Source organism: Hypanus sabinus, chromosome 18 (assembly GCF_030144855.1).
Source record: "Hypanus sabinus isolate sHypSab1 chromosome 18, sHypSab1.hap1, whole genome shotgun sequence".
Classification (NCBI taxonomy): domain Eukaryota; kingdom Metazoa; phylum Chordata; class Chondrichthyes; order Myliobatiformes; family Dasyatidae; genus Hypanus; species Hypanus sabinus.
In genome coordinates, this window is record NC_082723.1 from 2441556 (window position 1) to 2513644 (window position 72089).

A 72089-nucleotide genomic window follows, 5' to 3' on the forward strand; every position below is an offset into this window, starting at 1 on the left:
TTAACAATCGGGGAAGGATTGGAATAATTACCACTGGAGGCAGGTGGAATGAGTTTAATGTGGCATCATGCTGGCACAAACATTGTGGGCCGAAGAGCCCATTTCTGTGCAGTTCTATGTACTACGCAGGCCCTGTGACGGTTGAAATCCTGAAACACATGCTACCGAAATTCCTCGTTCTCTGCTCTCTCCTTCACCACCCGACCTGTAATCAGCATGGTTTTCAAACTTGTATTTAAAGTCACAGTCCTTTCCACAGACGTTGTCTGACCTGTTCTCACATCTACACTCCCGTCCTGCAGCTGTGCTGCAGAGCGCAGTCCACCACGCTGCACAATTGTGGCGGACTGGAAGGCTCTACAACGGGTAATCAAAGCTGTCCGACGCATCACCGGAACATCCTGCCTACCTTCCATCAGGGGCGTATATACAGAAAGACTCCGGAAAGGGCAAGCAACATCAGTATGGATTCCACCTGTAATGCCTACGAGCTGTTTGCCCCTTTCCCATAAGGGAGGAAGCTACATAACATCGACAGCAGGACCACCAGACTCAAAATCAGTTACTTCCCTCAAACAGTAAGACTGATCAACACATCCAACGACTACACTATCCCTCCACAGCAAACACCCCTCACCCCAACACCAGCACGGTTTTAAAATTTTCTTTCAGAACCACCTGAGGTCAGAGTGGCTCCTGTATCGTATATATTTTTATTTATTGTGTTTTGCATTGCGTTCTTTATCTCAGATTTTTTGAGCTACATCAGATCCAGAATAACAATTACTTCCCACCCCTTTACACTGTTTAGTATTTACAACAAATACGTTGAATTGACTGCGTTTTGTGTCAACATGTTGACTCTCAATCTTCTGAACAAGCCATGGACATTTGCAGCCCCAATCACCCACCCACAGTGCACGTACTGCTCAACTAACTTAATTCTTGGTATTTTTAATCAGTGATGGTGGGATGGGGAGCTGTAATTACCCGACCTGTTCCTTTGACAGAATGCCTACTGTCCTTTTCTCTGTCTCCATGCGCCACATCAATCATTGGACTTTCAAAGTTCTTTTACAGGAACAATGATAGATCTTGTGTAGTGTGTAGTGGGACAATCGAGGGTAAGTAAACGAACAAGGAAATAGTCAACTTCACAGCACAATTAATCATGGAATATGATGATCGCCGTATATCTAGTCAGCGACTTCCTGTCCAGTATAGGGTCTTTTAATCGCATTTACTTTTCTGTACAAAAATCCATTGATGAATCCAATAATGCAATAGCTTTGAGCTAACTCTTGTGTGCTTAAATACTGAGTTCTGAATTGAGGCATCTAACAGTTTGTCCACTGTCTGTTCCCATGGAAGATGTTCAACAGAAAGACAAGGAGACTCTGCAGGTACAAACTGAAACACTGAGAGTGAACACGATCCTAATGAGGGAGAAGGAGAAGGTTTTCCAGCTGGTTGATCGATACGCTGAACTCACGATCAATTCTACTGTTCGAGATCGGGCACTGGTGGAACAAGTGCTGCTGGCAAGAGGCAGAGACCACGAGGAGTGTAGAGAAAAAAACATCTCCGCGAAGAGCTGGAAAAACTCCAGACGGAACATTTGTTCCAGAGCAGCTTTTCCCAGAGTAACTCCAAATCTGGGAGTTCGACAGCAGTGTCCGGAGTCCAGAGGATTGGGAAAACAACAATGGTACAAAAGATTGTTTATGATTGGGCCACGGGGAGAATATACCAACAATTCCAGTTTGTATTTAGTTTCAAATTCCGGGATTTAAACGTTATTAATTGCAGAACAAACCTGAGGGAACTGATTCTGGAACAGTATCCTTACTTTGGGAATATCCCGAGAAAGGTCTGGAAGAACCCAGAGGGATTGCTGTTTATATTTGATGAATTGGATGATTTCAATGACAAAATTGATTTTGCTGACAGTCGGAGAGACACAAAACCTCAGTACGCATGTACAGACCCTGAATTTTGGTGCAAGGTGTCTGACATTGTGTACAGTTTAATCCAACACAAGCTGCTCCCAGGATGTTCAGTGTTGGTGACCACCCGTCCCGCTGCATTACATTTATTGGAAAAGGTGTCTGGGCTGAAATCCTGGGAATTTCTGGTGAGGAATGGAAGGAATATTTCATCAGGTATTTTGAAGAACAGACGGTGGCGGCAGCTGTTTTCAAACACGTGGAGGAGAACGAGATCCTGTACACCATGAGCTACAACCCCTCCTACTGTAGGATCCTCGCTCTGGCACTGGGTCCCTTCTTCACACAAAGAGTCAGGGACCCACAGCGTGTTCCCAAGACCATCACCCAACTGTACTCCTACTATATTTACAGCATCCTGAAAAACTACGGCCGTGAGATTGAAAGCCCCCCTGATGTGTTATTCAGGGTTGGTCAGATGACCTTCAGGGGTGTGTCCGAGAAGAAGATTGTGTTTACAGATGGAGATTTGATCAACTGCAATCTGCAGCCTTCCCAGTTCCTGTCCGGGTTGCTGATGGAGCTTTTGGAGAGAGAGGTTTCTGCCCGTTGTGTGGTGTATACATTCTCACACCTCACCATCCAGGAGTTTGTAGCTGCACTCGCACAATTCCTGAATCCACATCCCGCGGATAGCCTGAAATTCCTCACTGAAGCCCTCAACAAGACAGATTGGCGATTTGCGATATTTCTCCGTTTTGTTGCTGGTCTCTCCTCCCCAATGACAGCTCAGGGCCTGGCGGAGTTTCTGGGTCCATTTAATCATGAAACAACCTGCCGGGTGATTGACTGGGTGAAGGAGGAGGATAAACGCCAGATTGGAAACACATGGAGTGAAGCTGGTGAAAAGAGCCTACTGAACACATTGCACTACCTGTTTGAGTCTCAGAATCGTGGACTGGCTCAGGCCGCACTGGGATCTGTGAAAAAACTTTCATTCAATGGAATGACACTGACCCCGATTGACTGCGCAGTCCTGTCTCATGTCATCGGACTCTGTCAGACAATAAAACACCTCGACATGGAGTATTGCCACATTCAGTGTGAAGGAATCCAGCGGCTGGGGCCCGGGATGCACAAATGCCAGCAATTAAGGTAACTTGATTTATCTCTCATTCTGAACTTTGAGAGTGTTCTATTGTCTTGTTTCAATGTAAAGGAATTTGGGTAAATTTTTAGTAAATCAGATGGTGAAGAATTGTGACAGTAATTCCTCAAGGACAGGAGGATATGTGGTTCCTTATAGAGGGATCAGTAAACAACGGTCATTGTTTTATGTTAGTTAATCACAGGAATGGCCGTTGTTCTCACTGCCTGTGACACGTCCATTGACAATGTTCCTTCTCACTATTACTGACACCCAGACTGACAGTGACTGCAGCAAGTTGGTGAGAGGTTCACACCCCCTTCCCGGTGAGGGACAAGAGACCGTCAGTGAGACGGAGAGGAATACTATTCTGAGATTGTCCTCTTCCTATCAATCCCCATGTGTGACTTTGCTCACTTCCAGATACCCTGCCACCATGGGCGCATCTCCTCTGGGCCCCTGTTCAGATCCACCCCTCCAGTACAATATATTTCTGCATCCCCTCGTCTTGTAGGATTATCGTTTCCCTAGGAATCTTCCTGTGGGTCATCCCATCCTCATGGTGGATCTCTTTCCGCCATTATAGCCTTAAAGAAAAAGAAGTATGACAGGGCTAAGATGAGTGGGAATACAGATGATTGGGAAAGTTGTAAGGAGCAGCAGATCTTAACTAAAAAAGCAATAAGGAGAGAAAAAAATCAGGAATGAGCTCAGTCAAGCCAGGAATATAAAAGGGGATAGCAAAAGCTTTTTTTAGCTATGTCAAGTGAAAGAAGATAGTTAAGAACAATGTTGGCCCCTTGAAGAATGAATTGGGAGAAATTGTTATGGGAAACAGGGAAATGGTAACAAAATTTAATGCGTACTTTAGATCTGTCTTCACCTGGGAGGACACAAGCAATCTCCCAGATGTATGGATGGGCCAGGGTCATAAGATATCAGAGGAATTGAGACAGATTGACATTAGGAAAGAAACCGTGATGAGTAGACTGGTAGGTCTGAAGACTAATAAATCCCTGGGTCCAGATGGTCTGCATCCGAGGGTTCTAAAAGAGGTGGCTCAGGAAATTGCGGATGCATTGGTAATCATTTTCCAATGTTCCTTAGATTCTGGATCAGTTCCTGAAGGTTGGAGAGTGGCTAATGTTATCCCACTTTTCAAGAAGGGAGGGAAGGAGAAAACGGAGAACTAACGTTAGCCTAACGTCAGTCGTGGGGAAGATGCTTGAATCCATTATTAAGGACGAAATAGTGGCACATCTAGATGGCAGAAATAGGATTAGGCCGAGCCAGCATGGATTTACCAAGGGAAAATCATGCTTGACTAATCTGTTGGAGTTTTTTGAGGGTGTAACAAGGATGTTAGACGAGGGTAAGCCAGTGGATGTTGTCTACCTAGATTTTCAGAAGGCATTCGATAAGGTGCCACATAGGAGATTGGTGAGTAAAATCAGAGCTCGTGGCATTGGGGGCAGGGTTTCAACATGGATAGAAAACTGGTTGGCAGATAGAAAGCAAAGGGTAGCAGTGAATGGGTGTTTCTCGGACTGGCTGGAGGTGACTAGTGGGGTACCACAGGGCTCTGTATTGGGACCACAGCTCTTTACGATTTATGTCAATGATTTAGGTGAGGGCATTGAAAACTATATCAGCAAGTTTGCTGACGATACTAAACTGGGTGACAGTGTGACATGCGAAGAGGACGTTAGGAGAATACAGGGAGACTTGGATAGGCTGGGTGAGTGGGCAGATACATGGCAGATGTCATTCAATGTGAATAAATGTGAAGTTATCCACTTTGGAAGCAGGAACAAGAGGGCAGAGTATTTTCTGAACGGAGTAGAGTTAGGTAAGGGAGAAATGCAAAGAGACCCAGGAGTCCTAGTTCACCAGTCAATGAAGGTGAATGAGCAAGTGCAACAGGCAGTGAAGAGGGCAAATGGAATGTTGGCCTTTGTTACAAGGGGAATTGAATACAAGAGCAAGGATGTCCTTTTGCATTTGTACAGGGCCCTGGTGAGACCACACCTGGAATATTGTGTACAGTTTTGGTCTCCAGGTTTAAGGAAGGACATTCTGGCAGTTGAGGAAGTGCAGCGTAGATTCACTAGGTTGATTCCTGGAATGGCAGGGCTGTCTTACGCAGAGAGATTGGAGAGATTGGGCTTGTACACGCTGAAATTGAGGAGATTGAAAGGGGATCTGATTGAAACGTTTAAGATAATTAAATGATTTGATAGGATTGAGGCAGGAAATATGTTCCAGATGTTGAGAGAGTCCAGTACCAGAGGGCATGGATTGAGAATAAGAGGTCAGTTATTTAAAACAGAGTTGAGGAAGAGCTTCTTCTCCCAGAGAGTTGTGCAGGTGTGGAATGCACTTCCTCGGAAGACGGTGGACGCCAATTCTCTGGATGCTTTCAAGAAGGAGCTAGATAGATATCTGATGGATAGGGGAATCAAGGGATATGGGGACAAGGCAGGGACTGGGTGTTGATAGTGAATGATCAGCCATAATCTCAGAATGGCGGTGCAGACTTGAGGGGCCGAATGGTCTACTTCTGCACCTATTGTCTATTCCCCTTTCTCCTGCGGGTTCTGTCTCCCTATCCCTTTTCCACAGGCGGGGTCTCTTCCACCGTCTACCAAAGACATCTCCGAATTAATATATCTTGCTCACTGTCGGACATTCTTACACTGACCAACCCGTCTCCTTCTGAACCTCTCACGTCGGAAACACTTTTCCAGTCATCGAGGAATGAGACAGAACATGTGGAGTTTACAGGGTTACACCGACTGTCTAAATTACTGACATTCGGTGAATTCCCTGGAGATGGTCAGTGAGCGACATTGACAGTGATGGGAACTCCGATCAGTGATTTACTGACGGGTTTAACGTTTCCTGAAATAAGCGATTGAGAGAAATTCCCTCAGACCCACGGTTTGAATCACTTAGTTAATCAATTTGTCTGTTTGTATTCAGCCTTGGGGAGAATGACCTGGGAGATTCCGGTGTGAAACTGGTGTCTGCGGCTCTGAAGAACCCGGAGTGTAAAATACAGAACCTGCGGTAAGTACCAGACTGTAGGAGATTGTGTTTACAGTCACTGGGTGTCTGACACTGAACATTAATGTGATCATTAATTGTGTTACTGATAAACACTGGGGATGTGTACTGTCTTCTGTCTCTCTGTGTCATTCACCCTCGTACTCTCTCATCTGCAGGCTGTGGAAAGTTTGTCTCACGGTTTCTGGTGCCGAGGATCTCGCCTCCGCTCTCAGTACAAACTCATCACTGACGGATCTGGACCTGAGTGAGAATAAACTGGGAGATTCAGGAGAGAAACTGGTGTCTGAGGCTCTGAGGAACCCGGAGTGTAAAATACAGAAAATGCGGTAAGTACCAGACTGTGGGAGATTGTGTTTACAGTCACTGGGTGTTTGACACTGAACATTAATGTGATCAGTAACTGTGTTACTGATAAACACTGGGGATTTGTACCATGTCCAGTCCATTCGCCTTCACTGTCTCTCTCAGTTCCAGGCTGATGGATGTCGGTCTCACAAATTCTGGTGCCAAGGATCCCACCTCCGCTCTCTTTACAAACCCATCATTGATGTGGCTGAACCTGGGAAGTAACTCGCTCACAGACCAATCTGTCCCTGCTCTTCGCCGCCTCATACTGGCCCTCCCGAGACTGAAGTGGATCCTGTGAGTGTTTGTGTTAATATTCGATGTGATAAAATAACAGCGGATCCGCGGGTTTTCTGGTGATACTTGTCTGTGAGTGCTGTAGAAATATTAACCCCGGTCCCCTGTTACTAACAGTGTTGTGCAATCTGTTTAGTTCATCTATATTCTTCCTTTTGTTTAAGGCTGTGGGAGAATCCGTTCAGTGACAGCGGGAGGACACAACTGAGATCACTGCAGGAACCCAGACCAGGACTGACAGTGTATTTGTGAACATCTGAATGTATGAATAGCCCCGCCCGCGGGATAGAGACATTTTGGCCGATTAGCGCCCTCCCCTTTAACTCCCGCCGTTACCTTTAATGGCCGCGCGCAGGGTGTAATTCCCAACTGTAATTTGCTCCAGTAACGCGCACTGTGACGTTCGGAGAGATCCTGCAGTGACGTATTTCCGCCACCCGTCCAGCGGCGCGGCTGCACCGGAAGTTCGCTTTCGAGAACCCTTCCCCCACGTGTGACCCAGGAGATTTACACATAAATGAAGAAACCGTGGGGTTCAGTCTAGGACACCAGTGTCCCGGGGTGTGATTATCCATTGAGATAATCCATTTGCTCCCATTAATGAGGACGGGACATTCGGCAGTTTTGCCGATATAATAATGTTAATTTAACAAATAACTCGGGAGTGACCCTGGCTCTGTAGCAATCTCGCACATGGCCCTAAAGTGTGCTTTTATAATCATCCGTTCCCCATGCAGACTGACGGTGAGAAACGGGGCTGATTATTCAAACTCTCACTCGGTGTTGCCGGTCAGTTAATTGTGTGTGACTGTGAGTGAGTTGGGAGCACTTTATTTATTCCCGCACGTTATCAACTCACAAGGTTCCACACGGTAGGCTTATTCAGAAAGTCAGAAGTCAGGAGACTCAGCGAAGTTTGGCCAGGTGTATACTGAATTGGCTCGCCTGCAGAAAGCAGAAGGTCGTGGTGGAGGGAGTACATTTGCATTGGAGGGTTGTGACTAGTGGTGTCCCATAAGGATCGTTTCTGTGATCTCTGCTTTTCGTGATTTTATTAACGACCTGAATGTGGGAGCAGAAGGGTAACAGCAGCATAGATGGATATATTCACACATACGAATCACTGATGTAGACCATGAACAGCTTTGGTCTCGGAGCAAATCCCGTGTCACGCTACTGATCACAACTTCCCCTGTTTGAGTGTGATCCATTAATTCTTTCTCCGCTTTCGAACTGCTGACTCATTCTCGGTCCACACGAGTGCATTATCCACAATCCATGATCCTTATCAGTACCTTTCTGAAATTCCACTATCATCATTTTTTTTATTTGCCAAATGTCCGGTCTGTTTACCGTTTCCCTGCTGTTGCTGTCCTCTCAGTCCCGTGAGTTGGGACGTGGGGTCTGAGTGTGTACCTCTACCTGGTAGACAACGGTATAGCATACATAATTCAGTGTAGCAGCTCTCTAGGAAATGTATACCTGGGACTTGGTCTCAGCGCGAACCAAATGTTTCAGCTGTCTGGGATTATGGGAATGATGGGCTGTCAGTGTCTCTGTGCTCTGTAACACACGTTGTGTGCGAGAGAGGAAAGGCTGCCCTGTTGCTTGTGTCTCGACAGGCAGCGATATCGGATTTGAATGAAGTCTTTCCCTGTGAGTAGGAGAAGGAAACAAGTCAGTGAGGGGAGGTAAAAGTCAGCTGGTTGTGTGAAGCGGCCTGAGCACCCAGAGCCTATGTCAATCTGACTTCCTCTCGATCTCTATTTCTCTCTCTCTCTCTCTCAATCTCTCTCGCTCGCTCTCTCTAACATATCTAACGTTGTATCTGACGCTTCTCATTCTTTCATTCACAAAGAGTCATGCTAAATCTATTCAACTCCCAATTTAAGTATAGATTTATTATTTTCCTGGTCTTCCCATTCATTTGGAGAGTGAACATTTCTTCTCAAATTTCGTTTGCGCTCCAGCAAATTAGAGAAGTTAATGAAAGTCTATTACATTCTTACATTTATTACTGAATGGTTTATGTTCAACAGTCACAAAGATTTGTAAACCTCAAGTTAGGGTGCATCTGGAGTGTTCAGTTTCAGTCAACCTATTATAGGAAGGGTGCCGAAAGATTTGGACAGTGTAAGGAAGACATTTGAAAGAAGAGTTTGAGGATGAGATATAGAAACGGGAGTTGCACAAACTGGTTGCTTTTCCCAGAGTGCGAGAAGCCACAGCTTTACAAGAGCACACATCCAGTATCTATCTCAGAGCATCAAAATAGCGAAAACCAGAGGGCATGCCGAGAAGGTGAGAGGAGAAATCATTCAGAGGACATTGGCGGGAAGACATTAAAAGAAAAAAAAACAAAGAATGGTGGGTGTTTGGAATGCATATCTGGGTGGTGTTTTTGAGGCTCTCATACAGGTAACCAAACGCACAGAAAATGGAGTGATGCTGACAACGTGTCGACAAGTGGATTAGTTTAATTAGCTATCACTGACTCAATGAGCCACATGAGAATGTCGGCCAAAGTCAGCATCAGAAATATCCTGCCAGACTGTCCTTCTGCAATGTTCTGAGGAAATTACAAGCAGCGTAGACAAGGAAGATTCAGCAGGTGTGGTGTACTTGGATTTTCAGAAGACGTTTAACATGAAGCAGCTGAGCAAAGTAAGAGCCCATGGAATTAAAGGAGAGGTACTAGCATGGGTGTAGCATTGGCTGATACGCAGACAACAGAGAGTGGGAACAAAGGAATGTTATTCTGGTTGTCTGCCAGTTACCAGTGGAGTTCCACAGGGCTCTGCGTTGGAACCGCTGCTTTTTATGATGTATGCCAATGATTTGGACTATGAGATTAATTGGGTTGGATTGGATACGTTTATTGTCATTTAGAAATGCATGCATTTAGAGATGATACAATGTTCCTCCAGGGTGATATCACAAAATAAAAAAGGACAAAGCAAGACTCACACTGACAAAACCATTATCACCACATATAATTACAGCAGTGCAAACAATACCGTAAAATCGATAGACGTGGTTAAGTCTCAAGTCCCGATATCAGGCAGCAAACGGGAGAAAATCTCCTTGCCATAAACCTCCAGGCACTGACAATTAGAGTTATAGTTATATTCGCCGATGGTGCCGAGATAGTTGACGGAGCAGGCAGTGTTGAGGAATAAGACAGCCTGCAGAGAGACTTAGATAGTTTGGTGGAATAGGCAAAGAAGTGGAGTTCCACGAGACTCAGTGTTGGGAACGCTGCTTTTTGCGATGATTCGGACTATGGGATTAATAGATTTGTAGCTAAATATGCCTATGATACAAAGAAAGGTGAAGGGGCAGGTACTCTTGGGGAAACATCAAACATGGGATCCAATTATTTGGAATGCTTATACGAGATGCCTCCCCTTCAGAGAGATTCCGCCCACCACCCTTTCTCCTGAACTCCAGGGAATGCAGCCCAAGAGCTGACAGACGTTCCTCAAACGGTAACCCTCTCATTCCTGGAATCATTCTGGTGAATTCTCTCTGAACCTTCTCCAATGTCAGTATTTCGAGAGCCTGCAGAGAAACTTAGATAGTTTAGGGGAATGGGTAAAGAAGTCGCAATTAAATAAAATATTGGAAAGTGTTTGGTCTTTCCCTGTGGTGAAAGAAATAACTGGGCAGACTATTATTTAGATGGGGAGAGAATTCCAAATGCAGAAGTACACAGCCAATTGGGAGTCCTAGTGCAGTATACCCTAAGGGTTAAAATCCAGGTTAAGTCGGTGGTGAGAAAGCGAATGCAATGTTGACATTCATTTCTAGAGGTATAGAATAAAAGAGCAGGGATGTGATGTTGAGGCGCAATAAGGCACTTGTAAGACGAGACTTGCAGTGCTTTGTGCAGTACTCCTTATTTTAGAAGGGACACACTGACATTGCAGAGGGTTCAGAGAGTATTCAGGAGAATGATTACACGAATGAGAGGGTTACCGTATGAGGAACGTCAGGCAGCTCTTGGGCTGTATTATCTGGAGTTCAGGAAAAAGTGGGGGGGGGGTGGAATCTCATATAACATTCCAAATAATTGGATCACCCTATGTTTGATTGCCGAATGGCCTACTTCTGCTCCTATATCTTATCGCCTTATGGTCAATTATGTCAGCAAAACCGCACAGAGCAGAGGGACCCTTATGGTTCTGCACTGGTAGATGTTCCACCTCGACAAATAATCACTGACTCAGGAAATTTATTTGACTCTTATCCTGAATAGCTGTTACTTCTTTCTGTGACTGTGATCCATAATAATAGAATTATTATTCGTTGAAGACATCCCTGCAATTGTTCTGAATACTCTGAAATAATCAATCAGTTCTCCTCTAAATTCCACCCAGTGCAGTAATTCTCCCCACACACAGGGAACCTGCCATCGCTGGAACCAGCCCAGTCAGTGTGAGGAATCGTTTCTGCATTCCCACTGCTGGTGGGATAGCATGCCCGAGGAAGTGTGACGAGGCCTGTAAGTAATATTCAACCTGTATTCTCACCAGAGCCCATAACACATCTCCCAGTCCGACACGTCTACACATCTTCTCCAATCCTCCTGCATCACGGCACAGAATTCTCTTTATTTCCCTTATTACAAGATGTATCTTCGCGTTAACGCTGAGAGATTTGTTTACCAGCATCCTCAGGTCCCTCATGTCTTTTTCCAGGTTGTCTCTCTCGGAATGGATGGCGCCACATTTCCCCACACTGTGACCATCTGCCACATCCTCACTCATCCACTTCAGTCTGCATCCCAAAACACTCTCTGCAAACTTCCAACTACTGGTTCTGCGAGCTGAGCTCCACAATAGTGCGGAGCGGCTGGTCTGTACCTTCTGCCTTGACAGGAGTTGATGGACGTGTGGATGGAAGGAAACTCCATGGTCACTGAAGGGGAGGGATCTGCCTGTCTGATTCACTCCTTCTCTCTCCTTCACATTTCTCAGCACTATAGCTGACGCTCGTTATTCATCTCCAGACATCCTGTATCTATTCCTCTCACATTATAGGCTATTGTTTTCTGTTATTTAACTGGTCTACCCATTCCTTTGCAGATTGACATAATTCCTCGCAATGTCTACATTTCTCTCTGTGTTTGAGTGTATGATGTGAAGGGGCTGAGGGACTGAAGGACAGTTCAGAAAAGGAACCACTGTGACAGAAGTTAGGGGTCGGACGCTATTGGTGAACTGTGTTTACAGATGAACAATTAGCCAATAGTAACTTTAGTAAATCATTAGTGTGACTAATCAGTGACAAACTTCAGTCTTTGTCATTGGAGCTCTGGAATTATTTCCACCAGATGAGTCACTGCTGAGGTATTAACTCAAGAATTGTGATGTGTTTATCTTTAATCAGCCCAATATTTACATCAGAATCGATAGTGTATAACTAAACTGTTTGTTCAAGCTACTGTAAGTAAGAACGTTAGTCAGGGGTATAACCGTATCTCCAGCGACGGATCCTCTGTATAAACATCACACCAGACGTGTTGTTATCTGACACGGTTACAGACATCTAACTATGGTAACGAGCTTGCTGCTGGCCGGAGAAGTCTCTGCTTCCATGTAATGCACTCAGCGGGAGGCAGCATGTCTGTCTGTGGGGTTGTTACAGATTGCGCAGTATCTGTTGGAATCAGGCTATGTCTGTTGTTAAGTCAGTGAGGTGACAACTGCAGGATTAGGATCCATACACGGGGAATGCTAATTCCCAAGAAACTGGAAAAGAAGCACAAACCAGTTAACACTCGTTTCAGAGGCCTCTCTGACAACAGTTCTGAGAAGAGACGCCGTCCCTGCTTTTCCAGTTATTCTGTTTTGCCTGGATGAGTATTCCAGCATTTCCTGTCTCTGTTCCGTGTTTCGGTGTTCTATCGCTGGCAGGGAGCGCCACGGAAGCTGATGACTGTAGCACCCCGCGGGTAGAAAATGACGTGTTGAATCCGAGGAGGCAGCTATCCGGTTTTAGCTTTCCGCCCCCACTTCACGTTTCAGTCATCAGGATATTATCCTATATTCAGCTCATATGGACACGTTTAGGGGATAAATTATCTTCTTTCTACGCCGTCGGTGCGCCCTCTCTCGAATCTTTCACCGCGAAGTGCAGCAATAATGTGCAAATATTGCAGGATCTCCAGTAACAACTGGATAGAATTGTGCCCAGTATTTCCTCAACTTGCAGTTTCCTGTCTCTCTTCCAGCGAGCTTAATAGAGATCGTGATCCTGTTTCGGGGGAAATGCGGGGTCTCCAGATGTGTTACTCGCGACATGGTGGGAATGGCCGCCGGCCAATATTCTGGTCATTGTCTCCGATCCGCTGCTGACGTGGACTGCTAGGTTTTATTTTCTCCAATCATTGTTTTTCCTTACTCCTTTGTGCATACTCTGTCGATGGTTAATTTTTGCAAGCACTGCGTCCTCACTCTGACTGACTGTCGCTTTCACCGTCGATCGATTTGTGGCTATTTGTTGTGAGAAGCTGAAAACAAGGTATTGCACCGAGAGAACGGCGGCTATGGTTATCGCGGCAGTGTGTTCTGTTTGGAGAGTGTCCCCTGGTGCTTTATATACAAACCCAAAGTAATAATTGATGGTTTTCCCTGGGACTGTTACACAGAGCTTCCTAAACTCTTCATCATGGACGGCATTCAGGATGTTTCACCACATTTTAACCCCTCGTGTCCCATTCTTTCCGATTGTTCTCCTAAATATTCTGACTGTCAGGCGGATTCTAGCGGCCAGTCGAGCCCGCAGGGGGCTCCGGGGACAGGAGAGAAAGACATGGACCGAGAGATGGAGAGCAGACGCAAATCCATCTTCTGCTCTTCAGCATAACTGGTAGTTTCATATTATTTTGGGCAACACAGGTGGTATTTTACATCCATGAACGGTTTGTTTATTCTGTCACGCATCCTGGTTACATCGCGTTACTGACGTTGTCTATGCTGCAGGTTGTCAGTTCCTGCATTAACACATGTATTTACGCCATGACTCAGAGCATATTCCGAGAGGAACTCAAGGATATGAGGAAGTATCCAGTGAAGCAGATCTGGAAACTCATTAAAAGTTAGAAATAAATGTTGCTTGTATTACAATTCAGCTGCCGTCATGCTCCCTACCCCGTGGCCCCAATTGTGAGTAAAGGAAACAACGTGACGAATAGTGTTACAAAGAAACCACGTTAAAATCTGAAGATGTTGCAAAATAGCTCACACTAAATCAGAGTCCAATGAACGGTGCCGGAACCAAACGTCAGAAGTTAACTCTTTTCCATAGCACAACACTGGCCAGTGAGGACACTGACCAGAAAGGCTCCAATAAAAGGAGGGACATCGAAGTAAACATTACACTGTTGATACAGACCATGAGAATCCCAGTTTTTTTTTCTTGCTGTAGCTCTGACCTTTTTAACAACCAGCATCGTACTGTAACTGATTCTTACAGCCGTTGCACCATACTCTAAGGATACAGATCTTTGTTATAACCGCTATCATACTGGAAGTTTGCATATATTGACACCTTGCACGTATGGTAAATGCACAGCCCTTTACAAATGTTGACAGCATGCTTAATTGGGAGAGTTGTCCAAGCAAACGACTGCACAACATCAAACGATACTGGAAGGGCACAGAATCTTATTATATACAACATTTAACTGTCTTTATCCGGTGTCATAGAAGACTGGTAGCAGCCCTGTAATGACCAAAAAATTCACAATAATACAACCCTCACTCTTTTTACAGTCTACGACAACCTTGAGGACTCTCAAAAATAGAAGCAAAATTATGTATCACAGGTCCCAGCGAAATCATTTCTGCTATTTGAGCTACAGATTGGCAGCAACATTTATTTTCTGTACAGAAAATGTCACGAGACTTTACGACACGCGAAATTACTTACAATTTAAGAGATACATATGAAACATTTTTGAAAATTTGGCGCCCTTATTTACAAAAGACAGGATTAAATATATAGGTGCTCCGAAGATGAAATAATTGGTTATTTGGGGAAATAAAGAAATATATATATATACTTAAGTTATTACGAACTTCATGGAGAATGTGGGGATCTTCCGATATCCAGGCACTCTTTCTTTTTTTTTCCTTTCTTTCTTTTTTTTTATATAGGGATGATGGGGAGGAGGGTTTAAGGGGAGGGGGGAGGGTATATATATATTTTCATATATTTTCTTTTATTTCTGTAATTATTTGAAAACTCAATAAAAGAAGTTTATAAAAAAATAAGAAAAAGTCACGAGGAATACCAAATTGCACTGTGAATACACAACCCAACAGAGGTCCCGCTGAGTACACGAGCCACCAACACTGGCAGAACGAAGACCTAGAAACCAGCTCCGGAATGCATGGACACTGCCAGTTACAGCTACACAACTGCCCAGTGCTGCACATCAGGGAAGAGGACAAGTAGAAACCAAACACAGTCCTGCAGGGTCAAATCCTGATGCAACACAGCATGATGAGGAAGAGGAGGGTGTAACTATGGTATAAACATTACCTGATTACGAGCCTGTACAAGAATAGTCAGCAGTTAATTACCAAGACAATGAGCTTTACAACACCTAGACCTTCACTTCCCGGGCACAGTCGTATAAAACTCTGAAACCAGTGCGGTCATCGCACTGACCTTTTTCCACCCAGCACGGTACTCCACCGGAAAACACTAGTGCAACCCACGAACTTCAAGAACAGAAGTCTGTTCAACCCTGACACTGGACTGCAATTCATGGCATCACAGGCACAGCTCTACTCAGCAGTGAAAACCTCTGCAAGGAGCGAAGTCGCAGGGACACAGCATTTACCATCAAGGACCCTCATCTTCCGGTTGATGCTCGCATCTCGACTGCGCCAGCAAGAACAAATTACAGGAGCGTCCGGTCTCACAGCAACGGGATAAGGAACAGCAACTACTCCTAAATGATCAGGCTCGCGAGGCAAATGAGATAAGTCCAGTTGGTTTATAAAGAAGCTCCATGAAGTATTCTACCACTGCAGTTATGGACATTTATTTCATACTTATTTTTTTTTGTACAATTCATTGCCACTATTGGGCTTTGTGCTTTGGCGTTTTGTTTGTCTTAGTTGTGAGCAGTTGTTTCTTTTTTACCGATTCCATTGTGTTTCTTTGCATTTACTGTGTATGACTGCAAGAAAATATATATGAGGTTGGTAAATGATGGCACATATGAACTTTGACAATAAATTTGCTTTAAACATGTCCTGTGAGGGTAAGGTGAATAATATAGGGAATTTCTCTTTGGACGGAAGCAGGATGAGAAGTGCCTGAAGGAGGTATACAACATTATAACAGATAAATCGAGTGAACGACCACAGACATTTCCCCATGGAGGGAGGCGGCTGAAGCAAGGGGGATAATTTCAAGGTAGTTGGAAGAAAGTATTGAATGGACGTCTTATGTCGCGAAAAATGTGGAATTCGCTCTTGGAGTGGAGGTAGAAGCAGATGAATTCGGGGCACTTAAGAGACCTTGCACTTGGACATAAGCCTTATAATTGATGAATTTCAGTGGGTAAGCATTTTTGATTAAAGTCATCCGCAAAGAAGAACGCAATTTGGGGAATTTTTGCTAAAGTCAGGACGCTGATGAACATCTTGCTCCTTGTACTTCTTCCTCACGTCCCGTCACCATATTTTTTCCAGTCCTGATCCATCATCTCAGGCAAAAACTAGGACTGTTGATACATTTCAATCGATGCCTGCCAGGTTCCTCCAAACTAATAAGAACTATCTTAGGCAGGAACTGGGGAAAATACAAACCGGGTGCAAACTGTGACGGGGTAAACACACAACATATGTCTAGGGAGTTATTTGAAGCCAAGTGGTTCAGAATTCAAACTGTTTCTATGAAGGGGGGAAACAATGTTGAAAGATCTGAGAAAAATGGATGATGAGAGATATGCACATGTAGACTAAAAGGAAAAAGAACTCATTAGGAATGTTTGTTGTTGTTGACTGCTCTCCAGTCGAGGTTGATTCATGTCAAACCAATGGATAGTGCAGTTATTGCCTGGTTTTACTTCCGCGCAAATATTGCTGCCTCCCGGGGGGGTGGGGGGGGGGGGGGCACTGGGCAGAATGCGAATTCAGGTGCATCCGCCATGAAGCCGAGTTTTGATTCCACCACACCTCCCGCTGGAACAGTGAAAGTTTAGGAAGTGGACTTTGGACATGACCCTTGATAAACATGAAGCAATGTGCAAATTGAACAGAAAACCATCCGTGCTGAATTGGGGGAGAACAAATGGGTTTGCTCAGCGAGACTGTAGAGTATAAAACGTCTCTTGGTACTTATATTAAACACAAACGGAGCAGCAGTAAATGGTAGGAAAGTATCCCAGCTCAGGGGCAGGGAACGTAACATATATTGGATACAGAGCAAGTGGGCAAAGCACCCAGTAAATATTTCACATCAGTCCTCATCAAAGAGAAAGTCATGGCGGTTATAACGATCAGTAAGGTGATGGTGATTATACACGGCATGATATAATAATATACGGCACGTTGGAAACAAGCTGATGGGGGCGTTTTGACTCTGATAGAATACTAAGTTAGTTACATTTCCAGAACTTGATAGGATATAACTCAGGGAGCGAGATAGGTTACTGAGATAGGTTACTGAGATAGCGAGGCAAGATAGCTGATCGTTTGTGCCTTCACCGAGAACTTTGTAGCCTCTCTTTTTAAATTACAAATTGTTTTTTTCAGCGGATTGGAGAAACGCCATTATTGTTCCTCCGTTTAACACGGGCTATAGAGACAGACTAAATCGTTAACAAAAAAATTTAAGCGGTTCTGAAGAGTGACGAAGGTTTCAAAAGGTTAAGCAGAACAGAGAGCAACTGGAAAAACGGACAGGTGAATCGGAGAGGTAGTATTCCCTTGTGTTGTCAAATTTCAGAGGTTTTCTTCAGAATTCCTCTCCCTTTTGGAGTAACAGGAATGGCAGTTATGGCCTCAGGATGTGGGGGATCAGGGAGTCGGTCAGCGTCCCCAATCACCTCAGATGAGCGGAGCGCACCAGCTGAAGCTGCTGACTGAGAGTGTGAAGCAGATGAAGATTGACAGAGCGAGGATCGTATCTCGGGTGCTGAGAGCAGATCATTAATGGTGAGACCATTGAAGCAGGATGCTAATAAGTACGGTGCTACCAGGAGAGACAAGAGGAAGAGTCGGACTGTGCAGGGTACCGCATTGGCGGCTCCCCTCACTACAAGAACACATCTCAATACTGATGGGGGTGTGAGCTATCAGGGCACAATATTCCTGATGGTAAGTAGGGCAAAACGAGATCAGGCGAGACACCAGCACAGGATCTTCTGCTGTAAAAGATATCACAGCATGATGCACTGTCTCCACTGTACTGGATCAGGAACTTGTAGTAGCGGCTGAAGGATATTTTCAAGGGCACGTGGTGCACGTTGGTAGCAACAACATTTAAAAAGAGGGTTAAACCACTACAAAATTGCCAAAGCTGGGTCAGTATAGTGGTGCAGCTCCAGTGGACAGTTCTTGCCAGAGATTTAGGATTGGGTTAAGGTCAGATCCCTAGCTGAGGCATTCAAGAACAGGCTAGCACCTCTCATTTCCTTCCTTATCCCCCCGCCCCAACCCCAACGGAAAGAGTGGAGGGATATTGACCATTTTCAGTCTCCTCAAACAATTCCGGACTGTGGTGATTCTTGAGCGATCATAACTTTAGCCACCTCCTTCTGAATCCCGGAGAGTAGTCCATCTGGTCCGGGTGACTTATCTACCAGAAACCATCCTTATCCCTAGCAACTTTTCATTAGTAATCGCAACTGCAAACATTAATGCCTACTAACTCTCTTCTCTTAAACATACAGTTGCTATCTTTCAAAGTGACTGGGGCAAATAGTCACTGAGTTCGTTTGCCATTTCTCTGAGCTGCATTGTTCCCTTAGCAGCTTCATTGTACAGCGGTCTGTTATCCGCTCTTGCCTCGCTTATACTGGATATTTTATAAATAAATTTGGTTTCTTATTTTATGTTTGTGCCTGGCTTACCCTGATATTTATTTTATATCCTTACTGTCCTTTTTTTTTTTTGCATCCGGATACAGATGGTTGAGGTCAAAGCTCAGGGTCCGGGGCAGAGTATGAGAAACGACCCGGGATTAGGACAAATTATTTGCCGTGCCGGGGTTGAAAGTTCATCTTATCGGAGCTGAAGGCAAGGGACGGGTCGGTTCTGCTCAGGGCTCCATGAGGTTGACCGTCTCTACGCTGGTCTGAATCTATTGGACTGCCGAATCAGCTGCAGTGATGACAGACTTCGTGGCTGTCGACTCACTTCCAGGAAACTTCAATTCTGAATTTGCTTACCTTCGTTGTCAGCACGATTCATTTGTTTTCGCTTTTGATATTTTTTTGTTTTGTTAATATATGCTCTGTTTCCTTGCATTGTTGCTGACTGTAAGGAGTCGAATCTCAAGGTTATTTATCGGAAGAAAAATGGTTTGATAATTAATGTAATTTGAACACTTGAAGTTTTATTCTGTTGGTTTTTAACAGCTTTCCAATCCTCTCACAATTTTTTTTGCAAAATTGTATGCTCGCTCCTATGTTTTACCTCATCCCTCGGTTAAAATACCTCTTCCTTGAGATGTATCAATCCTGTGCCTTATGAATCGCTGCCGGAAGTTCCAGCATTCACGTACAGGCACATAGATCCGTGAAGGTGCAGAAACAGGCGCATACAATGAAGACGCCTAATGGGATACCTGCCTTTGTTTAACAGGGCACTGAACAGAATTAAAACGGCATTTTTTTTGTCTATGTAGACTTAACATGTGCTAACTTACAGAATGCATGCAAAGTTCATGATTATATTCGTATTAAATTGCTGACTCGTTAACAGCCCCCGTTTTCTTCATCCGATTCCAGCTTTCATGGAAACCGCGACGCGACACCACGGCGCATGCGCACGGCCAGCCTCAGCAGCGCCTCACGATGCTCACAGCAGCAACACCACCCGCAGTAAAAGGGAAGGGCAGCTCTATTTCGAGCTGTCACATTCTGCTGATCACCATTAGCATGTGCAGGATTGAACTGAACAAACTGCCACCCATCAGTAAGAGATAATTAAATCTTATTGTAATAAAGTACTTCGAAACACTCATCCAACCATTCGCTGCAGTCAAATGGCAGCGGTGATTATATATCACGACCATTCAGGAAAGCGCCAAAAACATCATCAAGAGAAAGCAGCATCCTGGAGGCATTTCTGTTACTGCTTCTTTTATTCTGTCCAACATTAAGTTAAAGAAAATATGGTCAGCCTAATTATGCCGCGTGGAAAGAGAAGGGGGGCGTTAAGGGGCGTTACGGTCAAGAGATTACGGCAAATATCGTCGGGAAGCGGCAGAGAGAGAGAGAGAGAGAGAGAGAACGAGAATCGGATGATGCCAGGGCCGCACGACTCCAGGATCAAAGAGTCAGGACAAAAATGTGAGAGAAGAATAAATAGAGGAGGAGAGACATGCACCTCTTCAAAATGACAACCAATGGCACAGAAGGAGGACAGAACGAGAATCTGATCATTCCAGGGTCAGAGGGAAAGAACAACTGGTAGAAGAGATGAAGAGACGGGGGATGAAAGGGCTACGCGTCTCCAGAATGACAAAAACAGACGTAGAAGGAGGAGAGAGGAAAGATCGACTACAGAATATGTGGCGCAGAGTAACTATTCCGAGAGTTGCTGAAGTCGACAATGGCCGCTTTCAATGAAAACACCTCGGCAGTGAACGAGCAAGGGAAAATGCACGACTCGTACGCCGTAAATTTTCTGCTGATGTTCGTACGATGACCAGAGTATGCCCTCACTGTCGTGCCTTCCTAATCACTGGAGAAACAGCAAAGATCTACTGTATGAAGGGAAATGTCAGGATAGGCAATTTGCAGCCTGGACGCAATAAACTCCTCAATCTATACAGCAATGTTGAACCGATTGCATGCGAGTTCAGGAAGAACATCAGACAGTCGAATTGGCTCTTTATTGTGGGGAACACACCCTGCACTCTTCCTACTGCAGGGGTAAATTTCATGAGTACGCGTGACCAGACATGCTTATGGTTTTCAAACTCCATTCTAAACAGATCCCTATGACACCTCCCTGTGAGACACCTCCCAGTAAGACCTGCATTATAGAACTGTTTACCTCCCTAATTTCTTGCTCTACCTGAATGTTAACTCTTCGTGATGTTAAGTAAATATGTCGTTTTCAGTATGTTTCCTTCGCAGTGGATAGACTCACATTTCCCCAAATTATGTACATCTGGCACATCCTCACTCATTCGCTTCTGTCTGCATCCCCAGACACTCTGCATCCTTCTCACTACTGACCCTGCCACCCAGCTCTGTAACAGCAGCAGAAATGGGTATAATACACCGGATGCAACATCCAAATCACCGATTGATACTGAGAACATCTGAGGGCTCAGAGCCCATCCTTGAATTGCCATACCGGTCAAATCTTTCCAAATAGAAACTGGTTCACTTTCTCCCTTTGAGCGGTTGTTTAATTAAAAGTCCACAGCAACACGCCAGAAGCCAATGTGCTGATCAGAATCTCTCTTCAATTGTAATATGCTGAAGCCACACTGACTCTGCAAACACTATTGTCGCTGTCCTCCCAATACCGTGGAAGATGTAGCTGGGCTTGGGCTGACGAGTTCTGAATCCCTCTGCTGTCTGGGACTGTCGATGAGCTGACAGTGTCTCTGCGCTCTAAAGCACTCGTGTGAGAACGGAACGGCTGCTCCGTATCTTGTGCCTCGGCAGAAGCGAATATCAGAGTTGATTTAAGCCGTTTGTTGTGAGTAAGAGACGGAGGTAACTGTTCGCCAGTTGTGTTAGGTGGCCGGTGCAGCCAATGTCAGAGTCAATCTCTCTCTCTGTTTATGTGTTTGTCCATCTGTGTGGTCAGGAGTGGTGTGAAGTACAGTTGAGAATGTGACAGACTTAGGGGTCGGGCGGTGTTGGTGAATACCGTTTACAAGTTAATATTTAGGCAATAAAATCGTGTAATCCGTAAATGTGGCTGCTCCGTGACTAAGCTCAGTCTTTGCCATTGGAGGTCCGGCATTAGTTAAACCAGATGAGTTAGTGTAGAGGTAATGATCAAGTGTGTTGAGCATTTTATTTAATCTGCCCAAAATGTACATCGGAGACAATAGTGTTAAATTAAAGCTCTTGTTCACTTAATTGAAAGTTAGCAAGTTAGTCAGGTGTAGAAACGAATCTCTGGAGACTGATCCTTTGTATAAACAGGGCCATTTAAATTTAATCAGCTCAGAGTATCTGCCGAATCTGTGAATTCAGAAGCAACAGTAGTCACACATTCTCACTGAAATGGTGTATCTTGCAGATAGGAGCAGTTTACTATCCTTTTATTTCAGCCTTTGGAATTCCCGGTAAGCCGCAAATGTTGTGATTGTTTCTGTCCCTGGTTTCCACTGCCAACTGTCCAGTCCAAATATTGCACATTTCAGGAATTGAAGGGAAATGCCGGGAATATGTATTTTGGGATCTGGATCTGAAAATAATCCTCTGCACGAATTCTCTGATTCCACAAATATCAATGGGATTCAATGGCTCAGACAGCATTCTTCCGTTCAATAATGTGAAGTTCGCGTCTCTGTTTTTATGGTCCGCTACTGCCTACACTGCATTTGCAAATATTGCGTTTAAGCGGCCGCAGAGATTATACCGATTGATTGCCTGCATTTGTATTTGAGAGGTCGTGCGAGGTTTAGTAAACCATCGACTGGTAATAACAATTTTCCAATGGGAGGAATTCCACGCTGTGTCATGCAACCCCTTGATTTTTAATAACTGTGTGTTCTGTGACTGAATATGAAGCAGTTGATGGACAACACAATGAAGTTGTTGGTGAGTCAATTAACACAACCGCACTGCTGCTTCATAGTTATTAACACTATGAAATATATTTTATTATACTACATCCGACACTATTGCTGACACCTGACTATACGACACCGGGATAGTTAATGGACGTTGAATTAATTTTGTCGGCATCGCTGTGATGGATTCGGTGGGACGCGTCATGTATATCTGTGAGGTTGTGTCAGACTGCGTTGTGACTGATCGACTCAGTCAATGTTGTGTTGAAAAGTCAGCGAGATGGCAAGCGCTGTAAAGATAAACCCACATGCGGACTGCTGGAAGCACTAAGCCCCAAGCAACTTGCATAGAAAGAGAAAGTGAACTTGTTTCAGGAACCTCTCCAAAAACAGTTCTGAAAAAAGACACTTTAAATGTTTCTGTGCACATATTATGTTAGTCTGGACGAATGCTTCCAACATTTCATGTTTTTGTTCCGCCCTTGGCTGTTCCATCGCTTGCAAGGAGCGCCGCTGCCTGACCTGCCTTCCTCCAGCTTGTTTGTACGTATTGATTTGACTACAGCATCTGCAGTGTACTTTGTTTTGCCGTTAGAATTGATGTTTGTCTAACGGAAGAATCCAGCCATCAACGTCCGGATTTATGCATTTTATTGATACGAGACGCGAATGGCACCAGTAGAAAGTGATCCGTCCAGTAAGGACTCTGAGGAGGTAGTTAACTAGTTTTAGCATTCTGTTGTTAAATCACACTACGGTCAGCAGTAGGGAATCCATATTAATATCATATTGATTTTATTTTACGTTATAAACTCCTTTTCTGTCCCGTCAGCTGCGCGCCGTCTCTTTCACCGTTTAATGAAACATAATACATGGTGCTCTCAAAGTGCTACATTGGCATCTATTCAGTGTTATCTCAATTGCGTTTCCTGCCTCTCTTTCAGCGAACTTGGTGGCGATTCTGATCCTGTCCCGGGGTCTCCAAATGTGTCACTCGCTTCCTGGTGTCAATGGCAGCTGCGGACCTTCTGGTTGTTATTTCGGAACCGCTGCTGACGTGGACTGCTTGGATTTATTTTCCCCGGTCATTCCTGTTCATCACACCTGTGTGTAGATACTGTGGATGGCTGATTTTTGCCAGCACTACGACCTCTGTATGGCTGACTGTCGCTTTCACTGTCGATCGATTTATGGCTATTTGCTGTGAGAAGCTGAAAACAAAATATTGCACCGAGATTACGGCGGTTGTGGTTATCGGGACAGTGACTGTGCTGGCTTGTTTGGAGAGTTCCCTGGGGCTTTATATACGAGCCTTTGGTAATAATTGATGGTATGCCCTGGTATTGTATTCATACACCAAACTACAAACACTCTCCCTCATGGGCGGCATTTGAGATGTTTCACCGCATTTTAACACCTTGTGTCCCATTCTTTCTGATTTTGTTGTTCAATATTCAGACTGCCAGGCGGATTCTAGCGGCCAGTCGAGCCCGCAGGAGGCTCCGGGGACAAAAGAGTGGAGAGACTGAGAAGGACCTGGAAATGGAGAACAGACGCAAATCCATCGTTTTGCTCTTCAGCATTACCGGATGTTTCATATTGTTGTGGGGAACGCAGCTGATATTTTATATCTATAGACGGATTTCTATGAGTTTTGTTTATTATTCTGTCAAGGATCCCCGTTACATCACAGAAGAAATATCGGTAATGCTGCAGATTCTCAGCTCCTGCACCAACACCTGCATCTACGTCCTAACTCAGAGCAAATTCCGAGAGCAATTCAGGAATGCGGTGATATGCCCACTGAATCGGATATTGATATTCATTAAACTCCAGAAATAAAGGCAGTACAGTAGAACAATTCAGATACCTTCATGCTCTTATTCTGCACCCCAGCCTGAGGGCAAATTGCAGCAATACGATGGACAAAGTTACAGAACATCCCGTGAACGTCTGCAGATGCTCCAAATACAAAGCAACACAGACAACTAGAGTTACGATAAAGGCTGGAGCCTGAAAGGTCGACTGATTACTCCTTTCTATAGTTGCTGACTGGTCTGATGTTCCTTCAGCATTTTGTCAGTGTTGCCTTAAATTACAAAGCAGCCCTTTAAAATTTATCTCGATGGCATCAATGTTCTCAGAATCCCAGATAAATCCCTTTTACAACTTGCCTCTTGCCTCGACGAAGTTCAAGCTTATGGCAAATAGTTTACTCCTTCCCGGTTCTGATAAAACTGGCTGATCATGGAGTATATGGTCTCTGTATCAACCACTTCTGCTCCCGTCAAAACCTGTCCTTTCCTTCACCAGGTTGTATCCTCTTTCTGTACCACAGCTTCTTCATCTCTCTGCAACCATGAGCAGAATTTTAACTGTTTTTCAACTGATAAGAAAACACATATAACAATCACAGCACGGAAACAGGCCATCTCGGCCCTCCTAGTCCGTGGCGATCTCTTAATCTCACCTAGACCCACCTATCCGCATTCAGCCCATAACCCTCCACTCCTTTCCTGTCCATATACTTATCCAATTTTACCTTAAATGACACAACTGAACTGGTCTCTACTACTTCTACAGGAAGCTCATTCCACACAGTTATCACTCTCTAAGTAAAGAAATACCCCCTCGTGTTTCCCTTAAACTTCTGCCCCCTAATTCTCAAATCATGTCCTGTCGTTTGAATCTCCCGTACTCTCAATGGAAACAGCCTATGCACGTCAACTCTATCTATCCCTCTCAAAATTTTAAATACCTCGATCAAATCCCCTCTCAACCTTCTACGCTCCAATGAATAGAGACCTAACTTGTTCAACCTTTTCTGTAACGTCAGTGCTGAAACCCAGGTAACATCCCAGTAAATCGTCTCTACACTCTCTCTAATTTATTGATATCTTTCCTATAATTCGCTGATCAGAACTGCACACAATATTCTGAATTTGGCCTTACCAATGCCTTGTACAATTTTAACATTGCATTCCAACTTCTGTACTCAGTGCTTTGATTTATAAAGGCCAGCGTTCCAAAAGCCTTCTTCATCAACCTATCTACATGAGACTCCACCTTCAGGAAACTATGCACTGTTATTCCTGCATCTCTCAGTTCTTCTGCATTCCTCAATGCCCTACCATTTACCCTGTATGTTCTATTTGGATTATTCCTGCAAAAATGTAGAACCTCACACTTCTCAGCATTAAACTCCATCTACCAACGCTCAGCCCATTCTTCTAACAGGCATAAATCTCCCTGCAAGCTTTGAAAACCCACCTCATTATCCACAACACCTCCTACCTTATTATCATCGGCATACCTACTAATCCAATTTACCCCCCTATCATCCAGATCATTTATGTGTATTACAAACAACATTGGGCCCAAAACAGAACCCTGTGGCACCCCGCTAGTCACCGGCCTCCATCCCGATAAACAATTATCCACCACTACTCTCTGGCATCTCCCATCTAGCCACTGTTGAATCCATTTTACTACTCCAGCATTAATACCTAACGACTGAACCTTCTTAACTAACCTTCCATGTGGAACTTTGTCAAAACCTTTGCTGAAGTCCATATAGACGACATCCACTACCTTACCCTCGTCAACATTCTTCGTAACCTCTTCAAGAAATTTAATAAGGTTTGACAAACATGATTTTCCACGCACAAATCCATGCTGGCTACTCCTAATCAGATCCTGTCTATCCAGATAATTATTAATACTATCTCTAAGAATACTTCCCTTTAATTTACCCCAACTGATGTCAAACTGACAGGTCTATAATTGCTAGGCTTACTTCTAGAACTCTTTTTAAACAATGGAACCACATGAGCAATCCGCCAATCCTCCGGCACAATCCCCGTTTTTAATGACATCTTAAAGATCTCCGTCAGAGCTACTGCTATTTCTACGCAATCTTCCCTTAATGTCCTGGGGATATCCTGTCAGGACTCGGAGATTTATCCACTTTTTAAATTTCTTAAAAGCGCCAGTACTTCCACCTCTTTAATTGTCATAGGTTCCATAACTTCCTTACTTGTTTCCCACACCTTACACAATTCAATATCCTTCGCCTTAGTGAATACCGAAGAGAAGAAATCGTTCAAAATCTCTCCCATCTCCCTCGGCTCCACACATAGCTGACCACTCTGATTCTCTAAGGGGCCAATTTTATCCCTCACTATCCTCTTGCTTTTAATATAACTGTAGAAACCTTTCGGATTTACTTTCACCTTATTTGCCAAACCAACCTCGTATCTTCTTTTAGCTTTTCTAATCTCTTTCTAAAGATTCATTTTAATTTTTTTTTATATTCCTCGAGCCATTCCTTTACTCCATGCTGCCTATATCTATTGTAGACATCCCTCTTTTTCCGAACCAAATTTCTAATATCCCTTGAAACCCATGGTGCTTCCAAACCTTTAAGCTTTTCTTTCAACCTAACAGGAACATAAAGATTCTGTACCCTCATAATTTCACCCTTAAATGACCTCCATTTCTCTATTACATCCTTCCATAAAACAACTTGACCCAATCCACTCACTCTAAATTCCTTCACATCTCCTCAAATTTAGCCTTTGTCCAATCAAAAATCTCAACTCTAGGTCCTGCCCTGTCCTTCTCCATAATTATATTGAAGCTAGTGCTATTGTGATCACTGGACCCGAAGTGCTCCCCAACACATACATCTTTCAGCTGACCTATCGCATTCCCTGACAGGTGATCCAACACTGCCCCATGTCCAGTCAGTACTTCTATGTATTGTTGCAAAAAACTATCCTGCACACATTTCACAAACCATCACCGTTACCTGTAGAGGAGGAGAGGGGGAGAGGGAGAGAGGGGGAGAGAGGGAGAGACATTGTGAGGGAAAGATGGAGGGACAGAGGGCATGTGGGAGAAAGAGATATAGAGATGTTGATGGTGAGCGAGAGAGAGAAAGAGGGAGAGGGAGAGAGGGATGGAGAGCGAGGGACGGAGTGAGAAAGAGGAGACAGGGGGAGAGGGAGAGAGGGAGGTCAAATAGGATTTGGGGTCAAATTGGTCAAATCCTATACAAAATGCTGTAGAAACCTCTCAGGCCAGGCAGCATCAATGGAATAGAGTGTATTCAACGTTTCGGCCTGAGTCCTTCTTGAACTGAACTGAAGCTGCTGATTAATAAATACCAACACTCCTTTTGCCTACTTAACCACCCTATCAACTTGTGTGGAAACTTTGAGGGATCCTATTATCTCTTTGTTCCTCTGCAATGCTAACAAACCAGCCATTAACGCTGTACCACACACAAAATGCTGTAGGAACCCGTGAGACCAGGCAGCATCTAAGGAAAAAATGTGTATTCGACGTTTCGGGAAGAGATTCCTCAGCAGGGTAGGAGGAGCGAAATGAAACGCCCTGTTAAAGCGTTTTAACCCAAAACATCGACTATTTACTCATTTTTCAGAGATGCTTCGTGGCCTGCGTAGTTATTGCCGAGGTTGTGTTTTTGTCATTTCTCGCATCTGCTGGTTTTCTCTTCTTTTTGATTGCTCTAATCCTGGTAGCATCAACGTGATATTCAACTGTGCCAACACGGAGCCGACTCTGGACAAAAAACAAGCAAATAACGGTTAGAAAGGTCCGTCTGATCGATTGCAAAAGCAGATGCAGACACACGATAACTAATGGAACAAATGTTTTTACAATCACGCAAGCGGGAGGTTGGGAGGGGTCGCACTAAATATATGCGAAAGGGAGATTATTATCTTTAGAATTAGACAAATGTCGAGAGAGGCAGCAGTTTGAACACAGATACTACATTCTCCAGATGAAACTGAATTGAGGAACCCTGCCGTGTGTATTTCAGCCAAGGGCCTGCTCTTCACTGGTTAGTCCGTAGTATCAATCGATGTTTATCGTGAGCGTGGATTCCTGGAGATACGTTTGATAAATATTTGGAGAAACATAATTAAGAAGTCAAATGGTTTTCTGATGGGCAGGTGATGACTGACGCAACTGAATAACTTTCTTAGGGTGCGATAAAACAAGATTGCCAAGTTAGAGAGGTGGCTGCTCTGTTCTGGAATTGAGAGGAGCTTTTGACAGGAGTCCCCCTAATGGACTTATCCAGAAAATCAGGAAAAATGGGATCATATATCTGAACAACTTTGGATACTTGATATCATTGTCTCACTTAGCTGGATTTATCATCTTCTCTCCTCTGTGTGTGTGTGTGTGTGTGTTTTTTTTTTGTTGTCTCCTGTTGGTCATGTAAACGCTCTCCAATCCTCTAACTACCCACTATTTTCTTGCTATATTATATGACCCCGCTTTGGCTTTTATCAAAAACAGGAGAACATCTGTGGGTGCTGGAAATCCAAACAACACATACACAAAACGCTGGAGGAACCTAGGAGGCCAGGCAGCCTATATGGGAAATAGTAAACAGTCCACGTTTTGGGCCTAGAACTTTTATCAGGACTGGGTGAGAAAGAGACGGCTGAGGAAGAAGTGTGAGGGTGGAAGAAGTCATAGGCGAGAGGTGAAACTGGGAGGGGGGAATAGTGAAGGAGAAAACTTTTTTTAACTTTTTAAGTTAAACTTTTTAACTTTTTAAGATATATTAGGTTTAACTTTTTAAGATATATTAGGTTCTCCCCCGTGTGAACTCGCTGGTGTACCTGCAGATCAAATGACCGAGTAAATCTCTTCCCACTGTCTCAGCAGGTGAAAGGTCTCTCTCCTGTGTGAACTCGCATTTGTATCATTAATCCAGATGACTGAGTGAATCCCTTCCCACAGTCTGAGCAGGTGAATGGCCTTGCCCCAGTGTGAACTTGCTGATGTACCTTCAATTGAGATGACCCAGTGAAACCATTCCCACTGTCTGAGTAGGTGAACGTCCTCTCCCGTGTAAAATGACATGCATGCCAGTCGGTCAGATGAACGAGTGAATCCCACCCCACAGTCTGAGCAGGAAGGATGATCGAGTGAATCCCTTGTTCCACTTCTTAAATATCTGGACAGAGACAGCAAAACTGGGGTGTTGTGTTTGAGATTCCCGTAGACAAATTCCTTCAAATTTCTAACCTGTAAAAAGATTCACAAAATCCATCAATGGATGAAAGACAACTTTACAGATGAGATCACTTCAGTTGCTCACGTGTGATCTGTTACAGTGAGGTTCAACCCAAGTTGGAGAGAGAAATCATCTTCTGACTGGGCACAGTGCTGGTATCTGGAATGACCATCAAATCCCCTGATGCTCTTCCTGTCTCTATAAGAATGGGGCATTTCTGCCATCTCCAATCTGTGACCTGGCTCAGTTGACACTCTCCATTAATATTATTCCCTGTTCCCACTGAGCTGTATGGGAGCCTGGCCCCACGGTAACTGAAATACTCTCATGCAGGTAGCCTTTGTTGACCTGCAGGTGTGATTTTCTTTTATGGACTGTTAATTTATAGTGCCACAGCTTTAACACCATGTACGTATCTCCTACTCAGATGTATGGTTGGTCTGCACAACTGTTAAAAGGAATTCAAGTGAATGTTATTATTATTTAAGGTTATTGTCATAGACATGGAAAAGTACAACACAGAGACAGGCCCTTTGGCCCATCTAGTTTGGGTTGAACTATTTAAACTGTCTACTCCCGTACACCTACCATCCAGGTACCTACACAAAACTCTTAGATGATGAAAAAGAGCTCGCATGCACCTATTGCACTGTCTGTTCATTCCTCACCTGGGTGACAGTCTGCGTGAAGAAGCTTCCCCTCATGTCCCACTTAACCTTTCACCTTTTACCCTTAACCCATGGCCTCAGGTTTTAGTCCCACCCCATCTCAGTGGAAAAAGCCAGCTTGAATTTATCCTGACTTTAACCCTCAAAATTGTGGTATATCTCCATCAAATCTCCCCTTAATCTTCTACCTTCCAAGGAATAAAGTACTGACCTGTTCAATCTCTCATTACAACCCAAGTACTCCAGACTTGGCAACACCCTTGTGAATTTTCTCTGAACTTTTTCAACCTCTTTTACATCTTTTCTGCAGATTGGAGACCAAAACTGCACACAATATTCCAAATTAGGCCTCACCAATATCTTGTGCAAAGTCAACATGACATCCATCTGCTGTACTCAGTACTTTGGTTTATGAAGGCCAATGTGACGAAATCTTTCATTCCGTCCCTATCGAACTGTGACACCACTTTCAGTGAGATATAGTCCTGTGTTCCCAGCTCCCTTTCCTCTACAACACTCCTCAGTGCCTGACCAGTCACTGTGTAAGACCTACACTGGTAGGTCCTACCAAAGTGCAACACCGCTCACTTGTTTCCGTTAAATTCCATTTTCTATTTCTCAAACCATCTTCCCACCTGGTCCAGTTCGCACTGCAAGCCATCATAGGCTTCCTTGCTGTCCACTACACCCCGATCTCGGTGTCATCTACCAATTTTCTGATCCAGCTAATCAAGTTAACATCCAGATTACTGATATAGATAACAAACAACAACAGATCCAGCTCTGATCCCTATGACACACCACTAGACACAGGCTTCCAGTCACAGAGGCAACCATCAGCTACCACACTCTGTCTTCTCCCAAAGACAGTGTCTCATCCAATTTACTGTCTCATCTTGAATGCTGAGAGAACAAATTTTCTTGACCAAATTCCCATATAAGATTTTGTCAAGTGCCTTGCTAAAGTCCATATTGACAACGTCAATGCCTTGCCTTCATCCACTTTCCTGATAACTTCCTCAAGAAACTCTATTATTGGTTAGTCATGACCTACCATGCACAAAGACATGCTCTCTATCCTTAATCAGTCCACATCTATCCAAATAATTTTATATCCGGTTCCTGTACATATGTTCCAATAACTTTCCCCCTACTGATGTCAAGCTTACCAACGTACAATTTCCTAGTTTATTTTTTCAGAGCCTTTCTTCAACTGTGGTACAATATTGGCTGTCCTCCACTTCTCCACTGCCTCACCGGTTACTAAGGACGATTTCAAAATCTGTGCTTGGGCCCCAACAATTTCTGCACTTGTCTTCCGCAGATTCCCGGGGAACAACTTGTCAGACCCTGGGGATTTATCCATGGTAATTTGCCTGAAGAGAGCAAACACCTCCACCTCTGTAATCTGTACAGAGTCCATGAAGTTGATGATGCTTTGCCTCACTTCTACAGACTCCGTGTCCATCTACTGAGTAAATACGAATGCAGAAAAAAATCTCCCCTATCTACTTTGTGTCCTCATATGGATTACCATTCTGATCCTGCAGAGGATTATTTTTTTTCCCTTGCAATCTTTTTGCTCTTAACATATCTGCAGAATCCCTGAGGATTCTCCTTCACCTTGTCTGCTGGGGCAACCTCATGCCTTCATGTATTTCTTTCACAAGTGTTCACTTGATTTTTCTGTACTTCATAAGTATCCCATTTGTTCCTCTCTGCCTGTACCTGGTATGCACCTCCTTTTTAATGATCTGGGAGCTGAAAGTCAAATGGGGTGATAGAGCTGCATGGTGGGAGGTGGGGCATGGGGGGTAAACTAAAGTTGTAGGGGGAATAACAGAACAGACAGTGGTGGAGTTGTGCAGACAGGTGTTGTTCAGACCTGAGAAAAGGTCAGGAATGAAAAACGTTGAGCATGATGCAGAGAATATGCTGAGCCCTGTATATTTCAAAACAAGGAGCATCGTAGGAAAGCTGGATGTGTTCAGGGCATGGAACAACACCTAGAATTATGACACTAGGATCTGGCAGCTGTGGAATGGGACAGGCTGCTTTATGGCAAAGGTGTGCGTGGTCAATGGCAGGCTTTCAAAGTGGAATTTTGAAAGTACAAAGTGGGTATGTTCTTCTCAGAATGAAAGGTACAGATAGAAACTCTAGGGAACCTTGGATTTCAAGAACTATTGAGAGCCTGGTGAAACACAAAATGGAATTGTATAACAGGGATAGGCAGGTAGGTTCTTATGGAATATAAGAAATGCCAGAGAACAAATAAGATATAAATCAGGATGTCTAATATAAGGCATGAGGTTGCAGTCGCAAAAAGGATGAAGGATAATCCTCAGGGATTCTAGTGATAGATTAAGAGCAAAAGGATTGCAAGGCACAAAGGTGGTCCTCCGGATGACCGGAATGGCAATCCACGTGTGGAACCAAAGCAGATGGTGGGGAGGTTAAATATTTTTTCATCCCTATTTACTCATGAGATTGACACAGGGTCTATGGGAGTGTTGAAAAGGGCATGATATGGTGCTCCTTCAGAACCTACAGGAGGCAAGTGCAGAAGTTGTCGGGCCCCTAGCAGAGATAACCAAATCATCCATAGTGAACGGGGGAGGGGTGGGTGGGGGAGGTATCAGAGGATTGTAGGATAGCCAAAGTTGTTTCACTGTACAACATAGAACATTGAAATTCACAGCATATTCCAAGCCATTCAGCCCACAATGTTGTGCCAACCATGTAACTTACTCTGGAAACTGCCTAGAGTTTCCCTAGCCCATAGCCCTATATTTTTTCTATGCTCCATGTACCTGTCTAAGAGGCTGTTAAAATACCCTATTGTATCTGCCTCGACCACTGCTGCCGGCAGTGCTTTCCACGCATCCACTATCCTCTGTGCAAAATCTTACCCCTGACTTTCTCTCGGTATCTATTTCGAAGCGCCTTAATATTATGCCCCCTCCTGTTAGCTATTTCAGCCCTGGGAAAAGCCTCTGACTATCCACACAATCAATGCCCCTCATCATCTTATCCACCTAAACAAGGCTCTAAGCATAAACAAGGAAACTATACATTGTTTTGTGGATTTGTTGGAAGTATGCAAAATTATGAGGGTACAGATAGGGTAAATGCAAGCAGGTTTTTTCCACTGAGGTTGGTTGGGATGACAACCAGAGGTCATGGGTAAATGAGGAAGGTGAAAATTTAACGGGGACATGTGGAAAACCTCTTCACTGAATTGATTGTGAGAGTGTGGAATGAGATGCCAGCACAGTGGTGCATGTGAGCTCAATTTCACCATTTAAGAGAAGTTTGGATAGGCACCTGGAAGTTTGGGTATGGAGGGCTATCGTCTCAGTGCAGGTCATTGCATCAGACAGCATAAATGTTTTCAGCATCGTCCAGATGGGACAGTCTGTTTCCGCACTGAACTTCTCCAGGTTTCTATGACAGAGAAGCTGGACAAAATTGATTGGAATGGGAAACTGGTAGGACTGACGATGGAGCAGCCACGGCTGGAGTTTCCGGGAACAATTCGGGAGATGCATGGCAGATGCATGCCAATGAAGCATTAGAATGGCAGGAGGACACAACAATGGCAGAAATGAGACGCCAAAGCCAACATAAAAGCCGAAGAGAGAGTAAATAATAGAGCGAAAAATATTGGGAAGCTTTTACGAACTAACAGGTCTGAACAACATCTGTCTGGCGTCAAGAAAACAACCTCTCCCGCAATGTCACAAAAACTAAAGAGCTGGTTGTGGACTACAGAAGGAATGGAGAATTTAAATTGTCTTAAAAAGTCTCTCCCTTAAATGGACAGTGAGCATTTCGAACTTTTGGCAATACTACTTTAAAGAACTGTTTTTGCAACATCGCTTTAAGAACTAATTGAGCTGCCGCATAGCAGCTGATTTCCGGTTACGTTAGTGTTTGTTTACTTTTGGGGGGTTTGTTTTCAGTGTTTAATAAACGTGATATTTGTTATATAAACCCTTGCCTAACTCATATATTTATTGTTGCCTGAATACGTAACAGTCACAAAAACTCAAGAGCTGGTTGTGGATTACAGAAGGAATGGAGACAGGGTAAACCCCTTTGCTGTTCAGAGTGTGAACAGCTGTACCGAAGAAGAAGGGCCCAAAGTATATTGAGGACCCAATTCAGCAGAACCGCAAACTGTTCCTGCTGCAACCATCCAGGGAACGGTCCCACAGCAAAAGGACCAACAGGCTCCAGGACATCATCTTCCACCAGGCCGGCAGACTGATTAATTGCTTTCTGTGTTATATAGATTGTCCTAAGTGCGAACTATTTTTTTATGAATTACACATTGCACAATTAGATGGAGACGTAACCAAAAGATTTCTACTCCTCATGTATATGAAGGATGTATGTAATAAAATCAATTCAATTCACCCTTTCCACTATCTGCTCTCTCATTCTGGCTCCCATTCCCCATACAACTTATTTTAACCACATCATCCCCACCACCCATCAGTAGCTGTAGTAAGCCTTACCACAAGGATATTAGTCCCCTTCTTGTTCTGTACCCCTAAATAATGAATCCTCTATCAACCCTTTGAATTCCCTCTGGCAGGTAATCCACCACCAACCCCCCCAACAGTTTCTAAAGTGGTCTACCTGTTGTTGTGGTGTTGACCACAAGAGTACTCTGTGAGGGCTGTTTTACCTCATTCCCCTTCCTGACTCTCACCCTGTTTCCTGTATCCTGCACCTTGGGTGTAACACCTCTCTTCATGTCATATTTAGCACCTCCTCCAACTCCTGGATGATCCGGAATTCATCCATTTCCAGCTCCAACTCCTTACGTGCTGGGTTACAAGCTGCAGCAGGATGCACATCTTGTAGTTGTGGGTACCAGGGACACTGGAGGTCTCTCCACCTTCCCGCCAATGTCCCCTCTAACTGGTAATGACTGGTGTGCACATGAAGCCTGTATTGTGCCTTTTATTAATCCAGTGTCAACATGTGCACGGAAAATTTTATATAGAGACGTATTCATTTTAACAGCTAGCAAATCACTGTCGATAAGAACTTTGATCTCCTGAGGGTCTGATCAAGTTCACCTGCACTGTCACACAACTTATGTAACAGGCCTGTAACGGGCAATGAAGGATTCTCTCACCAGAGCTTTTGCACTTTGTTCATATGTGGTTTGCTTGCTAAATTCCACTTCAAAAAGTAACATTTCCAAGTATCACTCCACTTTTCCCCACTTGTAAATTCTCCAGCAACATTTGCATCTCCACCATAGACACAGATAATACCAGTTTCTGTATTGTACGTAAATATTTCCCTGAACCCTCCCCTAGGTGAACTCATGGTGAACTCATTGATGGCAATGCCTATGAATCTGAAGGGAAGGGGAGTAGTCTGTTTCATTGGAGACATCTGCCACATTTGTGATGTGAAAGCAAATCGTTGCGCAGGGCAAAAAGCTATTTGATATAATTACTTTCACAGAGAGAATGAGTCAAAACTTGTTCTCACGGGTAGAAAAGTTCAGACCAGGAGGAGGTGGAACAAAGCAACACACACAAAATTTTGGAGGAACACAGCAGCCCAGGCAGCATCTATGGAAAAGAGTACTAATGCTGAGTTCCTCCGGCATTTTGTGTGTGTTGCTTGGATTTCCAGCATCTGCAGATTTTCTCCTGTTTGGGATTGGAGGTTAAACGGATGTGATTTTCTCAACAGCTGATGTAAAAGATTGTTGTGCCCTATCTCCGAGTTCCCAATCCTGACATTTAGATAGCTGGGGTTCAGATCTGTCTGAGTGATCCATCGGTTCCCATTCCCTCATCAGCCGGAAGCTCCACGGGGCCCGTGTCCGGATCGTGGGGCTGAGAAAGATGGACGAGAGCAGGACTGTGGCGGGATTGAGGGTCAGAGTGACTGGACTCACTGTAATTGTCCCTCAGTTGGTGTTATAACGGCTGACCCGGAGAATCGTTCTTACCTGCGCCGATTTTCCGAGGCCTTTTGTAGACTGCGCACGCGCAGCATTCGGGAATATCCTCATCTTTGACGCCTGCGCATTCAATCGGTGCTTCAGCGCGGTGAATTTTTGTAACGCAGCGCTTTCTGGGTAATCACGGTGTCATTAAAACTTTCTGCAGACACCAGTTCCATGTCCATTTCAATTTTTTCTGGTGTAGAAAACTCAGCAACTATTTTAACACAGAAAACAGCTCCCATAAAGAATACAATTAATATCAGCAAACTTTCCGCGTGTTCAATGCCGAAGTAGAACCTTCTTAAAATGCAGATATGAAACACAAGAGATTCTGTTGTTGCTGGAAATGTAGACACATACACATAAAATGCAGAAGGACATGTGCAATTCATGCAGCAACTAAGCAGAGGAGTACACAGTCCAGACATACTGAAGGGACTCAGCCGAAATGTTGTCTATTTATTCCTCTCCAGATTTGCTTCCTGATCTGTTGATTTCCAACAGTATTTTGCAGAAATAAACCACCTTTTTGTTTCGATCAACCAGTTTCCAAATGTTTCTGATCTTTCATTTGTAGCCACATCCTGTTGGTCTGATTCCTCGTCTTCCTCTTCTTTGTAAACTTCAGGCCCCATCTCTTTCTTGAGCCAGAAAGCCCTGACTCAGGCTGGCAACTCTTTGGTTTCTGACTCTACTCCATCGAAGATTCACTCCTTACTCTGCTGTCAGGCTTTAGAGGTGGATTGCAACAACACAGGTGTCTGAGGCCCATTTCTTTGAAATTAGTGAAAATCACCCAAACGGTTGAAAAGAGCAAGGCTGACACGTGAAGTCAGAGGCAAAGTAAAAACAAAAGACAGTGTACAAGGAAGCCAGAGCTAGTGTGAATATACAGGATTGGAGCCTTTTAAAAAACTTGCAGAAGACATCTAGGTAGGTCATTCAGAAGGAACTGATGAATGATGCGAGGAAGCATTGGACTAATATCAAAGAGTATACTAAAAGCTTTTTTAAGTATATAAAAGGTAAAATAGAGTTAAGGGTAGAAATAGGACCAATACAGAATGATGCTGGAGATAGTGTAATGAGAAATGCAGAGATGGCAGTGGAACTGAATGAGTAGGTTGCATCAGTCTTCACAGTGGAAGATGTCTATAGTATATCAGACATTCAAGAGTATCAGGGAAGTGAAGTCTGTGCAGTAACAATTACGACTGAGGAGGTGCTTAGGAAGATAATGTTCTGAGTGTAGATAAATCTCCTGGACCTGATGGAATGCACCCTTGGATTCTGAAGGAAGTAACTGGAGAGACTGCAAAGGCCGTAACAATGATCTTTCAAGAAACGACAGATTCTGGCATTGTACCGCATGACTGATAAATTGCAATTGCTATCCGCAATTTAAGAAGAGAGGGAGGCAGGAGAAAGGAAGCTATAGTCCTGTTAGCCTGGCATCAGTGGTTGGGAAGTTGTTGGAAGCGATTTTTCGGGATGAGATTATGGAGTATGTGAGACACATGACAAGAGATTCCTGAAAGGAAAACCCTGCCTGAGAAACCTACTGCAATTTTTCGAGGAAATTACAAGCCAGGTAGACAAAAGACATGAAATAGATATAGTGTACTTGGATTTTCAGAAATCCTTTGACAAGTGCAGCCGCACATGCGGCTGCTTAGCAGGATAAGAGGTCATGGAATTACAGGGAAGTTATTCGCGTGCTTGAACCTTGCTAGTCAGCAGAAAACAGAGAGTGTTAATAAATGTATCGTATTCTTGCTGGCTGCCCGTTACCAGTGGAGTTCCACAGGGGTCAGTTTTGAGATCGCTGCTTTTTACGATGAATGTCTCTGATTTGGACTACAGTATTAATGGATTTGTGGCTAAAATTGTCGATGATAGAAAGGTAGGCGGAGGAGCGGGTAATGTTGAGGAAACAGAAAGACTGCAGAGAGACTCAGATAGTTTAGGGGAACGGGCAAAGAAATGGCAAATGAAATATACAGTTGGAAAATGGATAGTCCTGCACTCTGGTGGAAGAAATAAACGGGCAGAGTGTTACTTAGATGGATAGATCCTTCAAAATACAGAGCGGCAAAAGGAATTGGGTGTCCTTGTGCAGGATACCCTTAAAGTTAACTTCCAGGTTGAGTCGGTGGTGAAGAAGGTAAATGTAATGTTGGCATTCATTACCCGACGTATAGGATATAAGAGCAGGGATGTGATGTTGAGGCTCTATAAGACACTTGGGAGACCACACTTTGAGAATGGTGTGCAGTTTTGTGATCCTTATTTGAGAAACGATATACTGACATTGAAGAGGGTTCAGAGAAGATTCACGAGAATGATTCCAGGAATGAAAGTTTTACCGTATGAGGAACGCCTGACGACTCTTGGGCTGTGTTCTCTGGAGTTCAGGAGAATGAGGGGGATCTCATAGAAACATTCCCAATGTTACAAGTCCTGAACAGATTAGATATGGTAATGTTAATAACCATAACCATATAACCATATAACAATTACGGCACGGAAACAGGCCATCTCGGTCTTTCTAGTCCCTGCCGAACGCTTACTCTCATGTAGTCCCACTGGCCCGCACTCAGCCCATAACCCTCCATTCCTTTCCTGTCCATATACCTATCCAATTTAACTTTAAATGACATTACCGAACTTGCCTCTACCACCTCTACTGGAAGCTCGTTCCACAGAGCTACCACTTTCTGAGTAAAGAAATTCCCCTAGGGTTACCCTTAATCTTTCGCCCCCGATCTCTCAAATCATGTCGTCTTATTTGAATCTCCCCTACTCTCAATGGAGAAAAGCCTATCCATGTCAAGTCGATCTATTCCCCTCATACTTTTAAATACCTCTATCAAGTCCCCCTCAACCTTCTATGCTCCAAATAATAAAGACCTAACACCTTCAACCTTTTCCTGTAACTTAGGTGCTGAAAGCCAGGGAACATTCTAGTAAATCTTCTCTGTACTCTGTCTATTTTGTTGACATCTTACCTATAATTCGTTGAACAGAACTCTACACAATACTCTAAATTCGGCCTTACCAATGCCTTGTAAAAATTTAACATTGCATCCCAACTCCTATACTCAATGCTCTAATTTATAAAGTTCAGCATACCAAAAGCTTTCTTCACCACCCTATCCACATGAGATTCCACCGTCAGGGAACTATGCACCATTATTCCTTTATCACTCTGTTCTATTGCATTCCTCAAAGCTCTACCATTTACCATGTATGTCCTATTTGGATTATTCCTAACAAAATATAGCACCTCACAGTTATCAGCATAAACTCCATCTGTCATCGTTCAGCCCATTCTTATAACTGGGCTAAATCTCTCTGCAAGCTTTGAAAACCTACTTCATTATCCACAACGTCACCTACCTTCAGTATCATCAGCATGGTAGGGGATTAATTAATTTCCCATGGTAGGGGATTCTTGGACAAGTGGGCACGACTTCAGAATTTAAGTACGTCCATTTAGAACTGAGATGCAGACAAATCACTCTAGTCAGAGGATGGTAAATCTGTGGAATTTTGTTGCTACGAGCAGCCGTGCAGGCCAAGCCCGTGGTTGTATTTAAGGCAGAGATAGATAGGTTCTCGATTAGTCAGTGCATCAAAGGGTACGGGTTGATTCAGGGGAGTGGAGATGACTGGAAGAATTGGATCAGCCCACTATTGAATGGTGGAGCAGACTCGATGGGACAAATGGCCTACTTCTGCTCCTATATCTGATGGTCTTATGGATTCACTCATCCATGTGTCTCCAACAATTTCCGATCTTCAAAATGTATGTATTTAGATATCCAGGAGCATTCTGAACCGATCTGTTCCGACAACCCTGTTCGTTGTGATTTTTACTTCACTCAGAAGGTGATGCGAAAGTTGATGCGGGTTCAATTGCAGCATTGAAGAGAAGTTTTTATAGGTAGATAGATGAGGGATGTATTGACATCTAGAGTCTGTATGCATGTGGACGGTTCCAGGCAGAAAATAGCAGAGACTAGATGGGCCGTAAGCCCTGATTCTGTGCTGTGAGAGAATGAATTACATTGTGCGTCCTACACAAGTGCATTTCGCAGGAGATTTAAATCATTCCAATGAAACGTTCTAAAGAAACCTGCAAATACAAAAAAAAAACACTCAATGGATGAAGAACATCTGTGGAAACGAACAAAGGTAGTATTTCAGCTCCAATACCCTGTGCCGGAATGGCCTCAAACAATTTCTGATGTGATGTCAGGTCTCCAGCATCTTGAGTGTCTCTTTAATTTCCAGCTGCTCATAGACAGACGACAGTGAGTGGGAATTTCCAAACATGGTGAAATACAGAACCCGAGGCAGATAACCAACGATGCAAACACTAAACAGCTCATTGCAGGCACTCACTGTCTCTGTGTATTGAGATTACCTCACAGGTCTATTCCATCTCTCTGCTCTTTTCGATTTGTGGCCATTCAGCCCCTCTAACCATCAACAAGACGGCAGCTTCCATCTCATTGCACTCTCTATAACAAATACTCTCTGACCACTTTGTTAATCCTCTATGGAATTAATTTCCATCTTCTGCAGCCCCATGTTGCCCCAACCACTCACCTCCCACCCTGTCAGCATCTCCACCTTCCCACCTCACCCTCACCTGGATCTACCTCTCACTCCCCAGCTCTTACCCCATCCTCACCCCTCACCTCTTTCCTCTATTTCCCGTCTACTCTCAGTCCAGAGGGATGGTGTCGGCCGGAAAATTTGACGGACCATTTCCCTCCACTGATGCTGCCCGACCCACTGAGTTCATCCTGCAGTTTGCTCTTTGGTCTGAATAACCCGTTTTAAGGGGAGCGGGACTTTACACCATATTCCAGGTACAATCTCAACAAAGCACAAATAATTGTCACTTTGCCCGGACCACTGGCCCCACTTGCAGGGCAACTGTCTGCCGGTGTTTGCCCCACAGTGTGGTGAATTCCTCTGCTCGCCACCACCGTGGGCTCAGACATTTCCACAGATGAGCCCCTCCTGTCCCCACCGGGACAAACATCCTGTCCGCCCGCTTAACACCATCTTTCTCCTTTCAATAAAATCTGCCTCTCCCTCCCACACCACGGGAAACCGGCATCAAACCGATGGGCCGAGCGGTCTCCTCCTACCTCTCGGCGATATATCAGACTCTGGCCGCAGAAGACGCTTCACAAACGCCCCAACTTTCCTCGGAGGGAAAGGGAAATAAATCAGAAAGAGGACATTTCCTTTCGGATTTGTTTCGCCCTGACGGGAGATCGACACTTGAGCGGGAAACGGTTTCAGCGGGTAACGCCCTCTCGGCTCCGTTACTGGTTGTAACCAGTGATTGACATCGCTTCGCACCAATTGGAGTAGCGCAGCCCCTGAAGCTTTGGTTTTCAGCGGTGGGTGAGTGTATGGTCACGTGATTCTTAGCTCAGCCGTTAAAACAATAAAGCTCGAGCTCTCCAAAGCGTTTGTGACGTAAGACACGTGAGGACAGATGCCGGTGTGGGGAGCCCATGCGTGACGTCCGGCTCGTGGATTCGGCTGTGTGACGTCACCAGTGGAAGAGAGCTCGCATTTAAAAACACCTTAATGGACATTCCTGATGATTTCAGTGGGACAACAACATTAATCACGGGTTTCATCACTGAATCCAGTGTTGTGAGACGTAAAGTCCCCTGTTATGTGTCCGGCTGTGCCGTGTTGCTGGTGAAGTCAGCAGAATGCTGTTTGTCTCGATCATGGTCACAACACCAGAATTGCCAGCGGGGTCCACACACAATGTATTCGACAACAGAAAACCTCTCGTCCCTGACAATGTGGACCACAGACACCCCTTCCTCTTTAAAGTCAGTCTTTCATTCCGACAGCTGATCGCTGAGTGGAATTATATTTATCGGTCATTAAAATTCGCCCAAATTCGTTTGGACAGACTTGATGTGGAGTTCCGAGTGACACAGTGAAAGGGCAGGACGGCTGAACTCTCTCCGTTGTCCAAACATCCTTCCAGGTGAGGCGACACTTCACCTGTGAATCCTCCGCTGCTCCCGATGCGGCTGCCTCTACTCTGGTGACACTGGCTCCTCCGCAGTTGTGCGGAGTAGGGTTCTTTTTATTTTCGGGGGCGGATATTGTTATTGTTCCCTTTTGTGCGGGAGGGGTGGGTTTGTGGGTTGATGATCGGGATGCCGTTCTTTTTGATGCGGGGTGGGATGGGAGTTTGATTTTTTTTCTCTGAACGACTTTCATGCTTGTTCATTGTTTTGTGGCTCTCTGGAGAAGAAAAAAAACGCAATAGTTGTTTATGGATGCATGTTTTGATAATAAACTGACCTTTGAACTATCCGCTCCCAGCGGGAGTTCCCGGTGTCCAAACATTTTCATTCTGATTACCATTCCCGTTCCGACGTGTCAACCCACCGCCTCCTCTTGTGCCAAGTTAAGGCCACCCTCAAGAGTCCAGGATCTGCACCTTATATTCCGTCTGGGTAGCCCCTCCCCCAACGTGATGGCATAAATATCGATTTCTCCTTCTGGTGAACAAATCTCCCTCCCTCCCACTCCCTCTCTTCCTCCCTGACTTTTCGCGTCCTCTCACATGTTTCCCGCCTACCTGGCTTCACCTATCACCTTCCAGCCAGCCATTTCCTCGCCCGCCCCGATTTTATTCAGATATTTCCCCCATTTCATCTCAGTCCTGAAGAAGGATTCAACTGGAAATGTCCACAGTCGACTCTTTTCGATAGATGTTGCCCGGCCTCCTGAGTTCCGCCAGCATTTTGTGTGATTTCCAGCATCTGCAGATTTTGACGTGTTTGTGAATTACCTCTCAGTTGGAGGGGTTGGGTGGAAGAGTGGATATGGCCGGTGCAGAGAGATCAACCGTACAGAGCCTCGACGTTGATTTCTATCTCTTCATTCCTGATTCGGAACTTCCCATCTTTGAGCTGGAGAGATGTCCATGACATTCCGATCTGCACCACAGTCAATGGGTGAAAAGGAAACTGAGAGCATTACACAACTAGAGGAAGCTGACTGCTGAGAGAACCAATCCGTCAGAATTCCCCTCCCTGCTGACGGGTATTCTCTTTTACAGAACGCTTGGGACATGCGCCCGGAATTGTCCTGGATCACCACAATAGAGTCAGGAAAATTTTCTCCTGCTCCACACTCATTCCTCTTGAGACAGGCACACGCGCTCTACTTGCATAAGGTCCTCCATGGACTAGATGCTGTGTGGCGAGCGAGGAGCCAGTCAGTTATCCAGTCGTCAAGTGGAGCAGACAAATGAATCATTTCATCCAGACTATCCTGCTCGTCCCGGACTGCGAACTCACGTAGGACCCCTGCATTCAGTCCACACTGGAGGGCAGTGATGAACGATCTCTGATGCAAACCCCTCTCTCCTGCAGGCGTGCGGGATTTAACCGCCCCCGTAAAATGTCGAACAGGCTGAGTGGAGGTCCATCTGGAAGATAGACCATGGACGCCAGTTTTTGCCCACCGTCACCAAAACAACCAGGCTGGGCATGGAATGTCAGCTCGCATTTGGGAATAAACATCCTGCAACAAACAAATTTCCGCCTGGTTGTGAAATATATATATATATATATAGGTTCGGATACGGCCCGAGTGAACGTCGACAGTGCTTCTCTCTATAGATGCTGCCTGGCCTGCTGTGTTACACCAGCTTTTTGTGTGTGTTGTTGTTTGTATTTCCAGCATCTGCAGATTTCGTCGTGTTTTCTAATATAAAATGAATATCGGGAGTCAGTTTCCTCAAACACTCCAATTTCTCAGGCAAGGCCGGAAGCAAGCTTCAAGTCTCGACAAGCACTATGACAGAAATAATTGATTTTAATACTATCACACTGAAATAATAATTAGCCAGGGGCCCTATCAAGACCACGGATTCGGCAGCACAGCAGATACGGCAATTACGCTCGTGAGGATGCACGTGTCAGATAATTATTATCTCATTGTGATAGTATTTAATTCATTTCTTTCTGTCATAGTGCTGGACGCAGCCCCTGAGGCGTAACAGAACTGTATTGGACGGCCCGAATGTGCGGCTTGTCCAAGGTATCATTAGCCACAATACACTGTATTAAATTGCAGGGGGATGGGAATCAGAATGCCAGAACAGTTAATGTTGAGTTGTGGAGGCAGACGTTGGGAAGACTGCAGACAGAGCAAGGAATCAAAGGTTGAGCATGGTGCGACTACTGACCCGAGCTGCATGTATTTCAATACAGGAAATATCGGAGGAAAGTTGTGTAACGAGCTGGAGATGAGGGAGCTGGTTGGGCAGACAGAGGCAATGTGTAGTGAGGAGAGGCTGTTGATAGTGCAAAATTGCAGTCAACAAAATGCAACATAAATGGTGGACAAGATCGAAAAGCGTGCATTCAGAAATGAAGATGTTATATTTGAATGGGGCAGTATACAGACTAAGGCAGATAAACTTGCAGCACAGTTGCCAATCGGAATGATGTTATTGGCGTCTCTGAGTGGATACAGGGCTGAACTGAATAGTGGCTGAAAAAAATAACCTGGTGCTTAAAGTCCAAGTATCCACATTGTATCAAAACAAAGCAGAAAGCTAGAGTGGGTGGCGTGGCTCTGTTGGTGAAAGATAAATCAAATTATTCGAAAGAGCAGACATACGGATGGAAGACGCTGATTCTTTGGGAATAGAGGGGAGGATCTGCAAGGGTAAAACGACAGTGATGGGAGTTGTATACAGACTCAAAAACAGTGATAAGAATTTGGCTTCCAAACTTCAAAGGGGGATACAAAATGCTTGCACAAGCTGTGTCATGGTCCCTTCTGGCACATGGCTATCTTCCTCAGGAATTGGGCCTTAATCACCTCATTTTCTTCCCAATCATTCCCAGGTTCCACTAACTACAAACACCTGTTTTCTATCAGCAACTGCCGTATAAAAATATGTGACCACAAGGCGCTAACCTTTTTTTTTGGTCGACTCTTGTACGAGCAACCTCGTTCCATGATTCCTAGGACGATCAGTTCTAAGTCTACTCAGTTCATCAGTTTGGAGGCCACGCAAACAGAATATAAGGTGCTGGTCCTCCATTCTAAATGTGCCCTCATCACGACAGAGGTAGCAGCCATGGATGGGCATACCACAGTGGGAATGGGAAGTGGAATTATAATGGATGATACCTCGAATGAAAATCCTCTTCCTGAGAGCCTATGCGGCGGTGCCGGAGGAATTGAGAGAAGGAGATAGCATTTTTACATGTAACTGGACTGAACGGGGTATAGTTCCTCTCGCCCCACCCCTCGGCCCCTTTCCATACGGATCGCCCCTATGCGACTCCCCACTAATCTCCCTCCTGACACGTATCTTTGTAAGTGGAACAAGTGTTACACCTGCCCCTACATCTCTCTCACTAACACTCCGTGCTGTAAAAAGTCTTTTCATATGAGGCGACTCTTCACCTGTGCGACCGTTGGGATCATTTGTTGTGTTCGGTGCTCTCGGTGTGGCGTCCTTTATATCAACGGGACTCGACGTAGATTGAGAGACGACTTTGCCAAAGTCCTACGCTCATCCCGCCAGAAAAAAGAAGCGGGCTCTTCCAGTGGCCACCGATTTTAATTCCTTTTCCCATTCCGATACGTCCCTTCATCCCTCTCGTGATGAGGCCACGGTTGGTTTGGAGGAACAACACCTAATATTCCGTTTCGGTAGCTGCAATCCGATGGAACGAAAATCGATGCCTCAATCTTCCTGTAATGACCCATGCACTCTCCACTTTTCACAATTTCCCATCCTCTTTACCCCTTTTCTGCTTGCCCACCAATTGCCTCTCTCTGCTAATCTTCCCACCCATGTTTTCTTTCTTCCACCACCGTCTGTCTCAGAATGAAGTGCATTGTCGCTTCCGGTGTGACCTCCTGTATTTCAACAAGACTCGACGTAGATTGGGAGACAGCTTGGCCAAACATCTGCGTTCAGTCTACCAAAATAAGCGGAATCGCCCACTGGCCAGCGTTTTTAATTCCAATTCACATTCCCATGTCCATCCATGGCCTCCTTCGCTGTCGTGCTGAGGCCGCAATTAGGTTGTGGGAAATACCACCTTATATTCCATTTGAATACGTGGAACATGACGGCATGAAAATTGATGTTTCAATCTTCCTGGAAAGTCCCCATTCATCCTCCACGTCACTATTTTCCATCCCCCTACCCACCCCTCACCTAATCTCCTTGCCTGCCCTTCACCTCCCTCTGCTGCTCCTCCCCCTTTTAATCTTTCTCCCATGGCCGTCTGTCTCTTTCACCAAACAATTTCCCATCTGCTTAGTTCATCACTGCCACTGCAAGCTTCACCAATTATCTGTTCTCTCTCTCTCTCTCCCCCCATTCCCGCCCAAATTTAAATTTAAATTTTAAATAAAATTTTAATTTCACTCTCTTTTTCTCCAGTCCTGCCGACGTTTCGACCCGAGATGTCAACTGCTCTTTTGTTGAGTTCCTCCAGAATTTTGTGTGTGTTGCTCTGATTTCCGGCTTCTGCAGGTTTTGTCTTGTTTGAGAATTCGAGATCAAATTTATTGGCACTGACATTCACTGTGACGTGAAACGTGTTTCTGTGGCAGCAATACGGTGCAGAGAATTCGCCATAAGTACATATTTAAAGGGAGACAGACAGACAGATAGATAGAGAGGTAGATCAATGGATCGATAGGGAGATAGAGAAGCACCAATGGGCAAAGTCTGAGCAGGAAGGAGTCAGTGAGGCTCTTTTCCCTGTCTCAGATGTTTTGGATCAGGGACGTGCTCCATTATCCGGGGATGACATTGACAATCAATCTCAGAATGAAGTGTATCATCGTTAACATATTTGGTGTAACTTCTTCTGTTCCAACAGCACAGCGTGAGAGTGAAAACTGTAAATTGTAAATAAATATTTACGGCAGACAGGGCTGTCGCGGGAGGAATGGGCGAGATATTGGAAGAAGTACCCTTATTAGAACTGAGGAAGGAGAGAAACGTAACAACAACACACACAAAATGCTGGTGGAACACAGCAGGCCAGGCAGCATCTATAGGGAGAAGCACCGTCGACATTTCGGGCCAAGATCCTTCGTCAGGACTAACCGAAAGGAAAGATAGTAAGGGATTTGAAAGTAATGTGGGGAGGCGGAAATGCGAAAAAATAGGAGAAGACCGGAGGGGGTAGGATGAAGCTAAGAGCTGGAAAGTTGTTTGGCGAAAGTGATACAGAGCTGGAGAGAGGAAATGATCATGGGACTCAGGAGAAAGAAGGTGGGCGGACACCAGGGGGAGATGGAGATATGTCAGGGATGGTGTAAGAAAGGGAGGAGGGGAAATAACGGAAGTTAGAGAAGCCAATGTTCATGCCACCGGGTGGCAGGCTACCCAGACGGTATATAAGGTGTTGTTCCTCCAACCTGAGTTTAGATTCATTTTGACAGTAGAGGAGGCCATGGATAGACATATCAGAATGGGAATGGGACGTGGAATTAAAATGTGGGGCCACTGGGAGATCCTGCTTTCTCTGGCGGACCGAGCGTAGGTGCTCAGTGAAACAGTCTCCCAGTCTGCGTCGGGTCTCACCTATATATAGAATGCCACACCGGGAGCACTGGACGCAGTATAGAACACCAGCCGACTCACAGGTGAAGTGTCGCCTCACCTGGAAGGACTGTCTGGGGCCCTGAATGGTGGTGAGGAAGGAGGTGTAAGGGCAGTTGTAGCACTTGTTCCGTTTACAAGGACAAGTGCCAGGAGTGAGATCAGTGGGAAATGATGGAGGGGGGGGGGGCGCGGACGAGTGTAAAAGGGAGTCGCGTAGGGAGCGATCCCTGCGAAAAGCAGAAACGTATGTTATTCTGGGCAGCAGCAGAGAAACTGGAAGGGCGCTTTGGAAATAAATTTGGAAGGGCACTTTGACTGAATTGGTTTATCTCATGTACCAGGTACAGTGCAAAGCTTATTTTTATACTCCACACCAAACTCTCTCCTTCTGTCCGACCAGCCCGACCCTCAACCCGCGTGTCCGTCCAATTCCACTCAATCACGCCTCCTCTCCCGCCTATTCTCTCGAAGTCCCTCCTTCCCCACCTCCCGAACAAAAACTCTGCAGGGTTTATGTATTATCGTGACCTGGAGGAGGCTACCTGAGATGTTCTAACCGATGGAGGACATGGATAGTTCGCACAGTGGGACCGTTATCCCATGTAGTAGAGGTTTCAATAGCGCACATTATAAATTTAAGAGGCGAGGCGAGAGGATAACCAGGATGGTAAAGAGACCCGAATCAACTAGGACTGGCTCTGCTGGTGTAGAGGATGCTAAGCAGAATGCACTACGGCGAAGTAGGAGAGAGCTTTCATAGCGTTACTCCGTCACTCCATCCCCTGTCTCGAGATGAACCAACTTAAATTGTGGCATTATAGCTAATGTGCAAAATCTTTCTCATCCAATGATGTTGGGTACTAGAATTGGCTCGAAGGGCCGATGGGCTGTTTGCTGTATAACCCTGTGAATGGCCCTATGCCCATGGCAAATACTGGATAGTGACTATGGAGCTGCTTATCCCTCAGCACAGGGGAGTCAGATGCAGTTGAAGAACTGCACCCAGCTGACTGCCCACTTTTCTGCCCCATGGAAGGAAAGGTGAAGGGTAACTTGATTATAAGAAAGATGTGTCTTTTGGAGATGGGACGAGCAAACTTTATATGAATATTTACTGAATTAGTGGGTCCGTGCTTTGGTAAGAAATTGCGGACACTCGGAATGCTTTCATTGTAGTGGCGGTAGCTGTGGCGATGTCATTAAGAGTTTAAAAGTTTGAGAAGGAACTCCAGCATGTATTTTACTTGAGAGGCGGTAATAGCAAAGACGTATTCCTGAGGCCGTCAATTGCGAATTGTTTTGTCTGTACGTGGAAGGACTTCAAAAACAACGTGTTGAGGCGACAGAGCTTCTCTGTGCTCCTTAGAACAACAGAGAAGGGTAACAAGTCCATAGAATCCATCTGTGGAGCTAATTAGATTGAGGAGATCTTAAGTACGTTTTTATGCATGTGTTTGTCCTAAGGATGTGCCCACGAGTTCTCTGGAAGTGAGGCAAAGCGGCAGAAACATCACGGATTCTCTACAGGTTGCAGTTGAAGAGGTGTTTTCTAACCTGAGGCATGCCAGAGAGGATAAATACCCAGGACCTAACAATGTGTTCCCTCCGACGCCACAGACAGCCAGCTCAGATATTGCTTGGTCCTGAGCAGAAACATTTAATACATCCTTTGCAATTGGAGAGATACCAGGGGATGAGAGGGTACCCAATGTTATTCTGCTGTCTTTAAGTCTTTAAACAAAAAACACAAAATTATTGCTGAATTTCTGACATCAGTTCAGGAAACGTTACTGGAAAGTATTCCAAGGGACCTGATGTAAAATACATGGATGCATGTTGACAACATAAGTACCGTCGGCGTGTCTTCGTGCCTGGTAGGTTATTTCTAACCATTTTTTAGAGATTTTCGAGGAAATTACCAGGAAATAAATGGATGAAGGCAGGGATTTTAGGGAGAAACCAGAGAGTGGCTGTAGATAGTTACCTCTCAGACTGGGCCTGGGTGTATTGATGCTGTGTAGGCTGTGCTGTGTTCTTTGTTGTTTTATTTCATCTATAGCAACGCGACTGATGATGATATGTTAACTGGGTCAGCAAAATGCCGAGGATACGAAGTCTGGGCGTGTAGTGGACAGCGAGAAAGGCTCGCACCAGCTGGCAAATTGGTCTAAAATATGGCCGGTAGAACAATGCAGACAAGTGCAAAGCTTTACACTTTGTCAGGACTACACACAATAAGTCTTACACAGTGAACGTCAAGGCACTGAAGAGTGTGATGGAACAAAGTGATCTGGAACACCGTCGTTGAAATTGTCGCGATGTGCAGATAGGGTCGTAGAGAAGCCTTTCAGCACATTTGCATTCATTAACCAATGTATTGAGTACAGGAGATGAGGTGTTGTGTTGAAGATTTTTCAGATATTGCTAAAGCCCAATTTAGAGTATTATTCGCAGTTGTGGTCACCTACATACATGAAAGATGTAAATAAGATTGAAAGATTATAGTAAAAATTTACAAAGGTGTTGCCGTATCCAGAACATCTGCATTACATGGAAACATTGAAAAGGTTTGGCCAGTATTTCCTGGAAGATAAAAGATTGGGAGTGGTTTTGAAAGATGTCTCCTGTGTCGAGTGTGAAAGCTGAAATGTTTAAAAGAAACAAGAGGGGGAACCTCTTCACTCAGAATATCGTGAGTGTGTAGAATGATCTACCGGCACAAGTGAGGCAAGCAAACATGATTTGACCATTTAAGAGAAGTTTGGATCGTTACATGGATGATAGGAGTCTGGAAGTCTTTGGTCTCGGTGCAGGCCGACTGGAGCAGCAGTTGTAATAGTCATTGCATGGATTAGTTTGCTGAAGGGCTTGTGTTGTCTTCTCTATGACTCTGTGAGGTTTTACAGAGAACATTTTTCAGCCCGAGTGTCCTGAGTGCCTCGAGTGTGCGACCTGCGTTGTTAGACCATAAGACCACAAAATATAGGTGTAGAACTAGGCTATTCTGCACATCTGGACTTCACCATTCAAATATGGGCTGATACAATTCTTCCAGTCATCCACACTCCACTGTTTCACCCTATACCCGTTGATGCACCGGCTAATCAGGAACTTGTCTATTTCTGCCTTAAATACACTCAGTGACTTTGCCTCCAAAACCGCTCGTGGCAACAAATTCTACAGAGTTACCGCATTAAATAAAGTAATTTCCCCGCATTTCAGTTTTAAAAGGACGTCCTTCAATTCTGAAGTCGTGCCAAATTGTCCTAGAATGCTCCACTTTGCCATTTCTACACTGTTCAGGCCTTCTAATATTCTAACCGTTTCTACGAGATCCTCCCTCATTCACCTGAACTCCAGGGATTACAGCCCAAAAGCTTCCAGACCTCCCTCATACCAGTATCCCTTTCCTCCTTCTCATTTTTGTGGGAAGTGATAAATTAGAGATTTTTCCAAGGCATTTAGACAGGTACACGAAGGGAAATGTTAGGGTCAGGACAATGTGAATAGAGAGGAACTTAGTTTCGGTAACCAGTTGATTACGACTTTAATTGACCCGACTCAGTACTGTGGGAAGAAGGGCCTGTTCTACTTCTTTATGTTCCCTGTTCTTTGGTCGATTTGTCACAGCTACATTGTTACAGACAGTAAATCCGCCGTTTTCATTTGCGCCCAACACATTCTGAAGATGTGCTGCCGCAGTTCGCCAGGATCGTCACGCTTCAAGTGCCAACATATCTTCCAATCAATGACGATCCCTGACCAATACGTCCTTGTAATATGGGAGAACACCAGAGTACCCGGAGGAAACCCACTCGATCACGGGGAGAACGGAGAACTCTTTACAGTCGTGAATGATGATGTGGACTGCGGGGAATTGAACCCATGTGCGAGTGCTACAAAATTCTACGTCGTTTGTTGCAGTACGCTGCTGCCTTGCCAGGGTACCTAGGAACCACGAAGGGAATATTGATACATGTGCGCATTACTGAGTTTACCTGTTCAGAGGTACTTGTGCCACTTTAAGCCCATACTCAGGTCAGCACCATTATATTCTGTCCGTTGCTATGCTCACATCGTTCTGCCTCGCCAAAAGAGAGCCTTCATCCTCAATCCCGAAACGCAATTCACCGAACCCCACTTACAAATTCGTACAGTAAGAACTCCTTCCTCTGTCAACAGTTCCGCCGTTACAATGAATTGGTATGTGTCGGAATACTCTCCACCAACGGCTTCTTGGACAGAAGGGATAATACACCGCTGTACTACTATCACAATGAGCAAAACTGGGAAGGTAGGAGAACGCCCAATTTTGATGGTATCAGAAAGAATCTGTCGTCTGTCAACTGGGACAGGCTGTTTCAGACACTTATGTATTTGTTAAATTGGAGGCTTCATCTGTATTTAGTCAGTAGACCGCTACAGCATCTATAGCCCAGAGGCAAAGCGGCAACATCTTCACAGAGGAGGACGCGTTTGTTGCCCTGTCGCAACTTAGGGATGCAAGTGGAAACATCACCGGCGTGTTAAAAGTGATAGTCAGCAGTATGTGATGTATCAGAGGACTGGAGTATAGGTAATGCTGTTGCTGTAATCATGAAGCAGGAAGCTATCGGGCTGTCAGCCGGGTACTAATAGTGACAAAATTATTTGAAGGTATTCTAATCAAACGGATACATAAGTATCTGTTTTAACATGGATGAGGATTAATCAGCTTAGCTTCCTGCCTATACATTATTGAGGCCGTTGCCACTAAAGTTGATGAAAGAAAGACTATAGACATTGTATACATGTATTTCAGTATCCCAGTTGAGAAGGGCCCGCGTTGGAGTTTAGTCAAGAAGTTTCGATGCATTCAAGATTAGGTAGTAATTTGAACTGGACACTGGCCTTGCGGAGAAGCGATGTACATTGTTGCCTCTCTGGCTGGAGACCTCTGACTAGTAGAGAGTCGTAGGGATTGATGCCGTGTCTTTTGTTGTTTGCCATCTATCTAAGCGATCTGAATGATAAGGTGGTTAACTCGATTAGTAAAATTCAGGGACCACACTAAGATCGGGAATGTAGTAGAGAGTGAGGAATACTGTCATGGCCTGCAGCGGGATTTGGGCGAGCTGAAAATTGTGCTTAAATTTCAAGATGGAACTTAATTCAGTCAAGTGCGAGATTTGCAGCTTCGGTCGGACCAGCCACGGTGGATCTTAAACAGTGAAAGACTGGGCACTGAGGAGTGCGGCAGAACAAAGTGATCTGGGAATACAGGGCCATAATTGACTGAAAATAGCGTCACAGGCTGATCGGGTCGGAATAAAAGATGTTTGTAGATTGGTCTTAACTAAAAGTATTGAGTAAAGAGGATGCGAAATTATGTTTAAGTTGTCAAAACTGAGAAATGAACAAGTTTGCAAAAGAACAGAACATTTTTATAGGGAATTCCTGGGTCGTAAGGACCTGAGCTATAAGGGAATATTGAACTGGTTAGAACTTTAATTTCTGGAATACAGAATATTTAGAGCAAATTTCACAGAGGTTTAATAATTATTCTGGGTATAGATAGGTTGAACCATGCAGGCGTTTTCCACTGAGGCTAGGTGGGAATAAAAGCAGAGGTTAAGAGCGAAAGTTGAAAAGTTTGAGGGGATCCGCATTAACTCAAAGGTCATGGCAACGTTTAAAGACCTGGCAGCAAATATTGGTGCATGCGAGCTCGTATTCAAAGATTCAGCGAAGTTTCGATACTAACATAGATGGGGGGAGTATGAAGGGTTAGGAGCCCAGTGGTGATCGAAGTAATCGGTCACTTTAACTCGTTCAGCACAGAGAAGATATTCCGAATGGCCTGTTTCTTTGCTGATAACTCGATGACTCCATGACTCAGAATGAACAGGATGAGGCAGTGTACACTGGAATATTAAGCCTGCAGATGACAAGAAGCTTTGCTGACTTGGAGATAATGTGGACTCTTGTTGTAGGCTGCAGCAGGACAGAAACAGGATGTGACGGTAGGCTAATAAAGAGTAGGTGTTGTTCAACCCCGACAAGTGTGAAGTTAGATTGTAGAAGGAAATTTGGGATCCGCACCACAGATCCATTAAACGTGCAGCAGAAATTGACATGGTTATTGAGAACGCGTGTGGTATGTTGCCCGGGGTTCTGTCAGAGGTAGGCACAATAGATCACTTAGGAAACTCCTTGATAAGCATATGGAGGTCTGTGTGGGAGTGAAGATTCAGATTGATCTTAAAATAGCTTGTAATGTAGTCACAACTCCGCGGAACGTAGGGTTTATATTGAAACTAACGTATTAGTATATTAGTGTTTCGAAAGACATGTATTAAGGATTATAATATTCTACAACACTTTTAGGGATGGAGATCCAATGGACTAGACAAGTTTTCCTTTCATTCACCAAGCCTGGAGGGCCTGCAGTCTACTTTATGATTCCCCAAGAGCTCTGGGACAATCCTCCAACAGCAACCGACCCACGAGTGAGTACCGGCTGAAAGCGGACAATACGTTGTATTGTGTCTGACCCCCATCCCCTTCAATCTCTAGAGAGGCACGTGTTCAGGAAGGAGTCCTGCAGAATCGTCTGAATGTACCTTCTTTATCAGCATCTGAAATCAGACACAAGTACTTGACCAGGAGGAAAAACTGGAGTTGGTTCAGGTGTTTGAGATTAAGTCCCAGGGATCTGTCAGCACCGAATAATGTCAATGTTTTCCGGGAGGGTGTGGAATTCGGCACCTCAAGACGCTTTTGCTGTCCAATATGAAAGAAGAGTTTGTGGTTACTTAACTGCTCACTGTGCAAAAGGACGAACATAGCATGATTATCTTAACGGGAAATCATGCCTGACAAACATACAGGTATTCTCGTGAGGAAAGGACAAGCTGCTCTGAAAAAAGGTGAGCAGGTGTGATAAATCAGTGTATCTGAATCTGAACCTGAGGTAGATGCAGTGAGCCATGGTGGGTGTGTTTCTAACGGGCAGTTTATGTCCCAAGATGTTAAAGGGAGACGAGTTGTAGGGGCTGCAAGGGAAAGTATCGCGGGTCCGGAAGCTGGGCGGCGAGTGGAACTGCAAAGTGATCTGAGATGTGACTTGACACCTGATGGCATGGAACAACAGGGCCGAGAGAGGGGGGCTGGTGAACTGCAATTTCCTGTTCCCATTTTACGGTGCTTGCATCTTTCAGGTGTTTATCACTCCTTTCCCGATGATGGATGTGTTTGCCAGGATTAAACATAGGGAAGTCATGACCAACGCACGTAATTCAACCGCACGCTCACTGAGCAGAATTTCCCTGTCAGCAATTCCAACTTTTTCGTGTATTCCTGCTTGGGGTAGGTCACACCGCGAGGCGTTTAGTTGGGTCTTTTGTGCGGTCAGTTGAGACAGCAGAATGCTTCCACACAGGACAACCCCACACCCGTGGTGTGAGGAACACTTACTCCGAGGGTGAATCCATCACTCTCACCACGTCACCAATAGCAAACGCTATTAACCCCATGCAGATACAGCACTGGAAAGTGAAACACAAGATTTCACCCAGGTTAACCAACAACAACTCTTCTCTCTCGCAATCCCTCTCCCGGGCAAAATATCTGAATTTCATTGCTGGTGCTCCGAGACAACGGAGAGCAGAAAGCAGAGCCACAATGTAGTGTCCCGTTTTGGATGCCCAGACTCAGTTAGACCGCATCTTTGTCCCACCTTCCTGCAAAGTCACTTCATGCACTGTCCGATTCAGACTATTATCACTGTCCCATCTGAAGACAGCACCTCGCATGAAGGCACCATGAATCCCCGTGTTGTGCGAGGCGGCATTGTGTACGTCCTGCTGAGCGAGCAGTGAACCACGTCTCCGGGTTCACCTCACTGCACACGACTGGGGCTTCTTCAGATTCTGGCGCCAAAACACAACTCGTGGCCAAAGGCTAGGAATTGGCGAGTAAATGCATGAGGAAGATTGTTCTGTGAGCGAGGCGATAAATAAATCAGAGGCAATGTATCATTAGGGTGCTCACGCTGACAGAGGGGTGGAATGTATCCCGTGGTGAATCCCATCTCCTCACGCTGCTCTTTCCAAGGGAAGGGACCGTTTGAACAACTGTCCTCGACTCTAAAAGTGAGTGGCTGAAAGCTGTTCGATCACAGAGCCCTGCAATAAATCCTTAAGCTTTTCAAATTTTCCTGACGGATTTCTCAGTCAAGATCTCCCCAGTACAATGCACTGCTGGCCTGAGACTCTGTAATCACAAGATACTCCAAAGATTCACCCTCAATAATGACACAAAAATCTCATCAGCAGCTATCGGTACACAGGCGATTTGTAATTAGTTTTCGAGAAGATCATGAGATGTGGGAGAAGTATTGAACTATTCGGCCCATCGAAACTTTCCAGCATGTTATCTTGCCTCATTTGTTATCCCGCTCACCTCATTTCTCCTGTTTTAATCACTGTACTGTGTTACCTTTTACGAATCAAAAGCCGATCAAACTCCACCTTAAATAAAATCACAAACATGGCTCCACATCCATGGCAATGAACTCTTCAAATTTAGCATCTTCTGATCCTCATGTTTTGTGCTGTACTACAACATGTTCTATTAAGCTGGGGGGTTATATGGGAGGCACGGTTTAAGAGTCGACAACAACATTGCGGCCTGCACAGGGCCTGCACTGTTCTGTACTATTCTATGCTCTAGCGAAACTAATTCTTCATCCTCTCTTAGGCTACCCACTCTTCTCCAATCCCCGATCCCCCACAGGAAACGTCCTCTCTCCAGCTACTCTAACCAGGCCGTTCAATGGTCCATGATTTTCCAGCTCATTCTTCAAAACCACATCTATCGTTGAGCTGAGAGTCTCTCGCTAATTTTATACCTTCATCTTATCCTTGAAACAGGTCTGCAGCTTTAGGTAAACGAGTGTAAATGGATGTGGAATGTTCTGTGTGCAAGCGGAGCGGTAAATGAACCGGAGCCGCTGCAGGAGGCACCGGCCTCCTTCCCGTTAAACATTTTTTCAACATTTAAACATATAAACATTTTTCAAGGTTTGCGGACGATCCGAAGATTGACAAGTAGCTTTGAGGATATCGAGGGGCTACAGAAGGCCTTAGATAAATTAGGATAATGGAAAAAGAAGTGGCAGATGGCTTGCAGCCATCTCTCCTGTCACCCTTAAGTCAAATAGGATCTTCTTGGCCTAAGAAGGTGCAGCTGTTGCCTATCAGCTGGCAGGGACCCTGGAACCGAGCCTCGCTGGGGGATCCTCCTGCTCTGAACCTGTTTTATCCTGTTCACTGGTTGTCTTGTACTATCTGGTTTGTCATGTTCAGAGGGGTTTCGTCCGATCGGCTCTGTTCGTTCGGGTCGTCCCGGCTTGGACAGCCCCCGGCTTCATCCTCAAGTTCTGTGAGTCAGCCTTCTGGGAGTTACCCCGGACCAAGTTCCCTTACGTTCCCTTGACTCCGTCGGGTAGTAGGACGGACTGCCGTGGCCGGTGGGGGGACACTGTCTCCTTCCTACCACTCACCTCTGATGTGTTGTGCCCGCTACTTGCCAAAGTGTCTTTCGTCTTGCCCGGGCCTCCGTGTTCCCGCCGGGGGGTGGCCCTGCCCAGGAGTATGCGACCCAACCTCTCTGCCCCTTCCTACCCCTTGATCCCTTCGGGTTTTTCCCGCACCTGTCCACGTTTTCCGCGTCCGTGTTCCTGCCTGGGAGGCGGCCCTGCCCAGGACTTATGCCGCCGCCCAGGGAGCTCTCCTGCCCTGCCACGGTTTCCAAGATACTGCCTAGCCACGGATTCCAAACCGAGCCAAGCCACGAACTCCAAGACCCAGCCTAGCCACGAGCTCCAAGACCCAGCCAATCCACGAACTCCAAGACCCAACCAAGCCCCGGACTCAAAGACCCAGCCTAGCCACGAGCTCCAAACCCAGCCACGCCTCGAACTCCAAGACCCAGCCTAGCCACCGTCTCCAAGACCCAACCAAGCCCCGGACTCAAAGACCCAGCCTAGCCAGGAGCTCCAAGCCCCAGCCAAGACACGAACTCCAAGACCCAGCCTAGCCACCGTCTCCAAGAGCCAACCAAGCCCCGGACAAAGACCCAGCCTAGCCACGAGCTCCAAGACCCAGCCAAGCCACGGACTCCGAGACCCAGCCAAGCCACGGATCGAGTCCCAGCCAAACCACGGTCTCCAAAAACCAGCCAATCCACGGACTCTGTGATCCAGCCTAGCCATGAACTCCGGGATCCAGCCAGGCCACGAACTTTCTCTGAACTCCGGGATTCGCACGCCCAGGTCTCCCCATCTGGGTCTATCCTTTGGTTATTCCTGTATTGCCCCTAGAACTTCAGTGTCTGCGTCCTGCACTTGGATCCAGCCTCCTGTCCCCTTGTGACACTTAGATTCTGAAGAAATAACTGTTTTAAATATGGAGAGAAAATTCAAAAGCAGATGTGTAAAGAGTCTCGGTCACTTTATAAAGGATAACGTTAAGGTTAATTTACAGGTTGAGTCGGTGTGTGGAAGGTAAATTCAACGTTTACATTCAGTTCAAGTGGACTGGAATATAAAAACAACGATGTAATTTTGGGAATTTATCTTGCACTGCCGAGGCCTCACTTGGGGAATTTTGAGCGGTTTCGGTCCTCTTATGTATGAAAATGTGTGATTACAGTGGGAATCGTTCAAAGTCATTCACGAAAATGCTTCTGAGATTGAATGGCTGGTCTCATGTTCAACATCTGATGGCTCTGGGCCTCTACCCACTGGGATTCAGAAGATTTACTTCCTTGATGCCTATGGACTGGTGAAAGGGTTCGATCCAATGGATGCGGGGAAGATTCATTCTGTGATAGGAGGACTTCAGACCAGCGAACGCAGCCTGAAGAGAGAGGAGTGTTTTGTTAGAGCTCAGATGGGGTGGACTGCCTCTGGCCAGAGTATGGCGACCTTGGGGAATTCGTTTACACAAGCGACTATAAAGCCCAATTTTTTTTCAGTATATTTAAGGCGGTGGTTGATAGATTATTGATTGTTGCGAGCATGAAGGGATATGGGGAGCAGCAGAACACTGGTGCTGACCTTAGCCTATTTTATCATAAGCCCTCAGGTACCCTGGAATCTCTTTCTGAATTGACACAAACTTGATTCCAAACACTGGGCAAGTTAACTGGTTTATAATTTCATTTCATTTTCCACCTTCAGTTCATAAAGTATGGGGTGACATTTCCAAATTATCATTCCTAAGGTATTCCAGAGTCTACTGACTTTTGTAACATCTTTACTAATGTTTCTACAACATCTTCAGCCACCTCTTTCAGAATTCTAGAGCAATGTGAAGTGTATCTGTTTCAGGTGACTTTTGTACATTTAGACCTTTGCTGGCCAGAAAGAACTATATTCTGTAAATCAGTGAATAACGTTCATTGGAAGTAGACAAAAATGTCTGTTTTCTTAAAGGAATGGAGGCTGCTGTTTGTGAAGCTGCACTGCGTCCCCCATTATGTGAACTGTTATAGCTCGGCGGATTTACTGTTTTAATGTAGACACTATAATGCTCCAGGGAATTTAGACATATTACCAAGTATAAAGAGACATGTGAATCAGTTGTTCTTTGGTGTGATACGACAAGCAGGTTTGTGAATAATGGGATCTATGAACTCCCCTATTGATTCAAGCTTGTTAGTAGTTTTCTAACTGACTTCGGACATAGAGCGATCCCTTAGAAATAGTCATTTGCAGAAGAGGACAATCAATGGATAATGTTTTGGACCAGGGCCAATAATAACTTGACGCAGGTCAGTCAGCTGGCTTCAATGGGGGACTGAAGTGCGACATTTGTACTGATAACTGATTAAAATAACGATCTTCGACAGCTAAACAGCGACAACTGTACTGAGAAGAACCATCACAGATCAATGAAGGAAACTACGTCACGTCAGATGCATGTAAATTCCATCGGAAACGATAAGCCAGCGTCCGCTTCGTTCCAGGGTTAAGCTTTTCTATCCTTTGATTGTTCATCCACGCAGGGTCAGAGACACCTAGTTGGTGTGCACACAAGCATTCAGCTGTGTAAATTCACATCAATTTTAGTTCAGAAAGTAAATGTATTTGTCAACAAATACAGATTCCCTGTGTGCTTAACTGATCATTATTACTGAGAGATAATCCTTGTAAAGCATTGTTTCCATAATAATATCTACACCTGTCTTCATCGCAAAATGTATGTAAATCTGCTGAAAGCCGCAAATCGGAACACGAATAAACCAGTCCGAAAATACCTTGCAATTGAGAAATCGGTATGCTAGGTTATCCCAGAACCTCGGGATTTTCAAGGCGGAGCTGAGAGAAATAGTATGAAATAACAAAATATATTACTAATAATAAGTTAATTGTAATCCCTCTCAATCCCATTCTTCCGTAACCTTTGTGAATAACGTGCTTGTGTGGTCCTGTCAGAATAACAGGCAGTGTTGATACTGACGCCATTAGGGAAACGCGGGTTTTCAGAGACACTGACGCGCTGTATAAGTTTAAGAAGGATGTGCGGGTAACACCCGGGAAAAGGGTTCACTGCTAATGATTTTTTTTTTCTTCTGTAGCAGCAGTGGTCGGGCTCTGGATATAGATAACAGCTACTTCGGAATGTGCGCCGTCCAATGAGGGGACTGTTTTCTTTCTTGTTGTGTGCTGAGTACTGGCTGATCTGGGTCATTTGTTCGGCAAGAGGTGAATAGAGAAGACTACTGAAAGGAGAAGCCTCAGCAAGCAGGACGGAATGAACTTGGATTGGGGTCGGGAGTCGACGAAGCCTGGAGAAATCGCTGGAGGACCAGCGGAAGGGAAACCGTGAACTCCAACATGTGTGTATTTGGCTTCCTCATTAAAATGTTTTTTTTTCCTTTCCTAACCCTTTAGTCAAAATAAAAATTATAAAGCTAAGTCGTTTAATTGCATCTGGTGCACTGTCTGTAATTTCGTGGTACAGATTTGTAACCAGGGAATCGGTCACGCAGCATCCGCACAAGGTTTTGCACCTCAAATACGTCACGTTTGGCGGGGTCTGAGACTGTCGGACCGAGACTAACGCCAGTCGAACCGGAGGGTTATAGGTATAATAGATATAGGCGACAAGGAACAAATGCGGTTCACGGGGAGTTTAAGAAGTGCAGGGAACACTTAAGGTACGTTCTTGTGCCGAGTCTCTCCCCACTGCCACGTACTCCGATGACAGCTAGTTCTGTAGTGTCAAGATGGAAAACTCTGCGACCCCCTCTGCGAAGCACTTAGATATTTCGTTTACTGACCAATAGAAAGATGGACGTGAGCGGAAATTTCGCTGCGCTAATGAACTGCTCTCTGAACTTGGACTGAGTCACCCCATAACTAAACGTGTTTGTGCAACAGCTTAGTGTCAGCAACGTGTATCCGGTGTTTTGAAGAATATATTCCGAATCGTTGTAATTATTCGGGATCAGCCCGGCAATGGTGTCATAAAGAAATTCGGCAACATTCACATTCAGGATGATGAAGCTCCCAGAGATGGTGAGAAGTAAGATCAATTGTTCCAGTTATCGGGTACATTGCCAGAAATTATCGATTCTATCGATAGGAAGCAGTGTCATACGTTTAGGCTGCCAGAAAACGCAAAGACTCTATTTCAGGTATTGAATTACTGCACTGGAACCATTTGCACGTTATGTTTCCCCCGGTGTTGATGGTGGTTCCTGTAATTTAGAGCCTGTACAGTGATTTATCAAAGGCCCAACATCGGTCAGTTCGGCACATCACTGGTCACCGGCCTGCAATCCTAAATAAAGTCATCCTCAGCCCTCTAGCACATTGTGTCTCCTACCACGATGCCAATTTCTGGACACTATGTATTGTAACTCCCTGAAGCAGACCATCTCGCGGGAGATTGCCAAAGCTCATGTATCCGATGCCTAGCATCGTTCATTCCTCGAGCTTCTTGTTGACAACCTCAAAAACTCAGAATAATTCGAGAGATATCATCGCCCAAATTCCACGTCACCGGGTATATTTAAAGCGGAGATTGATGACATCCAGAGAAGCAAGGATATCAAAGGTATTGGGAGAGAAAGCTGGTGATAGGGGTTAAGAGGGCTCATGACTCATCCATAGTGGGATTGTGGAGCGGACTCGATGTGGCCTAATTGGTATGTGACAATTAGAATAAAACTCAGCTCATTTTAGTTCAAAGTGATTACGTTGGTCAGGATGCTGCTGAACCGCAGTAACTAAATGTTTGGGAGTCGAATGTTAAAGTGAAGTAGTTGTTCTTGAGCCCGCTAGTGTGGGACTTCAGTTTTCTGTTGCCAGTCATGATGAATGGTGTCGACTTGAGACATCCACTATTCAAACTTTTCAATAGATGTTGCCTGTCCTGCTGAGTTCCGGCAGATTTTTTCGTGTGTTGCTTATATTTCCAGCATCTGCAGATTTTCTCCTTATTGCAGATAATGCGGTTTCAGGGAGGAGAAATATAATCAGAAGCTTCTGACGGTGCAAAGTAATTGAGAAAAAAAATGTTACTTGTCCCTCACTCAGCGATTAAAGGAGTAATTAAATGGAATCCTAATTTATGGAAAGCGAGCATGGTGTGATGAGGGATGAAGCTGAGTACAGATCCGAGTGAACAAGATAAGGTATAACCGGAGAATGCAATATTCTTGGTGAAGCATCACTACCCGCCATAAGCTCTATCATGTCTCCACATCGAAATTTCACAGGGACCTTGTGGTTTCCAAGCTTTCTTGTTTTATAAGATGTGGCTTTTTCTCGTGCGTTTGGAAAGCTGAGGGTTTAATCCGGCCCTTGAACATTAGAAAGTTTATCACCGATCGCTTATACAAGTGAACAACAGACCGTGTACGTAAAAAGAAACTATCTAATGCGCCAGCCGTCTGGCGAAAATGTTCGGTAAAAGTTTCTCTACCGCATGCTCATGACAAATAGGTTTAAACCCCGCTACTTACATATTGTTCCCTCCACACTATACTTGCCTCTTTGTTTCACTGTCTATGCAGGGGCTAACTGCACCTGTTCATCCACTGGGTTTAATTAAGTGAACACCCACGAGGTCTGATTAAGTCATTGGAGCGTGGTTCTGTATTACAAATAGGGTTTGCCTGCAATGATTGTCAGTACGAGCATCGCATCCGGTAATAACATTGCTCAACAGTCCAGGGAATCGGATTTCCGACGCACAAGCTCTGGAGAGTGGAGTGGGACAGTTCAGAACTGGGTCTGAATCTGGGATCAGTTCAGTGGAAAGTTACACCAATGGATCAGAACGTTTCAATGGGGATGCTCACTTCAAAACTCATTCAAATGAACTAACATTATCACAGCGGATCCAAATCGCGCTCTGGAACTTTGCTCCGATTTATTTCCCGATTCTTGCTGTTGTTGCCATCTCTAGTAAGTCGATGTCTCATGCTGATACTATTTCAAGCAGTAGCTATACCATAGTATTATTATCGCACACAAAACGCGTGTCACGTCCACTGATCCCCATGTTACACACAAATACACTCTGTCCTTTTTGCTTGCTTAATATATATTCTTAACTCCACGTTTATATTCGGTAAATGTTGAAAACTCCCGGTCAGACTGACGACGTACTCTCTTTTCCGACAGTTAGGGATGTTGTCAAATCTTTACATTCAATATCTGTTTTATTTACTCAAGAGCCGTGAATTTCTCAAGCTGACCCATCATTGTATTGTCCGCCCCTGCCTGTCTTTGGGAACGGATGTGTCAGTTGTCTTGTGGAACAGCTGATGTACTTGAGGACTGGTTATCCCACATGGCTGTTGGGGAGATAGTTCCAGGGTCTTGACTCAGAGACTGTAATGGGATTGCGATGTTCATTTCCGCGTTACAATGGCGTATTTTAGAGGGAAATGTCCAGGCAGTGGAATCGCCATGGTTTGCTGCTCCTGAACGTCTAGATGATTGCAGTCGTAGGTTAGGAAATTGTCCACGAGCCTTGTTGAGTTGTTTCAGTGTATCGTGTAGACGCCACCAGTCACCGCGGACGTTCAAAGATACACGCCGATCTCTTTTCTTGAGTTGCTTTTTACCTATCGGGAATGTAAACAAATTTCCGCCGATTCCAAAATCTGTCCCTGCCCGCTGCACTAACCTTCCATAAGTATCACACGGCAGCTGCAGTGGTGGTCTGCATCCGCCTGTTTCTTTTAGACTCTGAGCACAGTGCAACCCTCGGTCCTCTCCATTACACAATATTCAAAGTAAACACCACAGCTGAGCGCCTCCTCTGTAGTATCAAAGTTCTTCGGGTGGTAAAGACTTTGACTCTCTCTGTTACCGGGCATGATGAACCCATAATTCAATTACCTATTCAACCCTGGCTAGTAGAGGGAGAAAAGTCTCATTTACATACCGTCCTCCTTCCAAAGCTAATCAATATCTGTGCTGCACCTCAGACTCTGCTCCTCACGAAGACTTGGACCATGTCTGACTTTCTCGCTAAAGGATGGTCTGGCACGCCATGAATTCAGCGCGGCAAGACAGTGATTCGTGAAGTAGAAAATAAAATAGTAGTTTCTGCATTTCTATGGCTTGTTAGTTCAAAACGCAGGCTGCAAACACTAATCGGGTTACCCAACTCACAGTACCTGCATCTGCACCACTGACAGACAGTCGAACATTTCCTATCCGCAGAAAGAGCAACTGTGGAACAAATCAGGAAGATTAGTAGAAACAGGTTAATGACCTTAACGAAAGATGTAACATGACAGAGAAATAACAGCTCTGTCAGTCCAGAGGTGGGTGGGGTGGGGGTTTAGAGAGTTTGGGATATTACGGGCGGTTCTGCAACTGAATGCAAAACGACAATGGATGTGACGGAAAAACAGAGGCTTTAGAATTAATAAAAACTTGAGGTGCATCTATTCAGTGTGTGAAGTTTCTACGTAATCGTTATCCCGCCACATTAAAATTCGAGCTTGTTGGTTCACTAATGTTGTCAAGACAGCTTTTTACCTTGACCCGGTGGCGTTGTGGAAATTGAAATTGACCACACCAGCCATCACAATGCGTTGCCTGCGCGTTGAATCTAACTGTACCTGACTTACTATTGGTCACGTTGATCTCCTCTCTCCACCGGATCTCCACCTGACTATTTGATTTTACACTTCGGGCTGACCTAAATATACTCCACCTGTGGTCTAGTGGCCGAGGCGCACAATGGGCGTCCGACAGTTTCCGCAGCAAATATATCCGGGTCTTTCTCAGCATTACTCCCATCTAAAACATCAGTCCTCTGATTTATTGACTTTGGCCATTTGTTACTAATGATGTACAGAGATTGGTGATACTACAGTGAACCGTGAAAAATGTCAGCTCCAGTTGTTCGACTGAATTTTGCTCATTGTTGAACTTAATATTTGCTGCTTCTGTTGTATGTTTTATTTGGGGAGAGAAAAGCTGCAAACGACATCCGCTCAATTTTGTCCTCACTCGGATACAGGATTTCAAAGCATCTTCTGTCCAGTAGGTGGCGTCACTTCCACTAATTAGCATTGGTATTGAATATTAATCCTCGACTAAACCAAAATCCGTTGTCAATCAGCAAATCATTCGTCTACCTCTGGAGCGTGCAAGTATTTGATTTTGTTCTTAGTAAATTTTGCAACAATACTCTCAGTTTGATTTATAATTTCTGTTCTTCTGCTTTTCACAGTTAAAGTGGAGACGATTGTCATACTATCACGGGGAAAGTGCGGACTGTCTAAAACAGTCACCCGCTATCTGGTGGCCATGTCAGCGGCTGACCTGGCGGTCGTTTTCCTGGATGTTATATTGATGAACATTCCGAAGGCTTTTCCGAATGACGTTTCCTTCCTGTTTTACGTCCGCGTGTGTAGAACCCACGTCTTCTTATTGCAGGCCGCCACAGATTGCTCTGTTTGGTTCACCGTCGCCTTCACATTTGATCGATTTGTGGCCATTTGCTTCCAGGATCTGAACGCTAAGTCTTGCACTGGGAGAACGCCGGCTGTGGTTCTGAGCACAGTGACTGCACTGAGTTGTTTAAAGAACGTTTTCTGGTTCTTCATGGTCCAAGATGTATATACTTCCTCTAACCTAAAGTGGCCTTGCATGCAGAGATGAGAATTACTGTGGTCATTATTCTGGACAGTAATCGATGTCGCTCGTATTGCCATTTCGACTGTGATCCCATTCCTCGTTGTTATCCTGCTCAATGCTTTCACAATCACGAACGTTTATCTGGCCAGTATAGCCCGCGGCAGACTCCGGGCTTCCAGCCGTGGTCAGAGTTACGGAGACCCGGAGATACAGAGCTGCAGCAAGTCCCTGGTTTTACTGCTGGTCGTCTCTGGAAATTTCATCCTGTTATGGGCGTTGTACGAAGTGATGGCAATATGGAACAGGATGATTCATGCAGTAGCCACCCCGTATTGGTTGAACACACCTTCATTTTTCAACGAACTGTGCTACATGCTGCAACTCCTGAGCTGCTGCACGAACACCGCTCTTTACGCCGTCAGCCAGACTAAGTTCAGGCAGCAGCTGAAGCAGGTGCTGATTTCCCCTGTCAGTCTCATTTGGAAGCGGTTCCGACACTGAGGGTCCATCTAACCAGCGTCCTTCTCTCTACTTTGAAGAAGGAGGTCAGAACATTGATTATCCCTGTCGCTCCCGGTTCTCTCTGGACGGACGGACACGACTCTCTGGTTTCAACACTTGCTGACACCCACACTGCCCTGATACAGACTTATTTGTTGTCATCTGCAACTCAGTTCATTCAGTTTCAATAGATTAAGCAGCCCAATTGTTTCAAGCAGGTGCACCCTTTCCTTTCCGAGTCACAACCCGGCGCAGTAAAACTGACAAATAAATTCAACACTGTCTTCCTGCAATTTAATATTAGACACATGACCATTTCAAAATCACATACTGAGAACAATGACAACCTAGTGTTCATGACAGTAATAGTTCCAAATTGTTGTCGCTGCAAGGATGGGAGTTCCTGGCCTCTGAAACACATTATATAAGTTTCCATAGTCATTACCAAGCTGAACATTATACGGAACAGCTTTTAACGCAAGTCCAACATTGAAATACAGCGAGGCACTACTAGTTCAAAAACAACATTGCAATAACACATTCGAATCGGATGATCCGGCAAGATATCTCACCACCAAATATTAAAAGCAGCACACGCAAGATACTGGAGGTACTCCGATGTTTAGACAGTATTCACGGAAGTGAAAAACAATAAAATAGTTGGCGTTTCTGTCCAATGTCCTTGGTGTGAAACGGAAAGGAAGGGTGGAGCCGGCAGAATAGAAAAGCTGGCGGAGGGGAAGGAGAAGAGCAAGAAGGTGACAGGTGAAGCCAACAGGACAGGGAAGCTAAAGGGCCGCAAAGGATGCACTCGGATGGGAAAGGAATATGCACCATAGGAGAGAGCGAAGAAGGAGGGGACACCGGGGCTGGGGGTGGGGGGTGGTGGATGATAAGAAAGTGAGAAGAGGCCAATGTTAGAATAGAAAAAGAACAGCAAGCGAGCATTTTTTTACCGGTAGGAGAATCGATATTCACGCCATTATTTTGCAGGCTTCCCAGACAAAATTTAAAAAAGTGTTGCGCCTGAACCGTGCAGAAAGTGGAGGGTCGGGGCTGGTGGAGAGGTAAACATATTTCTTGGTAGGATGGTGGAAATTCAAGTGTAGAATATGTTGAATTCGGGGTGATATTGTGTTCTAGATAAGGACAAAAGGTACACAGTCGCTGTTAAGACGGTGGGAAGATTAGGTGAGCGCGGATAGGCCGACCATATTTTTAAAGGCATAGCTCAAAGACACATATCACTACCTCCCAACCCCAGCACTCCTCTGTCGGGACGGATCGCTCGGGAGTGATTTCCCTTTGTCATCTCTCCCTCACGACTGATCTCATTCACGGTACTTTTCCCTGCAAGGGGCCAGCCTACTACACCTGCCATTCACCTCCTCCTGTTCAGCTCCCCGGGACAAGTCGTCAAGGTGAGGTAACCTTTCTCCTGATCTGTTGTGGCCGTCTCCACGCTGGCGAGGCCCGTGATGAACTGGGCTTCATTTCGTCCAGAACCAGCGCTCCAGCCGTTAAAATCCGAGCTTTCTGGTGTCATTTTCGGTTCATGGTTTAATTCTTGTGCCACGGTGAGGATAAACTCAAGACGGAGGATCAACAACCTGATGTCATAAGCGTCGGATAAAAACATCCCTCCACCTCCCCTCGACTTCTGTTCACCACTCTGGCTTCAAGTTTATTCCCACCCGCCTATCAGCTCACACTTCGTCGCCGTCCTGCTTCCATTTTCCGTGTGTTCCTCTGCACTTTCTTAATGGATTGCTTCCGCTTCAGCGATTTATCTTTTATACGCATTTCTCTTCCTCTTTTCCCTGCCCACGCCATTTATTATGGCGTCTCCCCGCTTACTTGCCAGACGTGAAGAAAGGTCTCGGGTAGATGATGGAATAATCGTCAACTGTTTATTCATGTCTACAGATGCCGCCTGACCTGTTGAGTTGCTCCAGAGTTTGCTGTGTTGCTTTGGATTTCATCATGTGCAGAATGTCGCATATTTAAAATATTAATATGTATGTATTTTGTAAACGTGAAATGGATGGAGATGCACGAATGAGAGAATCATTCACAAATGATTCACACTCCATGTGGTTTCGGAGATTGACTTGTCGGAGGAAATGTGAAAGGCAAAAATTGTGGCAGGAATAAATTTCAGCACAAAATTAACCACAATATCGTGGCATGCAAATCTTTGGGCTCCCCTGGTCAAAGTTTATGTTACTGTGAACAGCTACGAGAGTAACAAAATGACCTGATATCCAAAAGGCAAAAAGTTAAAGATGACACATTTCTTTAATATTTTAAGTAAGATTACTCTTTTACTGTTTCAAAATGTCAAACATAGGAAAAGAGTCCGAAACAAAAGTTTCGGCGCCCTGCACAGCCCAGCAGTGGACACGGAGAGCAGTGTCAAAATCTCCGGTGCCAGTATCTCCGAGGACCCAGCACAGGTCCAGCGCAGTAACGCAATCGCGTTAGCATGACAGGGGTTCGACAGCATTGGTTGCTTGAGTAAATACAATTTATCATGGATGTCCCAAAGCAGTGAAACTCCCTCGGCCCTGGCTCATCAGACACTCTCACGGCGTCAGACACCGAGTTCGCCGACTTATCACACTTGCAAAAAAAATATATAAGACATACAACACACAAGCTGAGGCTGTCATAGGAAAATCGAAACCAATATTATACTTCTTATGATTGTGACATGGCTCGAATAAACTCTGGTGCACATAGTGGAATGGATAACAGAATCGGGAAACATAAGAGAGCAGAGATACACGGTGAAGGTAGCAACTTACAATTGCTGAGAGAAATGTATTCATATAAATTTTGCTGGAACATGAAACGCGCTGAATCTGAGAGGCTTGTTCCTACCAAATTCTGATCCTACTTACGCACTTATTTATTTAAATTAAATTCAATATTCTATTTATTTTCATTCAACATATAAGTAGTTGTGTTGCCAAGCCTTAGAAAGTTTCAGATCAGGCGCTGCTCACTTGGCTCTATGTGGCTGAGTAACGAAGTCGGGCCGAACGGTCTGTTTGCCATATGACTCTATTACACAGGACGTACTGCTCCATAACACGTCATCATTCATAAGTGCACTGTCTATCTCGCACGTTTAACATCACCAACTGCAGAAGATGCTTGTTTTAACAAATAGCCTCGGGAATACAGAATCTGATTTAATTTTTTTACTAGATTCACTATATTTACTTGATTAGAGGAACAGCGGGAAAGATGGAGAGAAATATACGCCCGCTCACACTGAATCAGATACTCGCAGGTACTTGACAGAGACGACACACTTTCAGCTCGCGCAGAGCAAACACCAAATGAAGCATATACTCTCACACTGTAACTGAGACTAACAAACACAAAATTAAACCCACACTCTCACATTGTAGCAGAGACTGACAGATACAGAATGAAACCAATACTCTCACAATTTAACAGAGACTCACTCACAGACACTCAATGAAACCCACACTCTCACATTGTAGCAGAGACTGACAGATACCGAATGAAACCCACATTCTCACACTGTAGCAGAGACTGACAGATACAGAATGAAACCCACACTCTCACACTGTAGCAGAGAATGTCAGATACTGAATGAAACCCACACTCGGACACAGTAGCAGAGACTGACAGATACAGAATGAAACCCACTCTCTCACACTATAGCAGAGAATGTCAGATACAGAATGAAACCCACACTCTCACACTGTAGCAGAGAATGTCAGATACTGAATGAAACCCACACTCGGACACAGTAGCAGAGACTGACAGATACAGAATGAAACCCACTCTCTCACACTATAGCAGAGAATGTCAGATACAGAATGAAACCCACACTCTCACACTGTAGCAGAGAATGTCAGATACTGAATGAAACCCACACTCGGACACAGTAGCAGAGACTGACAGATACAGAATGAAACCCACTCTCTCACACTATAGCAGAGAATGTCAGATACAGAATGAAACCCACACTCTCACACTGTAGCAGAGAATGTCAGATACTGAATGAAACCCACACTCGGACACAGTAGCAGAGACTGACAGATACAGGAAGAAAACCCACACTCTCACATAGTTTTACGTACCCCGTAACTGGGTTTGCAAACCAACAGAAATGGAAGACACGTTGGAGACTGTAATTACTAGTAACTAATAAAGTTTATTAGAAATCTATGTAATGCAGTACAAAAATGAAATGCATATATATATTTATATGTTACAGGATAGAATTATATATATATATATATATATATATATATATATATACAGAAGTTTGGTAATTGGAATCAAAAACCAAGCTCTTCCAAAGTCTAGGGGTAAATGAATAGTCTTAGGAGATGGTGCAAGTTCAGTTCAGTTCAGCTTAGCTTCGGTCGAAATAGATGCTGGAGTGACGTTGAAGAGAGAGAGAGCGAGCAAGATATAAGCAGCTGCAGAAGGCAAACCTTCCGTTGTCTTCTTGTTCCGTTGTACTGATGTGGTCATTTGGATATGACACCTTCGTCACTAGCATCTGTTGCTTGGCAGAAGGGTTTTGAAAATTCAGGCGCTTTCAGCACAGGGTGGAAACATAGTATAGTTTTCAGACTTTCAAAGACATCTTGGCAAGGTTTGCTCCACACAAACTTTTCATTCTTTTGCAAGAGCTTTGTAAGGGGGAGGGCAATATCCGCAAAGTTCTTACAAAACTTCCGATAGTACCCTACCATTCCCAAAAACCTTCTCAGAGCCCTCTTATCAGTCGGGACGGGAACTTCAGAAAAGGCCTGTACTTTCGCCTGCTCAGGGGACAGCTGTCCCTTTCCTACCACGTACCCCATTTACGTGACCGTGGCATGGTTGAACTCACTTTCCGTGAGATTCACTGTGAGATTGGCTGCAGACAGCCATTTCAACAGTTTTTCTGTTGTTCTAGACCTTGCTTTCCTCCAAGGTCAATCTCCATCTAATTTTCTATCACACATAACACAAGGAACCATTTGCCAAAAGTAGGAATGCTGTGTCAGCCAGCCAATTTCGTTTTAAAGCGTGTTGAAACATTGCGTCCTGTGGGATACAATGGAAGTTACGAGAGAATTGCGCAGGAACTGATTTCTGAAGAACATTATTCCCGTTTGGGGCGTGGAGAAGAACACAACGGTAGAGGCTTGGAAGAGCCAAACTGAAGGGCAGACCTTATCGACAGGAGTGCTTTGTGCAGAGGAATAATTTCAAGAATGATTTGCAGTAATTATGAGTTAGATCATGACGTTCTTCGAAGGAAGTTC

The 72089-nt window shown here is 44.8% G+C and overlaps 1 long non-coding RNA gene across 1 annotated transcript; it reads right to left on the minus strand.

Annotated features, from left to right (window-relative positions):
- Nucleotides 1-23995: 23995 nt before the first annotated feature.
- LOC132377469 (uncharacterized) lies at nt 23996-36524 on the minus strand. The gene is made up of 3 exons (XR_009506647.1): nt 36473-36524; nt 29589-29829; nt 23996-28344 (listed from the first exon to the last, which is right to left on the minus strand). It is a non-coding gene; the product is annotated as an uncharacterized LOC132377469 (long non-coding RNA).
- Nucleotides 36525-72089: the final 35565 nt, after the last annotated feature.